We start from the raw sequence: 64,729 nt of genomic DNA on the forward strand, positions 1-64,729 counted from the left end.
TTTATGTTACCTCAGTTAATCATCGCAATAATCTGCTAGGTAAATGTATTATTGTCTGGTTCATTGAGAAAACTACTTCAGAATGGGCAAGTGGCTCGTTCAAAGTAATTTAACTGGTAAGATTCAGGACCAGCCTGGTGGCCACAGAGTTTCTGGCTTTTTACTCTCTTAACCTACCACCTCACCTGTGAGGTCTCATCCGTTACCATGCCCTCGGCTGTTGTCCTCTATAGAGGTTTACAAGTTCTATAAAGGGGAGATGACTTATTTCATTATTAGATTCCTCTGCACAGAGCAGAGCTCTAGTGGATCAACAAATAGTTTTTAAGTAAAAAGATGCAGTCTATGTTCAATCCCGAGCATTTTATAAATAAAAATAAAAAGCAAACATACATGTATACAAAACAGAATATAATACTGTAGCTTGGATGTCTGGCACCTTGTATGAAATTACAGAAAGGCCTTCCCTTTAGGAAAAAAAACCTTGTCTGTCTGTTTTTGTGCTCAATACAAAGTACAAGTGGAGGTCAGAGAACAACTTTTAGGAGTCAGTTTTCTCCATCATGTGAGATCTAGGGATTGAACTTAGGTCATCACCCTTGTTAGCAAGTACCTTTACCCAGTGAGCCACCTCAGGACCCAAGACCTTCTTTTCTAAGATTAATAATGAATTATATCAATTTATGTAGTCAGATTGTTGCTAGCACCGCAAAGGCTAAACGAAAAAACAAAACAAAACAAACAAACAAACAACAACAACAAAAAACCCACTTTCCACTATGGTTAGAAATCACACATTTTTTTGGTCCAGGGAGAATAGGATCATTCCGTTCTTAGTGTGCCCCTCTGAAGACACGCAGTTGTTCAGATATGGAAAAACAAAAAACAAAAAACAAAAAACCTGGTTCTTCAGAAATAGGAAAGTGATGGGCGTTACTATGCAGAGGGCGTGCCGGAAGCTCTCTGTGAGCGGGGAGCTCAGCCTGGCTGGAGCAGAAGCAGAAAGCTGGAGTTTCCTCCCAGCTGTTCCAATTTGCCATCTTGAAAGGCTCTCTGACTGGGATGGAAGATGATTAGGAAAAGAACGGGTGTGTAGGGATCAAAAAGCCAAGAGGAGGGCGGACCAGAGGGTTTTAACAATGACCCTCAAGTGCCATTCCCAGTGCACCAGACACTCGCGGTTTTTATTTTAATCCCTACATGAGGCCGAGGGCTAGGTGTATTTTACCTACAGAGATGAGAGTTAAAGACATTGAGTAACTTGCTTGCTTTCTCCCTGTCAGTAGGCGTATTGCTGAGAGACCTGGACTCAAATCTAGCTGACTCCAACTCTAAGCTCTCAGACATTAATGCTAATTTTTAACTACATGTAATTAAACATTTTACCCATTCCTTGGTGAGCAAGGCCTGGGGGCTGGGTACTAACACTTAGTCACACATCGTCTCTTGTCATTATTTACAATTATGAAAATAGATGCTATCCACGTTACAGAGTTTATTGTTCCGTTGTTAACCTAAGTTCTGGGGTGGTGACCTCTGCAAGGTAACATACATGGACATCTGGGCTAACTGCCCCCAAACTGACAAGTTTACTCAAGAAACAGATGTGAAGAGCTGACACACCAGATAAGCAGGGCCCGTTGCTTGGGTCTGAAAGAAATCGCCATCTGTCTCACTTAATTTAGAGAGTGGATTATGGGCTACAAGGTATTTCATTCATGTCTAGTGTTTGACATGGTCTTCTCAAAAATATTGTAAAGCAGACAAAGTAATTATAGAACATAGTCTCTCATATAGATGAGATTCACATCAAATGGATAAGTGGTAAAAGGAGGACTTGACAGTCTGGGAATTCGAACCCAAATAAACTAATTTCTATCTCTTTAAGCAGTTAGGACCTATGCTCAAATATTGATTCTATCAGAGTATCCGTTTTTCATCTGTCCAAGTGGGAGTAAGGATGCGCACATCACAGAAATCCAAAGCTAAATAAAGTAACGTAGAAAATATAATAAAGTAGTGATCAGGGCAGACACAGATCCTGTCCTTTTAGAGATTATACTCTCCTGATCGGAGATGGAGTGAAAGCAAACAGCCAACGATTACACTTCACTATCAGACTTCAGTAATACAAAGTGAAAGAAAGGGCTGGAGAGATGGCTCCGCGGTTTAAGACTGCATACTGCTCTTGCAGACCCAGGCTCAGCATCTTTATGAAGTAGCCTCCGAATACCTGTAACTAGCTGAGATCCAACACCTGCTTCTGGCCTCCAGGGTACCTGTATGTATGTGGTGGACATACAGCCTAGCAGGGACACACAGATACAGCGGACCAAGAAAAGGAAAAGGAAGTGAAAATATAGTTCTACACCACATAAATGGAGTAGCCTGATCTAGCAGGAGGCTCAGAGTAGGTCTCCCAAAGGAATGACAGCCAGGCTGGGACCTGAAACAAGTAATTGATGAGGCGATGTGGGTAGGAACATAGTGTCGGATATGGGTTACGTCACAGGGTATTCCAAGCAGCATTGATAAAAGGGGGGAACCTTTGAGGAACAAAGGAATAACCAAAGAGCCTCAGTAAGAGTAGCGACACAGAACCACATAGGTAAGCCAATTTGAGATCATGCAGAGCCTTTGTGAAACAACTGAAAAGTTTTAAAGGACAGAACTGGAAAGAAAGTAAGAAAGGGAACAATGTGATTGGATTTGAGCTTTTAAAACTTGCATGTCCTGGCTGAACATGGTGGTGTATGCCTATAATCCTATCAACTTAGAAGTTGAGGGTAAGATGGTGTCTATGAGCTCCACATAACTTGGTGGGTTTCAGGCTATCCTGTAGGATTATGGTCCTGTATGACAGTCTTGCCTACTCAAAAAGGGCAACAACAGCAGCAACAATGACAACAGACTTCTTGTTTCTAATGAGTGAAATTGACAAATTCTCATATGTATGTGACACTTTTCAAAATTATCTTCCATAAGCCAGGGCAGTGTTATGCATCTTTAATCCAAGCACTGGGGAGACAGAGGCAGGTAGATCTCTGTGAATTTGAGGCCAGCCTGGAATACATAGTGAGTTCTGGGTCAGTCAGGGATACATGGTGTGGGGGGGTCGGGGGGGACTGTGTTTCAAATTAAAAGTGTCTTCTGGTTGGGAGATGGTTCCGTGGATTAAGTACTTGTCCCTGGAAGAGTAAGGACTTCAATTCTGTTCACCAGTGCCCATGAAAAAGGCACTTGGAACCCAGCCAGGCACCTTGGAAGCCCAGCACTCCAGAGGCAGAGATGGGCCCTGCAGAACAATATGACCAGCTAGACGAGCTAGAAATCCATTTCCTTCACCAAGAGACCCTACCTCAGCAAATAAAGAGGAAAATGGTGGGAAAGCTTCATGATACTTAACATCAACTTCAGGCCCACGCACATGTAAACATACATACACACATGCAGGCTCAACACACATGTGCACATGCACATCTATATACAAACACATGCATGCACACACATGTACACAGATGTGTGCACAGGCACACACACGTGTACATGCACACGTGAACAAACACCAACTTTGTAAGACTTGTCTTTCTCTTTTATTAAGCTTTTCTATAGCCTTACCTTCGTAGAGAGTCGTAGACTGTTTTAAACATAGAGTCGGAGGACTAACAGCAGTTAGACTCCTGGCTCCTCACTTTCTACTTTCAGGACTTAGGAAAAGTGTTACCCAGGGCTCCCCTGCTTGAGCTATTTGATGCAGTAGCTTCTCTTTCTATGTGACTAACTTCTAGTCCTAAAAATTAGCGTGAAGTCTGCAAGACATTTGTGGAAAGTTAATTTACCCATTCCTTTGTTGGACAAAAGAACAGACATTTACTGAGCATTAACTGTGTACCCTGCACTATGGCTGCTGAGAATGCAGATCTAGGTAACATGGGGGCCTTGTGTTTTGGGAACCTACAGTAGAGTGGGGAATAGGCCGTGAAACTAAAGCAAAGACATAACTATGACAAAGCAGCATCTGCTGCAGGAGAGGAAGCAAGAAAGGAGCTCTGGAGCTAAGAGTTAGAGAGAGGGTTAGAAGGACCTAAACGTTCTGTGCACTCAGTAGATACAGGATGGGGAGATAAACGTCTGAGTAGCTGAAGGATAAGGGAAGCCAGAGTGGGCAGAGTAAGAGGAACAGTGAGTACATTAGACCATAGATTAAGAAATAGTTTAAAGTGGTCTCTTGAGATTGTTTAATCAGGAGTAAACTAGACGGTTTGAAAAGGAGCGATTACAGACCAGGAGGCAACCAACCCTGGTGAAAGTGGAGGAAAGGGATGTTCTCTTGTCAGGAGCTGAGACGACCTTCCATTTCCTTGACCTTAAACTGCACCAGGCAGTACAGCACCTGGCCCACTAGTGGTCCTTGCATGACCTCATGAATCAACACCTGTTCTCTCACGGGCGAGTGACCATCTCACCTCCTGAAATCCCCCTAGACTCTAATGCTGTGCTCTGAATGCCATGTGCACCTGTCAACACTGACTCCCTGGGCTGAGGTGAAAGAGAGGGGGTAGGAGGACAGAGAGGAAAACTAGGGCTGCCAATGGCGGTTCCTACTGTCTTCCTTTTGCACAAGTGTAACGAATGCATTTATGTGTTTAGTTTATTTCATTCGATAATGTTTTAAAGACAAGAAAGCCATCAAGGATTACAGCATTGGTTTGTATTGTGAAAGGTTTTAAGTACCTAGATATCCATGCTATCATGCTGTTGAGGTGAGGTCACTGACGAAAAGAAGTTAATAATTTACAATTTTGTCCATAAGGATGTAGATACTAATCTTCATGTTCTTAATCATCCCATCAATGTTAAAAAAAACCATTCATAGAAGGTTTGAGATAATTTTACATGATGCTTAAAGTTATTCTTTATTCTCGGTGCAAATATGATCGCTCTTTTGCTTCCTTTCTGACCTCTGACCCCACTTCACTCACTTTGCTAACTCCTAAACTTTCTGTACAAACCCATCATTTCAAAATCATGTTGTTAAAGAAATGTAAGCAAAATTGAAAGATGAAGAAAGAGAGGTAAGTAGAAGAACCGTGTCATGATGGGAGAGAAAAGGAGAGGGCGGTGGGAGAAAGGCAGAAAGGAGAAGTGGAAAAGGGGAGAAAGGGAGACAGAATGCAAGGAAAAGATGTGTTTGTGTTTTGGGGATTTGGGGGGGGGAAGCCAACCAGATTTTCCAGAAAGTTAAGAGGGAAAATTTTTTGTTCTCAGAGTTTTTTAGTGTGCTTTCCAAGCCATTGCATTCCTAAATATAACCAAAGATGATCATTTCAGAAGCCAGCCAATATAAACATAGCAGATGTTTTTATTTCAACATTAACAACATGACATCGGAGCTGCAGAAGATCTTTTAAGTTGGCTATACTTTATTTTTTTCTTAAAATTTTCCATTTCCAGTCCTCTATTCCAATACACCCTTCCCGTGCATCAGGAGGACCGTACGGTGTCAAGGAGAGACAGAAATGGGATGGAAGGGGCAAGAAGGGGACGGTAGAAGACATCATTTCTCAGTGACACGAAGAGGGAAGAATTCTCTCCAGCCTCGACCTAAAGCAGTACTGCTGAAATGTTAGTGTGCTTCCTCTGGTTCACCTCGGTGCTTATTAAAAGACAGCCTTTGGGGGGACCCTAGGGGATGCTCATGCTGCTCAGGGGTGCATACAGATTTGGGGGCAAGGACTAAAGAATTAGGATTTTTTTTCAACCCAGTCTCATCTCACACTGGAAACCTCCAGGTGCGGCGACCTCTTTCTAACCTAATAGTTTCATTTTGTTTGTCTTTGGTTTGGGTTAAAATACCTAATAGTGAAACTTCTCAGAAAGTCAGCTGATCAGGAACGAGGTGTAGTTCAAGATCCTGTATAAATGAATGACATGGGGAATAGAACTAGGAATGGAAAGAGGCCCTGTTATACAGGGGCCACAAAGGGTTTGGGGTTGTTTGGAGGGAAAGCCCTAACATATTGTCTGAGGACTTGGTTTTAACTCTAGAAATCACAGGCTATGTGCTCTTGGGTCTGTCATTTTCCTGGTTCAGTTTCGTTTTCTATCAATATCTATCTCCATAGCTTCTAAAGTCTTTTTAACTCTGATGCATCAGGAATCTACAGAGGAGAAATCCTTTACTGACACCAAGGAAGAAAAGGAAGGATGTGCATTGCCAGGGATCCTGAGCATCTGATGCTATAGTGGTGGAAACTCCCTCTTGTCTGCCCAGATGTAGAAATATTATGGATCGAGAGACTGGGAAACCTGCCTGCTTGGAAACCCGACTGCTCTGTCTTCTTGGTTTTGGCAACCTCGTCTTGGGAATCTGTCTCCGTCCCCATGAAGTAAGGCATACACTGTAGACAGAACTTCTAAGAGTAAATGTCACACATCAGTGTTCAATGTATTCAGTCCTCAAATCTAAGGCCGTCTCTTTCCTCTAGACTGGTCAACAGGCAAAGTCTGCACCCTCTTGTCTAAGGCCTCGGCCAAAAGACTCGACTGCCCGTTTGCCTATGAACAAAAAGAGTTACCACAGGACACAAACTCTTGCCGACAGCACCTTACTGGACTGAGTCTCCCAGACTAAGGAGATTCCAGTTCAGCGCCGCAGCAGACAAGACTCCAGGACATCGGCAGCTCGGGAGGCGACGCTTTCTTCACTGTGTGTAAGATAGTACTATGTACAAAGTGAGAAACGGCCCCTGCTATGATAAGCATGGGTGGGAGACAGATCTGCTGGGGTGAGATTACCCCAGTCTCTATCAAGCAGTAATATATCAGGTCTCAGAGGCTTGGACTCCTTGTCCTGAATCTACTGGACAGACCCGCTACTCAGCTCAACAGGCACTATAAGCATGCCAGCTCCAGGCAGCTTCTGTGGGGTTTCCTCAAGGCTCTGGGAAGGGCTACCGATCCTGTCTCCATTCCTGAGGTCCTCTTCCCCAGCTGAACTGCCTTCTGAGGTGCCCACTATGGACGCAGAGACCCTGCCTGCTACTGGAGTTGTTATTTTTACTCTAAGCCCAACGCAGGCCAGCCTGAATCACGTGGCTGACTGGTACAAAGGCTGCTTTTAAAAATGTTCTTCATTGGAATTTTTGGTGTCTGGAGAGGACTTCCTCTCCTCCCACAGTTAATTAACAACATCACACCATTTCCCTTTCCCCCACACAAAGTCTGTGCTTGCCTCTGAGGCCAGGCAGAGGGGATCGCAGGTGTGGCTAAACACTCCTTGAGGTTAACCTCAAACTTAAGCTTAGGGCCATAACTTGGCCAGCAGTAGTGTGAAGTGCAGGGTAGTTTCCATTCTGGGCCGAGTTGGCAAGCGGGCACTCGCCCAGGGCAAGCTAGGGACTTGTTTGCCAGTCAAGTGAGGGATGAGAGAGGAGGGTGGGGAACCAATGTGTGTTTGGCACATTTGTAAATTGTTTCTTCAACAAAGACTTTTTTTTAAAAAAAGACAACAGAGTGAAGCTTTATATATGTGAATGGAAGGCATACAAAAGAACGCACTGTCCTGAGATTCACATGAGTAATTGTGCATGACTTCAGCCTTCCCGTTGAAATGGCAGGATGGTTATGGGCATTCCAGCATTTCCAATGGGACGGAGTTATGAGGAAGACAGACGAGTGGGAAGCTGGAGCCTGAGGCACTATGCCGGGTCTCAGTTTGCATCAATTTAATTGAAATGCTTCCTCCTACTTCCTGTCCCTCCCCACCACTTCTCCCGTCTGGTGACTTCTATCTCCTGTCAATTCACTGTTTACTGGACAATGGTAACAGCCAACCACAGAACAGGGAGTGTTGTCCTGGAGTCTGTCATTCTGTCAGATGTTCTACTCTGAGCAAACTAGCTATCCTTCTGAGCAAACTAGCTATCCTTCCTCCGTCTCGATTCTAGGACCATAGGGGGGTTAAATGTGTGCACACACGTAAGGTTTAGCTCAGCGCCTGGAACATAGTATACCATCAATAAAAGCTAGGATTTTCATTTGTGTCCCACTTGCTAGCACAAGACATCATATGTCACAGATGAGTGCTTTTCATCTTGTGCGTCATAATTGCCTGAGGAGCTTTAAAATTAATTTAAAGGATCAAGGTTCCATTACTCCAGGGCTGAAAGCAGCTAATGATCTTTTGGACCGTCACGTTGAGAACCAGTATCATAGGCACGCAATGAGTATTTGTTGAGAAAGTGCAGGAATAAACCAAGTGGGACCAGAAAGAACAAACTCTTTATGAATGTCAGCCATGATTCTGTCTCTTTTAGAGTTGTCTTCTTTGAACCAGTAGAGAACCAGAGGTTAACTCGGGAGATCAGAGAGTGTGTGTCATTGCCTCCTGTCTGTTTGTGCAGACTTATTGCCTGGGTTTGGAAGAACTCCAGCCAGAAGCTGAACTTTGAACTTTCCTCCACTTTTCATTTTGAATTGCAACCTGACTTGCTCCCCGCCCCCCAGACCTTTAATTTAGTGAACACAATAAAAAATTTAAAGAGCACAAATAAAATACTTGTACCACTCCAATATGTCATCATCTACAGATAAGAACATAATTGTAATTAACTGCACCACCTACTTGGTTGACTGCTGCTTGCCGGACATTGTTGGGTAGCTAAAGGGAAGCATCTGCAGCCAAGGAGACCCTACCCCACCCCCCACCATGACTTACATGTTCATGAACGAAGTAAAGATAAACACATTCAGGAAAAGAGGAAATAAATATGGAAACAGCACAAGACAGTGTAAACAGGAGAGCAAGGACGTTGGAGTCCACTCTGGGCCTGGTTCTTTCTGACTGTGCTCTTAGCCTACCTGAACCTTGGGTCTCTCATCTACTAAATGGAGTGGGGTTTGTTTCTTTCTGTTTGTTGAGACAGAGACTAGTAGTCATGACTCCATCATGAGGGTCATTAGGATTACGCGGCCTTCCGAGCAACAGGTTCAGCTCCCCCACCCTCCACCTCAGAGAGCTTTGGTGCGTGTGCATGCATGCATGTGTCGTAGGTGGGAGAGAATCGATAAGAAAGTGAGGCAACTGCTGGGATGTTAGAGCCTGAGAACCACAAGGAAGAGGATTGGCTGTGAGCCTGGCTCTCCTACACACAGGTGGCGGAGAGGGGAGACAGGGAGGGGAAGAGCTCTGCCTATCATACTCAGCCGCAGCTCCATCCAAGTAAGGGCCAGGAGTGGAGAGGATGGTGGTCCTCAAGCTGGCCTTCTAGCCTGCATGCATCTTACAGGGAAGATGTCCTACTTACCGGTTCCACGCTGACCTTCTGTTCACCAGAGGATCCCAGAGGGAAATAAATATCTCAAAATTGGTGTTGCAAACTTGAGCAGAATACCCACTAATTAATATACCTTCAAATATAGGTAGGGATAAGAAGCCCCAAATCACCAGACACCTGAGGAAACCCAATTCTTTCAAAAGGAACACAGATGAGCACACTGGAAGCTAAGCCCAGAGGAAGGTGGGTAACTAAAGAGACAATTGCTGAAAACAGCAGCACCTCAAAGATGCACCGGAAAAGAACAAATAAAGAGAAAAGGGAGATTGGAAAGTAAAACAGTAAAACTTAAAGTAATGGATAGGGTGACTAACAGGACAAGTATGGGGGGCTTAGAGAGGAGTGATTCAAATGCTAAGTAAAAAAAATATGGAAAAAATGACAGTGCTTTGAATTATGTCACAAATATACCTCTATTTGTATGTTGAAGCAATACACGTGCATACATGCACACACAAGCATGTACACTGGCACACACGTGCACATACATGCATACATAGTGTGTCATTACATTTGAAGGTAAGAACTGTGTGGAGTTTCCAAAAGCTAAATGAGATCATAGGGTAGAGTTCAATCCAACAAGGGAAGAGGAAGGGAAGAGACTTGGTTTGGTTTGGTTTTGGTTTGGTTTTTCTGTGCCGAGTGAGGATATGGCCAGAAGGGAGCATTGCAGAAACAAGAAACATTTGCCAGAGAGTGACTGGGCCATCGCCACAGCACTTGACTTCTTAGCCTCTGAGAAAATGCATTTGGGATGTTGAAGCCTCCCAGTGGGATGAGCTGGTTCTGTGGCATCTGCTTGAGACAACCCTAGCAGACAATGCAGAGTCACAAAGGACGCATTCAAAGGCCTCCATCCGTTTGAAAGAAGAACCCTGAGCAAAGCAGATCCCGTTAGGGAGGAGGCTCAAAGAGCAGTAATGGGGAAAAATACTGCGACCCAAAGGGGGCTCGGGACCTCTCTGGGGCCTGCCCCAAAACTCTTGAAAACTGCCAGAAAAACTCTTGAAAATCCTTACTCTGATAAATCCTAGGGGCATATCAGAGCTAAGAAAGCTTTCGACATAACCAGAAAAGAGAGATACGTTACCAAAAAGAAATAAAAATGAGATTGATTTTCATGTAACTGAAAATAGGTAGTAATGAGACATGAATTTGAAAAAAAATCTTTAAAAATTGTTTTAGAATTTATTTTACATGTGAGCATTTGGCCTGTGTGTGTGTGTGTGTGTGTGTGTGTGTGTGTGTGTGTGTGTGTGCGTGCGTGCGTGCGCGCGCGCGCGCACGCGCTCCTGTGTACGCGTACAATGTGTATTCCTGGTGGCTTCAGAGGTCAGAAGAGGGCATCATGGCCCTTCTGATGTTCCCATGTGGGTGCTTGGAACAGAACCCAGGTCTCTCAGTAAGAGTGATCAGTGCTCTTAGCCACCGAGCCATCTATCTTCATGACCCAAAAAAGAAAATAATTTTGAGTTTTGAGCTATGTACTCTGCTGGCCACAGCAGCATTCAAAGAAAAATGCAAAATGTGGGGTTTTTTTCTAACCTGAAGATCCAAAGCATTTGCCTCCCATGCACTTTCTCCCAAGAACTGTTTTCCTTCCAATTTTAGTATATGTGCTGCTGGAGCGAGTGCCCATTAAATTCTAGAGGGAAGATACCGTGCACATGGATCCGAGATGAGGAGAGAAACGTTTGGGTGCGGAGTTGTTGATTAATTTTTAATGCCCCACGTGAAAAGCAAAGTATCAATCTGTAATCAGTCCCAAACAAGAAAAACTCAGCAACTGGGGAAGAATAAGCTGGTACAAATACGAACTGAAAAATTCATGTTGTATAAAAAAGAAATTTCTATAGAATACTTAAACCTAGGGTGGAAAAAAAACTGGGCTTCCCTAAGCACTAGAGAATAAGTGCAGAAGGCTGGGTGGGTGGACCAGTGGGGTAGAGGCACTTAATGCATAAGACTGACAGCCCGAGTTCAATCCCTAGCGTCCATGTAAAGACAGCGATGTCTTCCAATCTTCGGCAAGCACAGAGCTGCTGCACACATAGGGAATAACGGTAAATATAATAAAGATTTCATAAAATCCCTGCAGACATGAACCAAGCTCTTGGATGGAATATCAGTATTGAAAAATTGTCAGTTCTCCTCGAATTGATCTTTAAACGATAAAATTTCAATTAAAAGTCGGATTTCTCTCTCTCTCTCTCTCTCTCTCTCTCTCTCTGTCTCTGTGTGTGTGTGTGTGTGTGTGTGTGTGTGTGTGTGTGTGTGTGTGAAACTTGATGAGCTGATTTCTGTAGCTCATCTGGAAGAGACAGGTGGCATGATTCCCACTGAGCTAATGTTTCAGTGAGCCAACGGAACAGGCCCAGTTAAGTTCAGTCTAGGTCATGCCCTGTCAGTAAAAACAATAAAGTTCCTTAGCAGTTATAGATCCTATTAGGATGGAACCTCCCTAACACTGTACCTGTTTAAAGCTCAGCGTTCCTGGTGGGTTTTAGACATGCGGCAGATTGCAGGCCTTACAGCTTTTACTCTCCTGACCTCTCCGGGCATGGCAGTGACTCTCCAAACACCATCTGTGCTTACCAGGCTGAGGAACTGTTTTTCTGCCCGCGGGACTGCGGATTTCCCCTTCTGCTCCTTGCCTGCAGCCCGACGTGCAGCAGAGCTAGCCTGGACCTCTGACAAGCCTGCTGAGGCTAGCACAGTCCCCCAACAGAGTAAACCAGGCCCTGGAAATGGAGTGACTGAGGCCAGAGAGGAGGAGGGGAATCAGACCAGAGATGAGAAAAGAGTTTACCAAGAAACTAGGCTGGGGGTGGGGTAGGAGGGACTACTGAGTGGAAAAGAGAAGTTGGAACAGGGCTCAGAACATCTTGAGGCCAGTGAAAGAAGTGGGAGAGAGGTAAGAACTAAATGTACAAAGAGTTTGAGTCCTAAGTGTGAGAAATACATATATTACATATATATTATATATAATACATGTCTTTTATTATGTAACATAAGTATGTTATATATTGTAAATATCATATGATAATGGTAAATGCATGAATTCACCACAGAGCAGGTCAACTGAGTCATCAAGTGCTTCGATGGACCCTAGAGTGTTGTAGGGAACAAGGAAAGAGCATGGGTCACAGCTGTGCGACACGGAGCAAGTTCCTGTTCCCCTGAATTTTACTTCTTAGCTGGGTCCCTCTAAACACTACATGAGTGCAGAGAAGTGACATTTTCAGCCCTCCGTGGGGGGGGCATCTGCTCTTGGAAGCTTCCTAGAAACCCACGTCTGACAGTGGGATCTGAGGAGGTCAGCACTGCCACAATGAAGCTGTAATACCCTTCACCACACTCTGAAGATCCGAGATGGCTCCGAGAGGGTGGTAGCCGCAGACACATCCAGGAGACAGTGGAGCTGGCCATTGCCTCGTGTTCTGAAAGTATCTTGACATCCAGGAGCACTGTGTGGTGATAAGCGTGAGCAGAAGAGTCCGAGAGCAGTCTGAAGTAAACAGAGTCAAAGTCTGTCCACACGTCTGCCACGCCGTTCAGTCTGATTCACAGTGGTCAGTGCTGCTGCTGTAGACAGAAGTCCTGGAAAGAGAGGAGAGGGAAGGTGATGCTGTCCGGGGGACGCATACACACACACACACACACACACACACACACACACACACACACACACACACACACACTCAAAAAAAAAATGTAAAAGAAGTGACTATTGTCATCTATTCATTTATTAATGTGTGTATGATATCCATGTTTTAGATATTAATTTTATCTTGACCCTAGGACATTTTCTGAATTCACTGAGTTTCCTTTGAGTCTCTTTCATTGTATTAAACACTTGGGCATGAAACAAGAAAGCATGCCAGATACTATAAACAGAGGTGTCTATCAGACAGACATGTTCTCTGCCCACTGGGCAGTACACTGTAGAGGTAGACAGTAGTTATGGGTAGCCAAGCAGGTAGGCTTGAAGAACCGCATCAAGCCATCTAACTACCAGGTTAGGCACACAGGAAAGCCACTGGCTATAAGCATGGTCTAGCTTATCTGCAGTGTCATTTCTGCTTCCTAGCAGGATAATTTGAATTTGCAAAGTTCTTTCTTACTAGTTTAGCATCTAGTTTAGCAGAAACTACAAGAAGTAGCAAAATGCTACCCAAGACTTAGCTTCAGGAAGCTTTTCCTGGCTTCTTCTTGCTCCTAGGGGATTAAATACTGGAGGCAGCAAGGACCCAGGATGATTCCCTTTTCCTGGTTCTCACACCTTCTTGTAATTTCCTACCTTGTGCCATGCCAGTGTGAGATGTGATAGATGTTTCTTATGAGGTGTGTGTGTGCGTGCGTGTGTGTGTGTGTGTGTGTGTGTGTGTGTGTGTCTTAGAATTTGGGAGACACATTTTGAGTAAAATTATTAATGAAGCCCGCGTGGAGACTAACAGAAGCCTCCTATAGAAGCCACTAGAGTGAAGTTGCAAATACATTTTTCTGTGCCTAGTTTAGTTTAGTTGGTTTTTGAGATTTTATTGTTTTTATTTTATCTGTCTGTGTATTTTGCCTGCAGGTATGTCTGTACATCACATGGATGCAGTGCCCATGGAGGACAGAAGAAGATATCAGATTTTCTAGAACTGGAATTACAGACAATTGTGAACCGCCATATAGATGCTGAGAATTGAACCCAGGTCCTGTGGAAGAGTAGCCAGTGCTCCTAACCACTGAGCCATCCCTCCAATCCCGAAGTCTAGTTTGTAGAGGAAGTGGCTTCACATATTGGACAGATCATGAGCCATAACTATCCAACCTGTTCATTCTCAGAATCCTCATATTCATAAATGATGTAAGATTTTTTTATGCTGCAAAGTTTTGGTGGTGATTTGTTTTGCAACAATACATAAGTAACACACTGTCTGCTCTTTGTACTTTAGATATCTCGTTCCTCCCATAGGGCACTCCCACATGGTGTAATTACCCATTTGCTTGTTTATCTCATCACACTATGAGCTTAAGGGAGATCATCTTACCATTGCCTTTGTGCCCTAACCACCTGGCACAAGCCTGACTGATCCGCAGCAAGTAGCCACAATATGTTGTTGGATAAATAACTCTCCCTAGTGCAGAGCATTAGGATTGAGAAAACATTCCCGTTTCTACGCTCTGTCTACTCCTCAGGCCACCCTAAGAGGCAAGTAGTCACAGACAGGGCCACTGAGACATATCACCTTGCTTACAGGTCTCACTGTTGGCAACTAATAAAATCAAGATTCAAACCCAAGTCGCCCGATTCCTACTCTATGCTCCTTTTGCTAATCAACTGCTCTGCACTTAGCTTAGAGAACAACTAAGAGATCAGTGTTACCCAGCCATGAGCAGAGCTCCACGGAAGAGATGCTGGGCAAGAGTTGGCTCATTTATGGAGCTAGAGAGTTGAATGGATAGGAGCATGAGCTGCCCTTCCAAGAGTCCTGAGTTCAATTCCCACCACTCACATGGTGGCTGATAACCATCTATAACGGGGTCTTCTGCCCTCTTCTGGTGTGCAGATATACGTGCAGACAAAGCACCAAATACATAGTTAAATAAGTCTTGGGGGTCAGGGGATGTGGCTCATTTGTGAGTTGACCAGTTTTTAAACATTCAAAAATCTCACTTAATGCCTATGAAAATTTTGAATAGATCAATTTTTTTTTCTTTTGTGGATAAGAAAACCAAGACAGGATCTCACATCTATACAATAAGCTGTAGAATTAAATATATTCAAAGTCTTAGTTCAAGGGTATTTTTTTTTACTTATTTAATGTATATGGGTGGGTTTTTGTTTGTTTTAAATAATAATTTTATTTTCTGAGATTATACTACAAATATCTAATTTCTGTCTTCCCTTCCCTCCTTTCTAACATCCCATGTATCTTCCCTCTCCTCCATGCCTTACTCTTTTCAAACTCATGACCTCTTTTTCTTTAATTTTTGATATGTATATATTTCTGAATTCATAAATACAACATGCTTGGTCTGTATGCTGGTACTTGTATGTATATGATCTTTGGCATTAGATAACGAGCTAGCGTGCTCTTCCCTGGAGAAGAATGTTTCTCTTGGTGTCAGCATTCCTTGCCTGTTGTGCTCTGTCTACTGTTCAGGTCTCATGAGCTTTTCCCCTCCCTGTTGTTTCTGTTTGTGTTATCCTTGTTCCCATCGTGTTTAAGCAGCCATGCTGGTGAAACTTCCTATTTTGCCTGCATTTATGTCTGTGTATCATGTGCATACCTGGTGCCCCAAGAGGCCAGAAGGTAGTGGGTCCCCTGCTGCTGGAGTTCTAGGCAGTCGTTAGCTGTTGTGTGTGTGCTGAGAATCAAACCTGGGTTCTCTGGAAGAGAAAACAGTGTTCTTAACCTCTGAGCCATCTCTCCAGTCCCCCAAACTGCTTCCTTTTCCCAGCATTATATGCTTCGGCTCCAAGTGTAGTTCCTGATTTCAGTAGTAGCGTGTGGGACAAATGCCCCAGTCTCAGACCATAGCTGTAAGACCATGTCCCATCTCATCTCTAAGCGAGGTTCCTGTCCCTGATGCTTGGGGCCAAGCTCAATGCTTTGGACTCTTGTATTGGTTGATGAAAATAGATACACTGCTGTGCCTGGTGCCTGCTTCAGTTTTCATAACTTTAAAATGAGAATGATTATTATGGTGATCGAATGAAAAGATGTTGGTTTGTTCTTTTGTTTTATCGAGACAAGGTCTTTCTGTGTAAACCTGGATATCCTGGAACCCTGTAGTCCAGGATGGCCTTGAACTCACAGAGACCCACATGCCTTTGTCTCTAAGTGCTGAGATTAAAGACGTGCAGCACCACTGCCTGGCTGATGTGTGTGTGTGTGTGTGTGTGTGTGTGTGTGTGTGTGTGTGTGTCCAGGTACAAAAGTGTACATACATGTTGAGGTGTGTACACACAGAGGCCAGAAGAGAGCATAGGATTCCTGGACCCGGACTTACAGGAAATTGTGAGCTGCCCAGTATGGGTGTGGAGTGTTGAGCTGTGGTTCTTTTCAAGAGCAGCAAGCATCTTAACCATTGAACCATCTCTCTTGTCCCCTGCTTGATGCTTTTGAGATAGTCTCTCACTGGTCTGGAACTCGCTACTGAACTCCCTGGCCCAATAGCCTCAGGGATCGTCCTATCTCTTCTTGTCCAGCTCTGAGATTATAAATCTGTGCCACCATGCCTGACTTTGTGGTTGGGGGAGACAGGGAGGAATTTGTTGTTGTTTTCTAGGCTATCATTTACTAATTGGTTTTACCCCAGCCTGAGAAGGCATATTTAAAATGGCTATCACATAGTAGGTGTTGACAAGGATATACCCATTCTTTTCCCCTTCTGTCTGTCTCCTGTGTACCACCTTTCAGGACAAGAGCACACACCCTTTTGGGAGCCTCTGTAAGCTGAAAGCCCAGCAGCAGGTGCAGACAACATGAGACATGGAAACTCGTTAAGGTCCTCCACAGTCTCCAGCCCGGAAGGAGATATGCCATAAGAGAGTTCCGTCCTACAGCTGCACAGCGGGGCTGGAGACCTCTGCCCTTGGATGGCTGGTATTCAGAGACGTCAGACATGGGGTAAGCCTCAGCTGCTCTGTGGGCCATAATGGAATGTGGCTCAGGGCTGCCTGACGCCATGTAGAGTTGGGTAAATTTGGCCTGTTCTCATCTCTCTGAGAGACCTTTCACCCTGAGGACTCAGTAACTAGAAAAACATTCCAGCAGCCAACAGTTTCACATTCTCCAGTGAGCCATGGAACAGACTGTTGTTGCCTGGATAGCAGGACAAACCCATGAACTAACTGTGAGAGGGCTCTATGGCTGATCCCCAGAAATAGAGTGATGACTCTCGGGCTAGAAGATGCAGCTTCCCGCCAGCAAGATGATCTGGGCTTTGCTTCGTGTGTACCAATCAATATATTTAGACTGAGTTGCCCAAGATTTCACAAGTGAGCAGTCGAGGTGGTCAGGCCAAAGACAATCCTGAGTTTCATAGTCCAACTCGATGTAGTTTGCAGAAGCTAATCAGGTAAGAACCTGGTGGGTCCAGGAATTATGGAAGGTTATTGACTTGAATGTTTGAGAAGCTTCCACTGAAATACTGCTCTTCCACCTACTATGCTTAGGAAAGATACTACTAGAGCAGGAAAGATGGCTCCCTGGTTTGCAGCACTTGCTGTTCTTACAGAGGACCCAGGTTGATTCGCAGTGCCCACATGGTGTCTCAACATCATCTGTAACTCCAGACCTGAGGGTCCAACGCCCTCTTCTGGCCTTCACTGGCACCAGGCCCACCCATGCTGCACATACATATGTGACAGTCAAATACTCATTTGTATAAAATAAAATAAATCTAAACATAAAATTTTTTAAAAGGATAAAAAAATTCCTACATCCAGCCCTAATTCTCTTATCTGTAAAGAAACAGTGATAGGAATGCCTGGTTTGCAAGTCAGAGAAAAAAACAAAAACAAACAAAACAAACGAACAAACAAAAAACCACATGACATTACCAAATGTCAAGGGCAGTGTTCAGTTAGTCATTTTATTATTACATTTTGTTTGGAGGGAGGTGAATAACAGTCGCAGTCGGAGGACAGAACATGTAGAATTCAATTTAATTCATTTGACTTGTTTCCAACAACCATCGGAGACCCTCTGAAGTGCTAACCTATTGAAAAAGAATGGCCTTTGGACTAGAGGAACTCCTGCCTTTGCAAGTGGCATAGACGGATGTGTAAGCAAATATTTTCCATCAGGGATATGAGTGGTAAATCAAGTGGAGATGCTCCAGCAGAAGAGTGGAGCTGGTACTTAGACATCTGAAGGAGTCAGGGGAGGCCTTGCTGAAGAAGCAACCTTCGGATCCTGACAATTAGGTTTTAAAGGACGACCAAGCAGGAATTCACCAGCTGGAGTGGATGTGGGAAATTGTGGCGATACCTTTAAGAGCATGAAGAAACGCACAGAAGAATGAAAGCTCGTGGTGGGAGGAGGGGCGTGGAGCAGCTGCATATCACTAACTCAATGGCGTCTGATCAGCCAAACATGTTCCCAGAGGACCTAGCCTGCCTGCTCACGAGTCAGGCTTTGCTCTGGAGGCAACAAGGGGGCTGGGCAGACAAACAAAACCACAGCATGATTGATGTGTGTGCGTACGTGCTTGCGTGCTCGCATGTGTTTTTGTTTTGAGACAGAGATTTGCTGTGCCTGTGAGCATGTGTGTGCACGTGAGCATGTGTGTGCATGTGTGTGTTGCACACATGTATGTGCCCAGGCTGGTCTCTAAGTCTTGGCAATCCACCTGTTTCAGCCTCCCTCCCAAGTGCTGAGATTACCAGTTATATGACACCATGTACAGGATATTTTTTTTCTCAAAAAAATAGCTGAGTATAGGACAGGTATAAAACAAAAAGACTGGAGACCAGGAGCCTTGAACCTGTGGAGATAAACAACCCATCTAAATTAGTTAATTGGGAAGCCAGAGAGTAATCTAGAAGATGGCTAGACCTGGCTCTCAGACTGAGCTTGGCTAACTTGCTCCTTTGTGTACATCTCTGAAGCCTGCCAATTGTGTAAAAGTGGTGTAGAGCAGCAGTGATGTATGAGCAGGAAGATAAAGCCACAAAGGGTCAGTTAGGCTTGAGTTAGCCCAAGACTCTCCCAAACCCATGGTTTGCCACTGCTTTAAAGAACACTCAGCACTTTCTCTGCACTTCCTGAGGTCTGTACTCACCCATGGGGCATATTGACAGGGCTCTTGTCTAGTCTCTGGCTGATTCATGGGACATGGAAAACAACTCTGACTAAGGATTCATGACAAAGTTCCGCTATGAAACAGTTGGTCCAGGCCTGGTGCTGTGAGTGCTAATCCAACAAGGGGGTGGGCCTACTACTACAGGAGCTTGGAACAGGGAAATGAGACAGTCGGAGCCACCTGAAGTAGAGAGCCCTGTGCTAAACTCTGAATGTCAAAGAGGGTGTAGAGGAACCCTAAACTAAACAAACACTATCCGCTCTCTGGGTTTGCAGTGCAGATGGGAGTGATTAGAATTCAGCCCAGCCATCTTCACACTCCTAACGCTGGATTCATGCCCTGTCTGTTTCTATAACTACACCAGGCTAAAGTACGACTTTCCTCTGGCTTATGACACTAAAATCCAGGTCTTCTCGCCCCTAAATTACCAAGTAGCTGGCGTTGGCCTGCCATTTTCCATCTCCTCTGTTAGTTTCTGCTTCAAGGTACCCCATTTCTGATCTCAAGGATCCCCCAACGGTGACAATCATGCCAGCTCCTCCTGGGCAGTGCCCCAGGTTCCCAGTTCATTGTCATTTATCTCTCTGTCACATATTAGCTTGTGGGCTCAGTTTCTGAATGGCTTTTATACAATGAAGCGGAATGCCATGTTACATTGTGACTACCAACCACATAGTTTAAGATGTTTGTCCTATGAGAGGATCTGCATTCAACATTGTTTTTCTTCTGTTTGTTTTTAGTGAGGCGCACACTGTCACCATTTTCCCCCTTAGCACACTCTCTCTTTATGGTTCTCTGTGACGTTACCTTCTCTGTTGCCACCTACCTTTTAGCAGCCTCATTAATAAAGCTCTGTCATGATACTTGTCCTACGTGGAGTTTTGACCATCTGTCTATTTAGCTCCTTCCATCACACAAAAATCTCTGTGGCCTACTCATTTTTCTTCTCAAGTTCCTACATGTGGTGACATGAATTAGTTAGTATTTGAAGAATGAGTGGATTAGTAAGAGTGGACAGAAGCCTTTGGAGCAAGCGCTTATCAAAAGAATGTTAGTTTAGAGGTAAGTCTGCCACACAGAAGGGACCATTGGAGAGCCAGTAGCTCAGAGCTCTGCTGCTGCCCTCTAGGAAAGACCTGTGCTTGCTCAGCCTGGTGTTGTGTAGCAGTTTTCTCCAAGACTGAACAGAGCTCCATCTTCCAGGGGAAACAGACAGAAGGTAAACAACTCAAAATAGCTTCAGGAAGTCTCTAAAACTGACCAGATTCATTAGCCCCCTCCCTCCCAAAGAAAGCATGAAAGACTACTGAGAGTCACTTTCAGATAGGTCAAGCTACGAAGAAAACTGTGACAAGCCCAACTGATGGTAAGAAGCCAAAATGATAGAGCTACCTGGAAGAGGCTAGATCGACGGATCCCACTTGGAAGGAGCAGGCTTCACCCTGTTGAGCTGCCTGTAAGCTGTGCTCCAGGTCCCCAATTTTTGTACGCTGTCACTCATGCTCGGGTGGTCTTTGGTGACGCGGGTGTCCTATTTCTGCTCCCATAAGTAACCCCTCACTCACATTCCTGTAAGCAACCCCCAAAACACTCACTGGAAGTTGGATTTTGGTGATATCTGTGCTTTGGTCTACTGTGGGATTCCCTAACTTGAGTAGTGTGTGTTTGTGCCTGCCTGCCTGTGTGTGTGTGTGTGTGTGTGTGTGTGTGTGTGTGTGTGTGTTGCACCATTCCAGGAAATCTTGTCACAGAGTACAAGTCATAAGTCTTGAGTTCGTCCTAAGAAAGATGTTCTTTCAGAGAACAGAGAGGAGACATCTCAGACTTTAATTGCTCGGGCCCTGTCTGTCCTCATTTCTCTAAGACCATTTCTTTGGGTTTGTGCTACTTTGTATGAATCTTCTTCATGAACTAAGTACTGCTAATGATGTGCTACTTGACCTGAATTTCGCCTCAACATTAATGCTGTGGAACTCGCTAAAGAGAAGTAAATTAAAGTTAATGCTCACAGAAAAGAAATGACTAGTCTAGTTTATTATTAGAACTGACCTTCAATCTGATTTTTTTTTTTACAGTAAGATCAAAACTACTAAGAAGTCTGATTGCCTAGCATGTATACCATATGCTAGGAGTCCTCAGCCAAGGCCAAATATGGGAAAAGTCAAACAGTGTATAGGAAACAAATAAATGAATCACAGTGTTGGGTAAACTGCAATTTGGCCTAGATCCATGAACACAAACCAAAGAAGTGAATGTGCACAGATGTAAGAAATGGCTTTGGAAATAGTTCAGAAGTGGATTTGAATTTGAATTTGACCCAAAGAAATGACTACAGCTGAGCCTCGTCCTGTGGAGCTGATACCAAATGTTCTCTACGAGTTCGTGTTTGCTCACTGGTTTGTCTGTGGATCATGAGAGAGGCCTCCCTGCAGAGTGAGCTGAGCTCCAGAATGACCTTAGCCATCATGATATGTCGCTAGCCAGAGCCAGCCGATCCTTGGCTGTGGGAAGCAAAGACAATACAGTCTCAAAGCTGAGTGACCCAGTGAATTCTGGGCTCAAGCATGCCACTCACAGGACACTGTTTGGTCTAATACCTGATTTGTCATTTAGTTATAATAGGATGTTTTAATGTGTAGAATCACTGTTTCATAGCCGGGGTTACCTTGCGGATAACCAGAAGTAAAAGGAGAAAAGAATGTGGGGCTAAGCTTTTTCTAAACCTGTCAAACTTTGTGGGCTATGTTCTAAAAGGAAATATAAAAACAACAAGATAGAAATCCTCCTGTCTCGAGAACTGTAGATGACTTAGTGGGTTACTGCACACACAGAAGAACCAAGTTTAGATTCTACACGTTGATGGAAAGGGCTGAATGTGGGGGCTGAATGTGGGGGAGGGGGGAGGCAGTAGTCAGGAGCACTAGCTTTTCCAGAGGACCAGAGTTCAGTTACCAGCACCCATATCAGTCACAACTGCCTGTAACTCAAGCTCCAGTGAGTCCAATACCTTATCCAGGCCTCAATGGACACAGGAACACACATACACATGGGGGGGGGGGGAGGGGGAGAGGGAGGGAGAGAGAGAGGGGAGAGGGGGGAGAGGGAGAGAGGAGAGAGAGAGGAGACAGGGGGGGAGGGGAGAGGAGACAGGAGAGGAGGGGAGGGAGGGAGAGAGGGGAGAGAGGAGAGAGTGAGAGAAGGGGAGAGGGAGACAGAGAATCTTAAAATAAAATAAATATTTAAATAATTTTTAGAAAGGAAGAGAAGGAAAAATATAGAAACAGTAAAAAATATGAGAAAATGTCCCAGAGTGACCAGCCTGGCTGTGTTAGAAGGCACTGAAGCAAGCAGTGGGGAAGAAGATGCGAGCTCACGCCAGGACCAGGCTGGAAGCTTCTCGAAGGTCTTTTCTAATCTAGTCTCAGTATCTTGCCAAACTGATGAACCTGGGGCCAAAAACCATGCGTTGAGAAAAATTTGACAAGATAAGTAAACAAATGAGATGGTTCAGAGGGAAGAGATAAATCTGGTCTGAAGACCGGAAAGGGCAAGGGGCCGGGGTGTCTCACGTCCTCGCTCCAGCTTTCTGTTTGTCAACTGTGAGTTTCTTCCCGGATATGCTCCCCTGGACAGTCCACTGGACGAGCGCTCACACACCAGAGTCTCTGATGGAAGCCAGATGTGAGGCATGGGAGCTTTTTAAGTCTTCTTCAGAAATAGCAGGGGTGTAACTTACTGCCATTATAATACAATATGTAATTACATATTGTCTCTGTGCTTATTTTAGAACCGATGGGGCCTTTGGAAACTGTATGGTCTATGCCCATCTATTTTGCAGATGAAGCTTCAATGGTTAAGTGGATCGACTTAAAGTGACCCAGGAAATCGAGAGTAAAATAATGTTTTTAAGACAGAACACTGTTTCGAACAGACGTACGTGAAATCTCACACACAATAAGGGGTCCTTCTAACAAGACGGTCTTCCTGTGTGCCCCGACATACAATCTTTGCTGCAGTTTGCTGGGGGGAAATGTCTTGTTTAATCAAATTTTCAGTGTCTATTAGAGACTTTTAGTTGCTCTTAGCAGCATGTGTTCCTCCCAGGGCAGTGACCATCAAATATGTGTTTTATCACAAGTGAAGCCTGCTTGATTACTCTGCGATTGTAGGCATGAGTCCAGCATCCTAAGAAGTTGTGCTCGGTCCGTCCCAAGGCCCAGCCTGCTGCTCTGCACAGCTCCACTTCTCCTTCTCCTTACAGATATTGAGGACTCCTACATCTGTAAACTGAGTGAATGAACAAGTGTTCAAAGGCTGTGGCAACTAAGAAATTGTGCGGCCCTGTCAAGATGACTCGCTGGTAAAAGTGCTTATCTCAGAGTCTGATGACTTGAGTTCCATTCCAGAGCCCGTAATGGAAGGAGAGATCAATTTCCAGAAGTTGTCCCTGACCTCCATATATACATGCCTCATGCTCACGCATCATACATACACAATAAAATAAAATAAGATAAAAATTTGTTTAAGAAATATATTTTTGACATAACCACCACTGTGTTCCTAACTCATCTGTTGCCAGGACTACTCTGAAAACTCTGACACCTTCAGGCATCTCAATGAACAACTTTCAATCCATCCTTCTCTTTGCTACCAGAAATATCTCTTTAGAAATGAACCACGTCATACCTCTTGCCTGAAACCTGTGGGATGGCTCGGCATTGCCCAGCATAAGTGTACATACCCTCCACCATCCGGTACTTTCCTTACGGGACCAATAAGGCATGGCTGACTACTGTCTATGCAGGAGCTTTTTACCAGCATCTCCACACTGGTATTCAACAATGAAATTTAGTGAGTGGCCACATGTGCCAGATGTTTTTTATTGTTGTTTGAGTTCTTTTGTTTTGGTTTTAATTTTGTTTTAGGTTTTTGTTGTTGTTATTGTTTGTTTCTAGATAGGGTCTCTTGTAGCAGAGGCTGGCCTTGAATTTAATATGTGGCCAAGGTTGGCCTTGATTTTTCTGATCTTCCTGATCCTACCTGCCAAGTGTTGAGTTAACAAGAGGTCACCTCCATGCCTGGCCTCAGTGTGCTGGATCTGAATATTGAATATTTTATCATAATATAAAAAAAATGAGGACCTAGAATTTAAAGTTCTGCCTCTGGAGGCGGTTGCTGGCCTTCCCACCGAGCTACCTCAGTTTCTCCATCTGTATACTAAAGGGTAGAGCTAGACGATCCCTAAGGTCTTATGATCCCTGGGGCTAGAGTCCTCTTGAAGATCTAATGAGGACTGTTAGCCCACAGCCAGCCTGAATTGAGTAACACGGCTAATTCCCAGCTCAGCAGCTTGACGTCATCCCACTGTGTCTGTCTCATCCCCTCCTCACTAGCGCTGAGTCTCTGCTGACTCGTGGCACCAAACTGAAATGTATACCGTGGTGAACAGACCAAGGAGCTCTCCGTGCCATCAGCAGGGCCTCCATATTCAGACCAAGAAAAAAGAAAAAAAGAAAAGGCCAGAGGAAATGGTTAAGTCAGTAAAATGCTTGCCTCAGTTCATACCTAGAACCCCTTAAAAAAAGACAGGCATGGCTGTCTGCATTTGTGATCAGTACTGGGGACAGGGAGAGGTGGATTGCTTGGGCTCACTGACCTGCCAGGCCCAAGTAGTAACTTTCAGGCCAGGGAGAGACCTTGTCTCTTACAAACAAAGCACAAACAAGGGAAAAACAAAACAAAACAAAGAGGATGGTGGTTGGGACCTGAGGAACAATACCAGAGATTGACATTTGGTCTCTAAATATGTGCACACACACACACACACACAGAGAGAGAGAGAGAGAGAAAGAGAGAGAGAGAGAGAGAGAGAGAGAGAGAGAGAGAGAGATAACACCACAGGACTAGAGAGATGGCTCAATGGCTATATAAGTGTGCTTGCTGCCAATTGTGCTGGCCTGAATTGGACCCCTGAGACTCACATGGTGGAAGGAAAGAGCTGACTTCTATTAAGTTGTCGTCTGGCATCCACACAAGCACAGAGGTATCCATATGCACGAGTGTGCGAGTATACACAAATGCACACACACACACACACACACACACACACACACACACACACACACACACACCCTAGGGAAAAAAAAAAGACAGAAAGGAGGGAGAAAAAAAGAGTGTTCACTCCAGGAAGAGCTAATGCTGACTCAGCGCGCTGTAGGTCTGGTCTTGGAGCAGGAAGTTGTGTAGACCCACAGGGCTTTGCAGGCTTATGTAAGAATGAGAGCAAAAGGTCAAATAAGCAAGAAAAAATGTCCCAAGGGGGATTTTTACAAGGCCGGAAGGCTTTGGGGGGTTCCCATTGGGGGACGCTTTTGTGTATTACACGCCTCAGCCTGGGTGGTATCTCCACCAGTCAGGTTCTGCTATCTCACGTCACAGCTGGGCAATTCAAGGCTCCGATAAGCATAGCTAGTAAATAACCATGGGGTTCAAGTGTGTCCCTCCAAGGTCCTGAGTTCTTATTTTTGCACAGCCTGGGAAGCATCCGAAAGGAATTTAGGAAGTGCTCGGGGTAAGACTGGATGCTCAGGGACTAGTCCCTGGGAAGTAAGGAATTGGGCACTTTATTAATGAGATAACACTGCGCTCTAAAGCCCCGGCATCGGTCACAGGGAAAGGATGAGTTACAGTCACCACACAAAATAGCTTTAGGTCATAAAAGAATCCGTGTTCCTCAGGAAAGGCAGGATGGCTTCTGCTAATTCCTTGCCTGAATGTGGCTAACGAGCTGGGTGCAGCAGCGTCTTGTCCACAGCTGTCTGAGTGGGCTAATCTCTGGCAGGAGTCTAGCCACTCTGTCTGCCCCAGTGTCAGACTGCTGTCTAAGCTCCTGGCTTCACAGTTAGCTTGACATTTTGCTGAGTCCGACTCACCCTCTCCCAGCCTCAATTGTTCTGAGCCAATGTAGACTTCCCGTACAGTTGGCCTACTTAGAGACAAAGAATGTTAGTGTTGGAAGGAAGCTGCTTTAGAAGTCACCTACTACAACCCTCTCAGGGCTACAAATGAGGGAAGTGAGCCCCAGATGAGGCTTATGCATGTCTTGTTTGATTTGGGGTGGGTTTAGGCCTGAGGCCTGGTGGAACCTCAGCACTAGGGCCTGTGGGGAAGAAGAGGAGAGGTGGGGCTGGGCAAACGTGAAGCTAACGATGCCACCTCTGCTGCCAGGGCTGGAGTGGAACTCTGGGTGCTCCCTGGGAGAATGCATTGTGTCAGCAAAGCGGCCTCAGGATCCAAGCCAGGCAGCCTGAAGTTCAAGGCAGGGCTTCAGTCCAAGCAGGGAAATGTGAGCAAAGGCTAGAATTAGGCTGAAGGTCAGTGATGAAAACTAGGCTGGTGAGAGGGTACAGAGAAAAGTGGTGATTCAGACCATCAGGGCATACAAAGTTCACCAGAGATGGAACGAACTCCACCCCCCATCCCTTTAGGAAGAGGGTTGACCTGAGACAGGGCTTCATGGTGTCACTTTCTGTACTATATAGACCAGGCTGGCTTTGAACTCAGAAAGATTGACCTGCCTTCGCCTCCTGAGTGCTGGGATTAAAGATGTCCCTGGCCCCTAATCATATCTTAATGTTCTTCCTTCAACCTGGACTTCTATAACTTAGTCATCTTTCAAGTCTAGGTCAGAAGATACCTGCTTTCTAACTTAGTGCCTTTAAAGGTAGACCACTCTCATTCCCTGACTTGAATAGATTTTTATTTTTCTTTTTTTTAGTGGCCTGACTGCTGGAGAAGGAGAGTCAATTTTCTTGGGAGGGAGGTGACTACTCACAGGTCACCCATGCCCAGTGGATGATCCCATATTCATGCTTATGTGAGTAGCACAATTTGAAATCAGTGGATTGGTTTTTTGTTTGTCTGTTTTGTTTTTTAGAAATTGGGAAGAAATTAAGAAGTTTTGGAAGGAGTTTGGGTTTCAAAGACAACATTAAAAAAAGACATGGCCTTGAGCCCCCTTAGGTAATTAACAGTAATGGGAGTCTGGAGCACACAATTCTGTATTCTTAGTTCATCCTTTGTTTTTTTTTCCCCCATGACTTCACATAGATTGAACAATAGTGTGCCACTTGTCAGCTATCCAACAGCCAACTGGAAGACTTTCTGATTGATGCCTAGTGAGGGAGGGAATTCTAGTCTTCTAGTGATGGAGGGAAAGCTTACACACCTGAGAAGAGATGGTGGAGCCAACAAGGTACTAAATATGGTGTGGGGGTGGGGGTGTGCCTATGACCAACTTGATCATTTGCCAGGAAGGGAGAAAGGAGAAACGAGAGAAATCATGGTAGGACTAAAGACAGCTATGCCAAGAACTGACATATGAGATGACTCATGGAAACTGTAATCCGATTATAAAGGGAACTTACTTTTGAGTAGACACAGTTTTGTCACTTAGATGATCTCATTGCTTTGTACACAACCCCAGGGCAAAAAGGTGCTGTGTGTGTGTACACCCATGCATGCACACACACATGGTGTTATTACAATCTTTTCTTTACAGGGATGACCGAATCTCCAACAAAAGTGACATGCCAAATGTCAACTGTTCCTCTACGATGCCTTGGAAGCCTGAAGGTCTGCCTGTCTCCTGGTCCAGAGCCTTGGTATTAAAAGCCAGCTGCTTTTACGAATGAAGAGGCAGCTCCTCTGACCCAAAATCATATAGAATGACGCATGGAGAATTATTTTTTTTTCTGAGATATGACTCAGAGGCATTCTCAGTAAACTACGAACTTTTCTAGGTTGTTTTATAATAAAGATAGAAAATCATTAGTCAGCTGATTTGCAGAGTTGGCTGATACAGAGCAAATCTCTGCTTGAAAGAGGCATGGTTCAAGTGGACCAGGGAATCTGGGGCAGAGAAGAAAAGGCAGAGGGTAGTTATGTATTACCTGCATGTGACCCAGGGACCTTAGAAGGTGACCAATGGGGACCCTGCTGCTGAGGCATTGGGGCAGCTCAAGACACACAAAGAGGGCGCTTTAGGGAGCTAGGATGGACCCAGGAGAAGCTACTCAGCAAGTCTCTGTCTCAGATCCCTCTGAAAGGGACCTCAAAAGACAGGAACCACAGACAGGCTCTGCTAATGCTTCCGTTGTATTGAAGCAGAACACAGTTTTGTCTCCTAATCAGTAAGTGCCCACCTTAGAAGCACAGACTTAGTTTAAATAACTCTTTCCCATGATGCAAATCTCTGAATGTATAAAACAAACCCTAGGAAATGGTTTATAGTTACAATAAGAATTTCAGGTTTTCTTTAAAAATATCTTTACCAGAACTTGAGAGGTAAAGGCAGGTGGATCTCTGAGTTCAAGGCTAGCCTGGTCTACCTAGTGAGACCTTGTCTCAAAAAAAAACTATTTTTTCTGTTCCTTCACAGGATGTGATTCCTCAATTTATTTTCTCTCTGTCTCTCAAACATAAAACTTATCTGGTTGGTTTTTATTACACTTTAAATCTGAAATATCCCCCACATGTTCATGACTTCAATGTTTGTTCCTCAGCTGAGAGTTCCGTTAGGGCCTGGTAGGCAGAGGTCACTAAGGGAAGGATTTCAGAAGCATCAGTATTCTCTCTGTTCCCCAGCCCAACATACCATACCGGGAGCTCCCACTGCCACAGAGGCAGCCATTCTTTCATGCTGTCCCTGCTAGAATAGCCTGCAAAACCTCAGAAACCGAGAGCCAGAGCTAGCTCCTTCTCCCTTAAGTTGTTTCTGTCAGAACACTAACTGAGGAGATGCAAAGCAATGGTTACCGTTTCCAAAGAAGATTCACTCACACCATATCTGTCTCCCTGAGCCTGAGCAGGCCTATTAAGTGAATAAAACTTGGTACAAGGAATATATACTGGAAAAAAGTCCCTAAATCCAAAGCCATTCATGGGATGAATTCAGGGATCTAGCGCCCCATCCCACGCCCACTGGAAGCCGAAGCCTCCGTGACCTACATCGGGGATTTAGAGGGGAAACACTCGAAGGTTAGGCCCAAAGGTCTGATTTTGTGGCTCTGCTCCACCAAGTCTGACAGAAGAACAAGGTCTTTGGTTTCTGGATTTCCCATTTCTTCATCTCTGAAACAGAAGGAAATCATTAAGGCTAAGCATCGGTGTTTGCCAAACTCGTCTTCTAATTCTAGTGTTTCTGTCTGCCTGGCGGTTTCTGCATCTTTTCTGGAATTTCTTTCCTCTCCTTTGATGCTGATCTGTTGTGAGGCTCGGTACCATGCAGGCCTTCTGTGCAGTGGGACTTTCAGCAACGGGCACTCACACAATTACTTTGGAATTCCGCTATAACTGTGGTTGTAAAAAAAAAAAATTCAACTTACACTATTACAACGGTTACCTTTTTAAAATTTTTTTTATTGGATTTTTTTAAATTTACATTTCAAGTGTTATTCCCTTTCCAGGTTTCCCAGACATAAGCCCCCTATCCCATCTTCCTCCCCTTCTTCTATAAGGGTGTTCCCCTCCCCGTCCACCCCCTTCCATCCCCCACTTATTCCCCTACACTGGGAGTCCAATCTTGGCAGGACCAAGGCTTCTCCTTCTTTTGGTGCCCAACAAGGCCCTCCTCTGCTACATATGCAGTTGGAGCCATGGGTCAGTTACAACGCTTAACTTTATGTCCGCTTTTCTAAGTCACAGGGTCCTGATATTTGCTCAAAGATGATGTTTGTTTGTTTGTTGCTGTTGTTGTTTGTTTGTTTGTTTTGAGAACGTTTAGGAGGCAACTAACATTTATATTAGTGGATTCAGAGTAAAAGCAGATCATAATGTAGTTGGGCTTAATCAGTTGGAAGCCTGAAAAGGACAAAACACTAGCTTCCTCCGAGCATGAGAGACCCTCAGCAGATGACCAATAGACTCCAACTGCAGCATTGGCTCTCGGCTGGATCTGCGCTGGCAGGCTATCCTGAAGAATCTAGCTTTGTCAGCCTACAGCCCCAGTTGAATCTCGGGAATGAAGAGATGGCTCAGTGGATAAGAGCACTGACTTTCAGGGGACCTGAGTTCAATTTCCAGCACCCACATGGTGGCCCACAGCTGGTTGTAACTCTAGTCTTGGGTGATCTGATACCCTTTGGCACACATATGGTATACAGACATACATGTAGGCAAAACATCCATGCACATAAAATACAGTTAAAAAAATAAATAAATAAAACAAAAGAAAACTTCCCCCTGTCTCTCTCCTTATTTGTCTCTGCCTGCCTGCCTGCCTGCCAACCCCCTCCCCTTCCCCCCCTCTCTCTCTCTTTCCCCTCTCTCTCTCTCTCTCTCTCTCTCTCTCTCACACACACACACACACACACACACACACACACACACACACACACACACACACACACACACACACACCAGCCTGAAGGACCCTGACTAACACAAATGAGACCAGGATTTCCTACCTATGATGTTTTTCTGACAGAAGGCTGACATACGCTGCTTCCTGGGAAAAGCAAAGCTCAGGAGTAATATATTTTCCATGACCCCTGTTCTCCACTCCTAAAACCAAGCGCCTCAGTGAAGTGGGGTTGACAAAGGACACAGAGGAAGCAGTTCCAGAGAATGAATAAACTGATTTATTACTAACAGACCACATTTACTGTGTAGGAAAATACTTTCGCCAATAACCAAAAACCAAAGAAAGAGACTGAAGTGGAACAGAAGGGGAAGGAGATAAGGCCTTTCTTGGCCTCTTGGATCACTTCAGATCAAGATCTTAATTGAAAAGTAGAACTATTTTGTTTAGAATGTGGCTTGGCAACAAACCTGCTATGTGACCTTTAGCAGACACACTAGGTGTCTAGATGAAACGTTCATAATAAAAAGTCATGGTACCCTGTCGATGTGGTGACACAGTCAAAGAGGTAAACAGGATTGTCCCTCTAGGAAGGTTTTGATGTCCAGACATAAGAAGTGTGGTCAGAAGAGAGCCTTCAGTTCTAGTGCCTTCTGGATGCTCTCAGCTGCAGAGACTCAGTTTGCCCCAGACTGTGGGATTCTCCCGGCATCTGTCCAGTGGCTGAGTGAAAAGATCCAGTTGGGATGTTCTGGAGGGCAGCGTGTGCTCCAGAACCCTTGCTCTAAAGGAGGCCTTCTCCGGCCCTTTATGAAGTTTGACTTTCTCCTTTCTCCATTTCACTTCCTTCCTTCTTTGTTCACATAGATTGATCTCTAAAATGTAACAACCCCATTTTTCTCAGTATCTGCCTCTGAAGAAATCAACCCGTGACATCCATAGGCAGTTACCTTCATTGTAGGTAGAATATGAAGAAATGCATTGTGAACATGAAATCACACTTAGGAATATGTTAATACGTGAGAATCACAGCTCTATATAGATGTGGAACAGAAAAATGAGCCAAATTAGCTGAAAAGGAAGCATTTTGATTAAGAACTAGGGGTCTTATGGTACTCATTAGTCAACAGTCAACGGAAATTATCAAAAGCTAAAGTTAGCCTTTCTTTCCCTCCCCACTTACCACTCTTTCTCTCTTTTGCTTTCTATATCCCTCTCTCTTTCTTCCTATTTCCCACTCATCATGGGACCTTGTCTGTGTTCTTCATGTTAGATCCATTCTATCATTTTAAGATTTCTTTTATGAGTGTTTGCCTGCCTGTATGCATATACATCTTGGGTATGACCGCCCTTTCCCCTAGAGGTCACTGGATCCCCTGAAACTAAAGTTATGGATGCTTGTGAGGCACCATGTGGGTTCCAGTATCCTAACCCAGGTCCTCCACAAGAGCAAGAAGGGCTTTTAACTGCTGAGCTACCCCACCAGCCCCTGGATCCACTCTTAGTGCTTATCAGGTCACATGACCTCCAAAGAGAAACTCCAGAGTATCAGGCTCAGTGACCCCAATCTCTGTCACCTTGGAGGACCACAGCCTATAGCCAGCTGATCCTCTCTGTGGATTCTCACGTGAGTCCTGTCTTGGCTTCCTCCTCAACCATAAACCATGACTGGAGACTAGGTTATTTTGGAAAGAAAGCTAAAGTTACACATGGAGTTTATTTTCCTAGAAGAGGATGTGAAAGCGACATGAACATCTCTGGCCACAGTCCTCATAGCTAAGGTGCTCGAAGACAAATGGTCATTTCTGAGCTCCTCATCTACCACCTATTAGTTGCATTATATTTGATAGAATCACTTAAAGCCGATCCTGTTTGCTCTACTGAGAACAGAGTTAATTCTCCTGGCCATGTTTTTAAAGCATGCTTACTTTTGAAAAGTGATTTTACATTTTATTCATTTTTTTTTGTTTGTTTGTTTCCTGAGACAAGGTTTTTCTGTGTAGCCTTGACTATCCCAGAACTCACTCTGTGGACCAGGCTAGCCTGGAATGAAGAGATTTGCTTGCCTCTGCCTCCCGAGGGCTGGGATTAAATGTGTGTGTCATCACTGTCTGCTTAAGAAATGTTCTTACATGTTTAAAAGCTGTCTGCTAAGGTATGCACCAGAAATACAGATGTAAGATATGGTTTTCGCTGTAGACAGATGTTCTCATTCTCATGAAGGTGAGCAGGGCTAAAATAAGAGGTAGGTAGCATCTGGCTTGGAGCCAGACAGGAAGTGTGGTGAGGCCACTGGAGATGAGGCTTGACTAGAGAAGAAGCTGGGTCAAAGACGCTTCTCTGAGGAACAAGAAGTGAAACAGAAGTGCTTGGCACCAAACTGACTGTATGTCAGGAACTAGGCTGCGCTGTCTCACGACTTTGTCTCTGGGAGAAAAGTAATATTTTTATTTTATAGGGCTTTATCTGAGTAATTTTCCCAAGTTCACCTTGAGAACGTTCATCTTGTTGGGATCCCTGGGAGCAGATCATGAGAACAGAAGTTAACTGTAGGTAGTTTATTTTGGAGGTGATCCCAGAGAAAAACAACAATCCAGCAGAGACTTGGGAATATGAGGCAGAGAAGGATAAGCTTCAGAATTAGTTCCAGCAGGAGCTGCAGCCAGGCCATTTCTTGACAAGTCTTGTTGGTATTGTGGTTTCAGGTCTGTGTTTCATGATATTGACTTTGGCATTCTCAGTTTTCTGGCACAAAAGCCATGCATGCTGTTCAGGTAGGGTCCCCAGGTATTCTCACTAAGCTGTCCTTAGCTGTGGGCTACAAAGCCATGATAAGACCCTGGCAACACGTGCCACATGCAGGGAGCAAGGCGGATAGTAGGTCTGATTACATGCAGTCTAGCTTGGTTTTTATATTGATGACTTCCGTCATCAGTCCACCAGTATGGGGAGGGCATGATAGAGCAGAGCGCTTCACACAGGAAGTAGAGAGAGAGGCAGGAAGGACCTACTTCTAGTGACTTACCTTCTCCAGCTAGGACTCACCTCCTTTAGCTTTTAGAACATCCCAGAATGGGGACCAGCTATTACTTTGCAAATAGGGGTAGTGAGAAAAGAACTCAGACAGTCCAAGCTGGACTTGACCCTTTGACTCTCCTGCCACCACCTTGAGTACTGTCATTACTGGTGTGTTCAGCAACCTTTCACTATATGAGCCTTTCCTAAGGACAATTCATATCCAGTATCATAGCATTCTGCTTTTGCCCCTTAGACAGTTAAACTCAGTAAAGCATTTCCCTCCATGGCCCTGTAAGAATAATCTACCCCAAAGGTTCTCTTTCAAATGAGTTCACAATTTTATAACTTTACATCCTGAAATTTCTGATGGTTGGGATCTGTCCAATCCCTGGGATGCCTTCAAACTATCTTTCCTGTTTTCTCATGCAACGTGTTTTTTTCCTTCTATTCCTCTTTTTTTTTTTTTTCTTGGTATCCTTAAAGGCACTAACCTCTTTAATTCCACACCTTTATTTCAACTACTCCCTTTTCCAGAGAGAGGACACATCTTTCAAATGTTTCTATATTATTTGCTCCTGAGTCTTGCTGTATATCTGGCTAAAAGCATCCAATAATAACCATGCCACATCTTGAATGCTCTCCTCATGATATCCCTTCTATTAAATTAGTCTGCCACTTTTAAAGTCAGTTTCCCATTAAGTTTCAGGACATTGACCAAGTAGAGACAAGTTCTGTGGCCTGTAGTCCAACTCCCACCAGAGATTTGTCTCAACTTAAACTTCATTAAGTGCAATCTCTACTGTCCACAGCTCCTCCTCCTCCTCTTCCTCTCCCTCCTCCTCTTCCTTCTCCTCCCCCTCCCTCTCTTCTTCTTTTAATTTTATGTGTTCAAGCATTTTGCCTTCCTGTTTGTATATGTACCATTTGCATACCTGGTGTCCATGGAAGGTATTGGATTCCCTGGAATTGGAGTTACAGACAACCATGAGCCTATTTTCTCTAGAAGAGAAATTAATGCTCTAACCTCTAAGTCAGTCTCCCTAGCTCAAGGAAGATCCACATTTCTAATAGCATTCTGGTCTTCTGAGCACCCAGGAGATGCTTACAAATCTCTGATCACAGAGTTTTAGGCATTTCGTAGCCTACTTCTCCAAACTCTTCTAAAGTACTACCACAAACCAGTTTCACGCTGGGTGGATCTTCTCATCTCAGATAATCTCGTCAAGGAAATCCCCCACAGCATAGCTGGTCTCTCGGGTGATTCTAGATCTTGAGTTGACAATTGAGATAGACCTCCACAATAATCATAGAGTACTCTCTAGAAAACACAGTAGGGCTTGTTACTAATTAATCACTTAGTATTATTTTTGCTATGAAAAGCCTTAGGGCGGACATCAGGAGATTTGGAAATTAGGCAATTTGGAAGCCTCTCCCATCAGTATATGGGGACCACAAGGAGCTTGTTTGGATTTTTTTCCTTGTTTTATGGCCTGCCCCACCTGCAGCAGTTAAAGTTTTGAGACCGAGTATGAAAAGAAAAGTGCAGCAAAGGATGTGGTTATTCCATATCTCGGTCTTGGATTTGTACCAGGAGTAAGTTATTAGTTAACCTTTGGATCCCATTATCTAAGACCAAATATTTTGGGGTCATCAAATCTATCAGCCAGGCCTTTAGTTGCAAAAGTCCCAAAACCAACAGAACAAAACAAAATTAAAAAAAAAAAAAACAAAAACAAAAATAAAAACAAAAATAAAAACCAACCAAGAACCAGAAATTATTTCTGGCTACTTAACCAAAATAAGAGCTCATTGGGGGGGGGGTTACCTTGAAGGTCTCAGAATAGACAGAATGTTTGAACACTGATTCGGAAGCACAGGCAAGATCACACCTCCAAAACAGTAGTTGGAACACTCAACACACTTCAGTGCTGTGCACATCAGTACCACCACTAGCACAAACTCTAAGCCTTCCAAGATTTTTAGGTCCTTCTACTTCAAATTTGAGGTCCTTGGTGAGATTGGATCTTATGGTCCAGCTGCCAAGGATGTAGGAGAGTGACTGGCCTCTTCCAATTTCCATAAGTGGAAGGCAGAAGACAAACTCTCTCATCGTGTGTCATAAAATACCAGTTTTCCAAGATACAGGAAGGGGGCTCATAGGCTAACCAGCTAATAAGAATGCCAGTCCTGCCCAAGGCAGGATGTAAAGGAAGTGAGATACTGATGAAAACTGGGAACCTCAGAGTAGGAAACGGGAACAATTGACCAACAACAGTGACTTGAGACTTTGCTAGGCAGTCTTCAAGGTCCTGGGTACAAAGACATGATGCTCAAAGGTACTCAGCCAGCTAGGGAAAGTAATACTAACACTGTGGTGAGGAAGAGCTGTAGCCAAGCTATGACAGAAGACGGTGGAGGCACAGGGCAAAGGATAGGTTCTAGAAACCATAGTTTCTCAGAAAAGCTTGCACAGGGGAGCTGAAGCTTGAAGGATCGCAGGGAAAGCGGAGCCAGCTCTGGTGTTTGTTAATCTTGCTCATTAGCCAGAATCTGGGTCATGGTATTTCCTGTTCAGTCCTTTCCTGTTGCCACCAACCACAACACATATGCTATTACAGTTAAGGTCTAAAATTAGCATTATTAGGGCCTCAGAGTTATTAGGGTTCCGTTTGTGCCTGTGCTTTCTTCCCCTGCTCTCCCCAAGTTTTGACAATGGGAGGTGGAACTGAGATAGTCCAGCTCCTGGATTGGAGTGAAGCTTTTCCGTCCTAGGAGACTGATTTCAAAATCAGCTGCCTCGGAAGGTTTGTCTCTGCTCTTTGTAAGGAAGAAATGACGTGCCCAGATGTTGGCCAGGGCAGGATCCCTTCTCCATCGGGATCTCAGGAGGGTGGAGAACAGAATGTCCACTAAGCAGACATTGTCACATGCTGTCCCTACGACATCTGAGATGTGTGCAGGACAGAAGATTGAGGGTCACTGGTGGGGAGCCGTCCGAATAACAAACACAATATTGGAGGGGAATGTACCACAGGCTGAGACATTTACCAAAGGCCAGATCCAGCCATAAACACACTGCGGCTTGCAGCAGACAGTGACGCGTGTGCCGTGTGAATTCAGTTCTCCTTCCTGAAGAGTCCTTGATATAATTTAGGAGCCTCTTCTTGCCAATAAGCCATGATGTTCCCTGCCAGTCTGGCTGGCTGAGTAAATTCTGATCATTTGTACCTGACACAGCTATCTGCTGAGTACTTCACATCCCAGACATTGTAGGGAGACATGGGCTCTCTGCTCTCATTCTTAGAAAGGAGAGGAAGATGCTTTGTAAAAATCCAGGCTCTTCCTTCTGAACATCATCTGTAGGGAAGGGTGTCTGCGTCTCCTGACTGCATATGGAGAAAATAGTTTCATGCAGAGAAGCTTGGTTCTGGCATTTGCCAAGCTCCTCATCCATCTGGGGGCAAGCCCAAGACTGGGAGCCACAGAGCAGCAGAAGACGTTGCTATGGTAACTTGGCACCACACACCTTTGCTCCTTTATGTCAGCCTCCTTCCCAGTCCCCCAACCCCAAACCTCCACAGTACCTTTATAGGCATCACACCTTTTCAGAATATGGAAAGCATTTCTTAATTTTCGCACAGCCAGTTATAAAGACGTTTTCCAAGGCACTTGGACAAAGGGACGGTGCTTCCTTTTGAAGGGAGGCTCTGCTGATTTTGCTTCCTGACACACAGCTGTGACTGAGACCCACGTTAGCTTATCTACTATGGAGGAACTCGCTTTCAAATCCCTCTCTTACGTTAGTGGAGTTTATCACTATGCTGTTTTCACCTCAGGCTTAAACAACCCTGAAAGGCAAGAAAATGAGCCCATTAGACATTCTATGCCCAGATGCATCCATATGAGGAAGAACTAATTTTCCTGCTTTGCAAATGGGAAGATAAAATTAAACGGTCAGTGAGCAGTGGGAGGGACGGTGAGCGGGTGAGATGGGTCAGTGGACAAAGGCACTCACTGCTAAGACTAATGACCTGCGTTCTACGCTGCGTCACCAACTTCTGGACTTTGTTCTCTGCCCCCTCCCACAAGCATGCTATGGCACTCATGCACCTACGCTCACAAACACACACACACACACACACACACACACACACACACACACACACACACACATGCACGTGAACACAAATAAATATAAAAATATTTCTTTTGAAAAAGATGAGGAATGGAGCCCAGTCTCTGGACTCCAAATTTTCTGTGTTGCTCTTATATCACAACTGATCTTCAGTTTCTTTCAGCCTTCAATATTTTACAAACAAATAAACAAATACAGACGCATTCACAACAGCAGCCAAGTTGTGCTTCGCTCTGCTTCCTTTCTTCCTTTCTCCCTTTCTTCCTTTCTTTTTTTCTTGTCTGTCTTTCATTTTGGTTTTTGAGACAGGGTTTCTCTGTGTAGCCCTGGCTGTCCTGGGACTTGCTTTGTAGACCAAACTAGTGCCAAACTCATAGAGATCTGCCTGCCCCTGCCTCCCATGTGCTCCGGTTTCTTAAAAAACAGCTTTATCAGCCAGGCTCAGCTCCAGGACCGAGAAGAAAGAGAGAGAGCATGCCAGGCAGCTGCTACATGTGGGTAACTCCAGCTCTAAGGGGGCTGATACGCGCCGGGTCACAAATGTACAATGCGATGATTTTTAAAGTGTATAAGGTGAGGCATATACTGGGGTAACTCACATGCTCTGCAGTCTTGCCCACTTGAAGCCTGTGCTCCAATCATTTTCAATATCTCAGCAGAGTCATGCAACTGTCACCACAAAAAGAAGCCAAAGATCTTTTAGCTGTTACTCCCAGTCGATTGTCCCATACTCACTTCTATGCCTAACCTTAAGCAACCACTAATACACTTTCCATCCCTAAAAACTGTCCCCATTCTGGGCACTTAACATCAATGAATATATACCTACATACACTTATATATGTTATGTATTAATGTACTTATGAATAAATATATAATATGTAATTATGTGTTAATAAGCATATATAATTGTGTATGTGTGTCTTCATGCCTGCCTTTTACTAAATAAGCATAATGGTGTTTTCAAAGTTCACCCACGTGTGGATGTGATAGATTGGCCATGTGTCATAGTTCTTCATTCGCTCATCAGTTAGTGGCCATTTGGGTTGTTACCTTTTGTTGTTATTAGAGATGATGCTATGAATGTTATCTATCTAGCTGTGGTTTTCAACTTGGGTTTACATCTAGGAATGGCATAGCCGAACCAAATGCCACAGTTTCCCAAGGTGATTTCACCATTTTACATCGTACTAAGAAAGCATACAAATTCCAGTTTCTGCACACAGTTGCCAGTATTTGGTGTGATTTTTTTTTTTTTGCTTCATTTTACTTCACAGTAGTATTTCCATGCCCACATGGTTATCAGGGGTTTTTTGATGGTTACAAAGCGATCGGAGTCCGTTGGTGTGCCGTTGTTTAATCAAAGCTTTAGAGCTGGGGCTTTGGATCTTGTCCAGTTTCAAACTGCTACAAACCATGGGACCTGAATTATTACCACTTCCTACTTTTCTCTCCTAGTCTCTCTCCTTGATGTAGGTTCCAAAGCAAACAATGGATACACACGGGTTTGATATTGCTTCTCTGATTACTCTGCACAAAAGTTGTCTGTCCTTAAGATGCCTCCAATAGAGTCAGTGCCTGCTTCCCTCCCCAGAGCCTCTGTTAACACAAGGCTTTGCCTCCCTTCTGTGAGTGCTAATAATACAGGTGTATTGTGTAAAAGAGCCGTAGGTTGCTTTCGATTGTGTTTCTTTCCCTGTTGGAGACTTACAACCTTTAACGGCCATCAGATAGCCCGGTTGAGTCACTGAGCCAAAGAAGCCAGGCAGTGCAGGGAGGCCCACGGATCAAAGCAGGGACAGGTGAAGACATTGAAAGAAAGTCCCTGGGTGTGTGTGAACCAGTCAGTTCTAGCAGACGGCTAGCTGTGGGTGAGGGGCTGCTGGAGGAGATGCTGAACCGTCTAGAGACACGTCCTTCTACGATACCTGCTTCATCCCGCACCTTTCTTCCTAGCTTTGCTTCTCCCTCTCTGACCGTTCCTTCTCACTTCCTTTGAGAATTTTTCCCACCACTTCCCTCTTTGGCATTGGTATTCTGTAGAATTTCATTCCTGAATTCTTAATCTTTCAACATCCTGGGTGATGTCCGTCTGTTTGAGGAAGTACTGATACTAGGGAAATTCCAGAAGCTCTCATATAGATATCTCGAGCTCAGACTTTTCTCCCTGAGTCCAAGTTTCAACTATTTAATTTTCTGAACTTCTCTACGGGAATTTCTCTGGGCACTTCAAGTCCACTGTTTCCCCTTAGGGCCCTCCCCCATTTTTTCATAATGATTGCCATGTGGGCCTCATCTCCTCAAGTCAGGAAATCATTCTAAACTCTCCCTTACACCAAACTGTACCTGGTTTTCTCCCCAAAGCCTACACACTAGCTTGATTTCTGTTTTCATGACTGTAGCATGCATTAGAGTCGTATTGGTGGAAACTATCACTTTAAGAAAGAAAATAAATTAAAATGAAAATAAAATAAAATAAAAATGAACTGAGTGGATGTGCACATAGAACGAAGGTATACTCCTGTGGAAAGGCAGCCTTCATGACAGACTTTGACAGAAATGGGATTTTTCTGGGTCTTTCTCTAAAGCAGTGGTTCTTGACCTACCTAACGCTGTGACCCTTTAATACAGTTCCTCATGCTGTGGTGACCCGCAACCATAAAATTACTTTTGTTGCGACTTCATAACTGTAATTTTGCTAATGTTATAAAGTATAATGTAACTCTCTGTGTTTTCTGATGGTCTTAGGCCATCCCTGTGAAAGGGTCATTTGTCCCACATAGGGGTCGTGATCCACAGTTTGAGAATCATTGCTCTAAAGTGTCTACACCAAATGTGACTTGTTTCTAACAACGCTAAACCTTGTGGTTCAAAATTTCTGGGAGAGCCTGAAGAGCAGCACAGGTTAAGAAAGTGGGGGATTTGGCTGAGCTTCTGATGCAAGGAATAGCTGTGGAGAATGATCCTTGTATATTAGAGACTTTTATCAAAAGGAAAGAGTTGGTATGAGATGGATAATCTTTCTAGACGCTGTTTGCCACGTTGCTGCAACCTCGTGGCCCAGTTTTTCTGCTTCTAGTCTTATCCTCCACCAACCCATTGTGATGGCTAAAGTTCTGTTTTAAGTTTAATTGCTGTGCTTAAGAGATTTGTAAAAACAAAAAACACCTCTAACCCATTGGTTCTCAGCCTGTGGTCACAACCCCTTTGTAGGGTAAATGACACGTTCACAGAAGTCCCCCAAGATCATCTATCTACCTATCAGATAGTTACATTGATTGCAATTCATAACTGTAGCAAAATTACAGCTATGAAGTGGCAATGAAAATAATGTTATGTTGAGGGTCACAACGTGAGGAACTGTATTAAGGGGGCCACAGGATTAAAAAGGTTGAGAACCACTGCTCTAACCTGTAAGCCTCACTTGCCCAAGGACGGATAACTTCTGGGAATACTAAGGGCTATTGTTCGTGTAAGATAACAAACCACATGTTTTCAATTTTGTAAACAAGCTTGATTGCCCCAACTGCACAAGATGTACTTGATCACACGTAAGCAGGAGGTACGTAAGAAGGAAGTATGTCAGGATGTATGCTTGCCCCTGATTGGACAAAGCCTTCTGGGGTTTCCAATTATACACTCTGGCTCTAGTAATTTCCTGGGAAACTTAGGTGTGGACCTGGGCAATGTCCATGGTCCTGATCAGTGTTTAATAAAGTTAGATTTCAAATTTGGCTCAAAAACTGTGGTAGTGATCTTATTCTTGCCCAGTAGGATTAACACCATATTGTGCCAGAATGATCTTCCACAGTTCAATTGAGAGAGAGAAGGGAGGTGTAGACGTCTTGAAATCCTTACTTCTTAGTAGGTCTGGAGCTTAGAGCAACACCAACTACCATTTACCTGAGACTCCACTCCTTTCTACCTGTGCAAAAACTTCATAAATATGATTTCTATTCTCCCGGATAGATCCATAACCATGATAGCAAGCAGACTTAGGTTGCAAAAGCAGCAGCTGAGACTCAGAAGGAATTAGTGAGACTGCCTTAGAGCTAATGACGCCTAAGAAGAAGAACCTCCAGTTCGCTGCGCCAGTTGCTTTGATGAAGAGCAGGGGCTCAAATGCAGGCTTAGCGCCCATTAGGTGACCACCCTAACCACTGAGTTACCTTCCCAGCTCTAGCACAGGTTTTCTTCTGATGAAACTTTCATTTCACCACAGAGGTATGCTCTTGTGTAATTTATTTCCTTGTAGGCTCGTCTTTTGTTTTTTGTCTTGTTTTGCTTAAAAATTTATTTATTTTATGCATATGAATACTTTATCTGCCAGAAGAGGGTGTCAGATCTCAGTATAGATGGTTGTGAGCCACCTTGTGGTTGCAGAGAATTGAACTCAGGACCTCTGGAAGAGCAGACAGTGCTCCTAACCACTGAGCCATTTCTCCAGCCTCTAAGCATCAGTTTTTATATCTGAAGAACAAGCATATTGGAATGGTACCTATGCTATCAGGAGGCTCAAATGACAAAGTCCATGGAATGCACTTAGAAGCCATCTGTACTTAACACTGTGAATATTCCTTGAAATCCCCTCCCCACCTCTGTCTTCTAGCAACCACATCTCAGCATTTCTGGTTCACAGCCAGTCTGTGTGTCCGTCTGTACTGTTGCCTTGACCGTACTTTGAGATCAGGAACTCAGCCAGCCCTTTCCGTGTCCCTAGTACAGGGTTGAACGCTGAGCCGTTGTGTTTACCAAGGCAAAATAGGAAAATGAATCTCAGGGGAACGCATGCTAACTATTCTTGGATTGTTTCTTTAAAAACATCGTTCCATTCTTATCTTCCAGCAGAACCAGCCTTAAAATACTTCATTTGCCTACCTTCTATTTTAATAAAAGTCGGCAGTAACAAAACCTACCCCTTTTGTACTCGGTTTCCTTTAGTCTTCCTTTGTTCTAGCCACTTCCTCTTTTTTTTCTTTCGACTTCCTCCTGCTGAAGCTCATCTCCTGCTGTGTCAGTTCCACCCTGTTTGTTTTTGTCAGTGCTGAGAGACTTGTCCCTAAAATTCATGTTATTGCAGGTTTCCCAGAAATCTGTGAGTTACAGTAACAGGGGAAGCTCCACCCTTCCTTTTCCTCTCCTGCAGCAAGCCCTTGAGGCCTCAGAATATCTGCAGCCTTAGCTCCAAGTCAGCCTGAGCTCCCACCTCCCAGCAGGATACAAGCCTGTAATCATTTGACTCAGAGTTAGCATGCACACAGTCAGGAGTTGTTAGACGCATAGCGTAGCTCAGGCCTGTCCACCTCCTGAGCTCGGACGTGACAAAGTTGTAGCACTGTCTAACAGACTCATAAAATTCTCTATTGGATTTCACAGATCCTATTTAACCCTTCTTTTGAACTCCAGCCTTGAATATCCAAAATGAAGGCTTGTCACCTGATACTGAACCCTACGCCAATAATTATCCTGCTCTGTCTATAATTTAATCTGGACGTTTTGGTATAAAACAAACATTAAACAAAATATAAGCTTAAATGGGATTAAACTCACTGGATGGACATATGCCTTAAATCTGAGCAGTGGCCAGAGGGCAAATCTCTGTGAGTTGGAGATCAGCATACTCTACATAGTGAGTTCCAGGCCGGCAACATAGTGAGACCCTATCTCAAAAGAAAATAATTGGGGTTGGGGATTTAGCTCAGTGGTAGAGCGCTTGCCTAGCAAGCGCAAGGCCCTGGGTTCGGTCCTCAGCTCCAGGGGAAAAATAAAAGAAAGAAAATAATAATGAAATAAAACACATTCTGGCTGGTAAAGAAAAGATAGTAAGATATGGTTAGAGGTAAGCCAGGAGTAAGACACCTAGAATGCTTTCTTTGTTCCATTTAGGTTAACATACAAAGTAATAATTTTTTACCATGGTATCTACATATATATGTGAAGACAATTAAGATTTTTTTTTAAATTTATTTATTCATTTTGTATATGAGTACACTTCAGACACACCAGAAGAGGGCATCAGATCCCATTACAGATGGTTGTGAGCCACCATGTGGTTGCTGGGATTTGAACTCAGGACCTCTGGAAGAGCAGTCGGTGCTCTTAACCGCTGGGCCATCTCTCCAGCCCAACAATTAAGATTCTTGTTCCAGCTGCCTCTGTTGGTAGAGCCCTGGCCAAGTCTCACAACCTCTACTATTAAATTGAAGGGTTATTCAGTATGACATCAAAGAGAACTTGGAACTCTGGGACTGAGTGCTATGTAAGAAGGAGACTCTTTGGGTAGGATTTGTTGTGTCAGTCTTTGCCAAGGGAGGGAAATGAGCCTTAAAGCCATGTGGGGTTCTGGAATGAAAAGACGAATAGAAGACTATGGTGGAGCTGCAGGTGAAAGCATCAGTTAAAATAAGGGGCAAGGGCATTCAGACACAGGAAATGCTCCATTCAGAATGCAAGGACTAGTGAGCTGTGGGAAGGGATGGGTGGGCATACGCAGGTGCTGTGGGGTATGAAGCTGCAGGTCATCATGGAGCCTTAGAAAGGTAGACCATGACTAACTCCCAAGAGCTGTCCTTAGACCTTCACAAGCACATCACGGGATCTGCAAGCCCTGTCATACAACACACATATAAACATGAAATAAAATGCACAGATGGATTTTATTCTTTAAGTGTTTTATCAACATTTTAAACGTTTTATTCTGAGTGTTTGGGTAAATTTCTGTGCATCATGTATGTGCCTGGTGCCTAAGGAGGTTAGAAGAAGGTATCGGATCCAGGGAACTGAAGTTACAGATGTTTGTTAGCTGGGAATTGAACTCAGGTCCTCTGGAAAAGCAGCCAGTGCTCTTAACTGCTGAGCCATCTCTTCAACCCTAACAGATCCCATTTTAAACAAAGAAAGAAAAGACTGGCTTAGGGGCAATGGGTATATGGATGTGTGGAACATATATTGAAGACAAGAGTGACAGTAGTCTCATATGAAGCACGTTTGAACTAGGGCAGGTGAATTGTGAGTAAAGACGATGGCTAGTCTGGCAGGGATTTTGAAGGCAAGACTAAATGCTGAAGCATCTAAAGAGGAAGCAATGTGAGGTCAACACGAATGTAGATCTTGATCGTGGAAAGAAAAAGAATACTGGGACTTCTGGGGAATTTCGCCATTTCATTTGTACACGTGACCATATCTGAATAGCCTTACTGGGAGACATTTAAGTCAGGCATGTTTCTGTAGGTAGAAGTGTATTATTTTCAGGCCAGGGTTTTTGACCGTTCATACATAAATCTTTCAATAATTCCAGGTTACTCCATTATTTATAACTTAAACCCATCTCCACTGAGTCTTTCCTACTGTCTGCTGACCTCCTGACCTCTAGCATACATGTTGGTGATATGAGCAGTAACATTAGTAAAGACAGATTAATTCATGCCAATACTTCAAATCTCAGTGGTTGAAAAGTAGTTTTCTTTAGCCTTTTTCCTTTATACCTCCCCAAACCCTTATTTTTGTGTTTTGAGGAAGAAAATCCAAGCTCTATGTATGCTAGGCAAGTGCTTTCCAGAACTCTACTGCTCACCGACACCCCTAACCCCACTCCTAATTTAATTGGCCAAAACAAGTCACATGCCATGTTGTCTTCAAAAGAGCCGCATATATCCCTGGTGTCTGAATGCAAAGGTCAGAACTCTCTGTAAAAGCCCAATAAACAGTTTTCCTTGGACACCTGTCTGCATCTGCTCTACTATGTCTGTAGCATCCCTAAAATGTTCTTACTACCAACATTGTCTAACCAGCAGTGCCATAGCACAAATGTAACAGACCCCCAGACCTTAGCACAACTGACTCCATGATGTGCCATTCAGCCCATAAGATAGCCAAAGTAGAAGTAAAAAACTAACCCATTAAAGTTCACAGTTCTGGGGAAATCTCTAAATGTATTAGCGTTGCATTTGGCTTCTGTAGTTCTGCTTCTGGCTAACTGGTCTTGTTAACTGAAGTATGACAACCCAGAATATGATTACTGTCCTTAAAAGCTCCTGAGAACGGCTCCAGGCTACACTGGGATCCCTGACATTCAGTGTAGTCACCGTCTGGCTAATAAAGACTTTCTATTGGCTGAAATTCATGTCCAAGTAGTAGTCTCTGGTGGACACCCCACAACATAGTCCCTATAGGAACAAGTTGTTTTTGATTCTTTGCTGGTTCTCTCCTTTTTCAATCTATCTATCAATCTATCTCTATCTATCTATCTATCTATCTATCTATGGTGTGTGTGTGTGTGTGTGTGTGTGTGTGTGTGTGTGTGTACGTGTACTTGCATTGAGGGAGGTCATGGAGGTCAGAGGCACTGCATACCCCCTACAGCTGGTTCCAGGCTAAGCAGCTGATCTGGGTGCTGAGACAGGAGCTCTGCATGAGCAGTAAATGCTCTTAAGCACTGGACGTTGTCGCCAGCTCTTCCCAGTGCTAAGTCTCCCATTGGTCGAAACCGCAATAGTTAAAGTGCTCCTTACTTCCTCTCTGCTCCTGAGGTCCCACTTCCCTAGCTTCTCTAGGAAGACTCAGCCCCCCCTCTGTCCACTGTGCACTTCCTTCTTACTCTTTCACTTCCTTATCGCTCAGCACGTAAGACAACCCACAGGACAAAACACCCCGCAGACAAACAGCAAATACTCCAGGCAATAGCTACTCCTCCTTTGTATCAGAATTCCACAGAACAGCCGTTGAGACTTTGCTCAGTTGATCATGAACACTCCCTGCATTAAGAATTTTTTGTTTGGTTTTGGTTAGGTTTGGTTTGGTTTTGTACATAATTCTTTTATCCATCATATTTATACTTATAGATGAATGGCAGTATGTGGCCAGACACTGTTAACCCATTGACAGATACTATATTTTAAGAAACTGCTAGTTTTAGTTACATTGAAGTAGACAATGGTTTACAATTATATGTATTAAACTTTTTCTCATATTCAGAAAAAAGGAATATGCTTCAAATACATTAAAACACATTTTTCTCATTACTTTTTTACTTCTCATTTCCTGTGTTGTGGTACAGTGTTACTGTTTGTTTACAATTCATACAATTCTTCCTCCTGCTCCCCCCGCCCCCTCCCCTCCTTTGAATAGAGACCTTTTCTACTGAGGTAGAATAACAACTAAAACAAATAATTCCAGGGGCTAGAGGAAGGGCTCAGTGGTTATGAACATTCCGAAGGCTGCTTTTCCGAAGGACTTAAGTTCAGTTCTTAGCACTCACATGGCGGCTCCCAACCGAATGTAATTCAAATCTCAAATTCAAAAGATTCTCATAATCTCTCCTATCCTCCATAGGCACCAGGTATGTATGTGGTGCACAGATATGCATGGAGGCAAAACATCCAAACATAGGCAATTAAAACTTAAAACACACATGTGAACAAGAAGCAAATAACCTCAGAGGTGCCTGTGCTAAGGACCTTCATTCCAACACTGTGGAACTTAATCCTAGGAGAGAAGAACACAAGTAGTTGTTTCCAGTCCAATCTTGGGGAAGAACAAGCAAGCGCAGAAGGGTTGAAAGCTCAACCAGTGTGTGTGTGTGTGTGTGTGTGTGTGTGTGTGTGTGTGTGTGTGTGTGTGTGATGTACCTGAGTGCTGGGAGTGAATGCATGTGTCTCCATGTTCCACCTCAACCAGTGGCTTACGCTTCGAATCTCCATGAACGCCTGGTGAGATGGGAGAAGGCGACACTGCAGAACCATCGTATCAACCTGAAGAATTCTGTGAGTGACAGGAGTGGTGTGGCTCTCATTTGAGACAGCATCCACTTCTTGTCCTCCTCTTAGGACATCATGGAAATGACATTTTCATTTCCTGGTACTGTGTATCCTCTAGAATTGGAATAAAGCTGGCTAAATGGCTCAGCTGGTGAGGTGTTTGCCCTAGGACCCACATGACTGAAGGAGAGACCCAACTCACACACTGCCCTCTCTCTCCCTCATTTGATAGGACGGTGAGGAGGTAAGTTTTTAAACTGCCCTGAGCTCCCAAATGGGCAATAGCATGCTTAACGCAGCCCACCCCAGATGGAGCCTGACGGGAACACACACACACACACACACACACACACACACACACACACACACACAGAGAGAGAGAGAGAGAGAGAGAGAGAGAGAGAGAGAGAGAGAGAGAGGCTTATTTTAAATAAGCTAGCTCAATGGCTGCACCACTCCTGAACCTCCACGTGACTAACACACTCTGCTCCAGTATTCTTGAGTTATTACTTTCTAAAATCTATACTTTATCTCTGCTACCCCAGTCCTAAAGTGGACCCTGGACCCACTGATTCTTACATGGTTGGTTCTCTGTCTTCCACAGCTCTGATGTTTGTATCCTATTCCTTCCTTCTGCCCTTGGGATTCTTCTTCTCTCTCCAGTGTTTCCTCTCCAGGAATCCTCAAAGTCCCATGTCTGTCCCCATGCCCGGCCATTAGCTGCTGCCTCTTTATTGATCAGTCAGAAAACCAATTTTTGGCAGGGACCTGCAGCGGACATGCGAATTCCCATGTAAGCATAAATCAAATCCTCAACAGATGGTACACACACACACACACACACACACACACACACACACACACACACAGAGAGAGAGAGAAAGAGGGTGGGGGAGAGGGAGAAGGAGAGAGAGATACAAACACACAGCTATGCATACACACACATACACGGGCATGCACACAAATAAATAATACATAAATATAATTCATGAAATTCTTATATAAAAAAATAGAACAATTTTGATTCTAAAAAAATAGGAAAAAGAGGTTCCTATTAATTTACTGCCATACCTTCTGGGAGACAGGAAAGTTTCGTTAAAGGATGAAAGCTGAAACCATATCACCCTATGCTTGCTTTGTAGGAACCGAAGTAAATGCTCTACAATGCCTTATGTCCTAGCTTCCATGGCCCTTCACCAGGATGAAAAGTCTGTACAAAGGCAAGGCACCCTTGATACTTTAGATTACCTCTGTATCCAAATCCCCAGAGGGAGAACAGTCGAAACCACTCAGAAGATCGAATCTCTTCTTTCCTCAGTGAAGTTCCTTGCTACTCCACACCCTCCCACTTAACCAAGAAGACCAAGCCGTCAACCCCCCGGCATCCATATCCTCCTATGCCTGTAGGACTCCCTGTATGGGAAATGCTTAGACCCTTGAGGACATTTAGAATCCACATCCCTTTCTCAATGTTGTAACTTGAATAGCACTAAGAGAAAACGGGAAGTTACTATGAGGATATTTAGCAATTTACTAGTAACTTGCAGACCTGAGCTTTACCTTTTGATCTTCGGTGGGTGACCTAGTCTTAGTTCTAACCACTTATTGTATTACTGAGGAGAAACGCAAGACATGGAGGGAAACCTGGAAACTTGGAAACACAAACTGTGTCCTTGGAATCCTGTTGGAGCGTAGACCCTTTAATACCAGGAATCAGCCGATCGGGACAACAGAGCAGGAATTGGCAGATGTAAGATGATGATACAGTCTCATCACAGGGGCAAAAACTGTATTAAGAAGCCTGTTGGGCTAGAGAGACGGTTCAGTGCTTAAGGCTATATTTACTGAACTTGAGAAAGGCTTTAAGGAAGTAGCAGTGGAAGGGTGTGACTAGCCTGTCACAATGGTGCCATCATGAGACAAGTCCATGAAATATAAGAAGCGAGGGAGGAGCTAGAAACTCCTAGTGAAGACCATATGGCTGAGAGCCGGGAGCCCTGCAAGGTCACTCTTTATTCATGGACATCAATGACCCTTGTGAAAGGGCCCACGTCTGGTCTGACTAGATGCGCATGGAAAGTTGAAGCACAAATCTGTACTCTTCCATTTAGATGAACTTACTCAGATTTTACAGTGATTTCCATAGCACTGATAAAATGCACACAATAGCCCTTCTCCGTGGAGGTATATAATAAGAATATGTTTATATATTTTTGGTTCCTGGCACAGCTCCTAAAATGCCAGGGACTGCTGGAATTGTAAGTATCATTCATATGCTAATTAGCTAGCTGGTAGTTGGAAATCTTCAGGCAGCTTCATGGTAGGGACTAGCAGGTCTAACATCTTGATCTGAAGTGTAGAGCTTTTAGCGCTGTCCCTAACTTCTGGGGTTCGAAGAGCTTTTCAGCTGGCAAACACATTCACAACTCCATGGACAGAAGTCCTTATTCCAGCTCTCCTCTGCACCTTGTTCTCTGGACTTCTTGTCTAGCTGTCCATTTAAAATACACTGGGAGTGGGGCAGTGGTTTGTCCATGTCTATAATCCTAACACTCAGTAAGCAGAGGCTTCTGGGAGCAACAGCGATATCCAGAACATCAAATTACTTAACAGCCTTTTTACGAAGATGTAAAACTGGCCAACAGGCACATAAAAATTCTCAACCTCACTAATCATCAGAGAAATGCAAAAACCACAGTGATGGGCTGGAGAGATGGCTCAGTGATTGAGAGCACACACTGCTCTTGACCTGGGTTCAGTTCCCAGAACCCATGTAGCAGCTCACAACTGTCTATCACCCCAGCTTCAGTGACCCAGTGCTTTTTCTGGCCACTGCAGGCACAAGACATGTGTATGGCGTGCATATACATAGAGGCAAACACTCATTCCCATAACATAAAAATAAAGAAACCTTAAAAAGATTAAAGAAAACCAGAGTGAAATATTACCTCACACCTGTTAGAATAGCCATTATTAAGAAGGCAAAAACTAGTGTCTGTAAGGACACTATCAGTGTGTTAGTTGGTGCGGCAGTATGAAAAGCTTTGTAGAGGTGCCTCAAAAATTAAAAATAGCATATGGATGCTGGTGGAGGCGGCAGAGGCGGCGGTTGTGTCCCGGAGGGGGGCAGCATGGGGGACTGGCGCGTAGCCGGGACTATGGAGGGGCAGAGTGACCACTGCAAGATTGTAGTGGTGGAGGACGCGGAGTGCGGCAAGACAGCGCTGCTGCAGGTGTTCGCCAAGGACGCCTACCCCAGGAGTTATGTCCCATGGTGTTTGAGAACTACACTGCCAGCTTCGAGACGACAAGCGCCGCATTGAGCTCATCATGTGGGATACTTCAGGTTCCTCTTACTATGACAATGTCAGGCCTCTGCCCTACCCAGATTCTGATGCTGTGCTCATCTGCTTTGACATTAGCCAGCCAGAAACACTGGACAGTGTCCTCAAGAAGTGGCAAGGAGAGACTCGGGAGTTTTGCCCCAATGCCAAGGTGGTGCTGGTTGGCTGTAAACTGGACACGCGGACTGACCTGGCCACCCTGAGGGAGCTATCCAAGCAGAGACTTATCCCCGCCACACACGAGCAGGGTACTGTGTCCTACATTGAATGCTCCTCCCGGTCTTCCGAGCGCAGTGTCAGGGACGTCTTCCATGTGGCCACAGTGGCTTCTCTTGGCCGTGCTGGCCATAGGCAGCTGTGCTGAACAAACTCTCGCCAAGGACTGCAGCTATCCACTCAACTGGATCGGGACAGCCAGACCGGGGAAGTGAGGGCAAGATGCATAAAAATCCAGCCAAGAGCTGTAACCTCGTGTGAGGGGTTGCAGCGGGGCAGAGAGGGAAGAGGGCTAGGTGAGAGACATGATTGTTCCCCTGTGCACTCCTGGACTTTCTGACCTCCTGACCCTGGCTGGATAGGCAGGGCAGGCAGAGGAGCAATTCTGATTGGAGGAGTTACATCCTTAACCCTTTCCCTGCTGCTAGCTGAGAGAGCTAACAGGGTAGGCATGAACTTGGGTAGGGCAGGTGGGTGTTCGGGAAACCAAGCAATGACCTTGGTTGAGTCTCCTATAGAAAGTGTATCTTCCTTGCTCACCCTGGTCCCCATATCCCAGTCTGCCTTCCCCGAGGAAAGTGTCCATTTGATGACCTTCTCTTTGTCTCTCCTCTCACTTCCACATCTGTTCTCGGACACGCCAACCTTTCAGGCAACGTGCACTAAATTATAAAGCAAGTTCTTTCCTCCCATGAACCCACCAACCAGTTCGAGCTTCCCCCATTCCCCAGCAGTCTGCAAATAAAAGCCCATGACCATGGAAAACGGCTATGGAAAAAAAATAGAATATGATCCAGGAATCTCACTGCTGGGTATATACAAAACCAAAGGAAATGAAATCAAAGAAAAGCTTGTATTCACATCACCTTCGCAATATTATTTGTAATAGCCAAGATATGGAACCAATTGTCTGTCAACCGATGGATAGAGGGAATGGGGTACAGTTACCATTTGTGACAGTTCACAATAACTTTCAGGATATTATGCTAAGAAAAACCAGCCAGGTTTAGGAAGACAAATACTGTGCAGTCTCTCTTATAAATGCAAATTGAAAAAGGCAAACTCAAGAAGCCCAATGTAGAATGATGGTCGGCAGGGTCTACAAGTGAATGAAGAGGAATATAGAGATACTGGCCAAAGAATCCAGTTTTAACTGGACAGGGTGGCCAGGTCCCTGGGTTCTATTATAAAGCATGGTAATCATAGTTAATAATGTGTTACTATATGCTTGAAAGTTGAAAAGAGTAGATCATAAATGTTCCTACCACACACAAAAATGTGTGGCGGGTACATCTGTCAGTGTGTGCATTTCTCCAATCCTCATACTGCACTGTGGAAATCCATTCAGTTTTCAGCCATCACATAGCCCTGTGGAGGGGAATGGAGACACATGGGTGACTGGACATGGTGACTGGCAGCTGAAATGAGGTTGGTCTTGTGCAGCTGAGCTGTAATCTGGAGTCTCATGCTGATTCCTGGTAATTAATGTCAGACTCAAGTGAACTGTTGGAGATACTGTTAATGTCCAAAGAGTTGGGGAATTGGTTGCCATGAGGATGGAAAAATGCATATATTTGGTTAGTACAAATAGATTGCTCATCTTGGATGAAGTATGTCTGTTTGGTTAGGAAAATAAACAAAAGAAACACTAGTACAAGTATCCCCACAATTTCACAAACATTCTCTCCTCTCTCCCTTCACCCGTACGTGTGTGTGTGTGTGTGTGTGTACATAAGGGCTTAGGAATAATGAATGCTGTTAGTAGATGTTGGGGTACACTACATTACTTTTCCTCAAATACTCCAGGTCAAGATTTAATATTTGCTTTGTTTTTTCTATTCCATTTCTTTTATTTACTTCCAGCAAATGTCAAGCAAACTCACCATGATAGGAAATCCATATCAACTCCATTCAGCTCATTCACATCTCCTCTAGGTTCTGTTATGAACTCCATTTTCAAGCACCTCCTTTATGGCAGTGATGGAAATTAAACTTTGAAAAAGACTGGTGAAGGTTGCCATGTGATTTGAGAAGGCCCCACAGAACACAAAATTGAAGACAGAGTTCTCTAAAGTGTGTATCTCCCAGGGCTAGCTGTGTTGATCTTTGATATCTACTTCTTTATTTCTTTTTAGACTACCGAGGCCCCCACAAAGGTCACTGTAGACTTCCCTCTCTATACTCATATGTATTTGTTACCATACCATTCCTCCCGTCATCTAGAAAGAGTTGCTCATTGGGGTAGGAGGTGTTTTATCTGCTTGGGTGTCTATGCACCACTTTGGCGCCTGACAGCGATGGGGCCAGACGAGGGTGTCAGATCCCTGAGAGTAGACTTATAGATGACTGTCAGTCTCCACCTAGGTACTATATGGATTGAACCTGGGTCTTCTGGACGGGCAGCAGCCAGTGCTCTTACCTGAGCCATCTCTCAGCCCCATCTCACTGCTCTTTACCCTGCTGTGTCATCTGCTTTCTTGTTAAGTTACTCACATATTCAACTCTTAGGTTTTTTTTACAAAATACAAAATTCTGTGGAGCCGCCTCAAGAGATATACATTCGTCTTAGCATTTAGAGCCCGACAATTGATGGACGGCAGGCTTTCTTTTCTTTTCCTTGAGATTGGGTCTTACTTATATCCCTGGCTGGCCTAGAACTTGCTATGCATAGCAGGCTGGCCTCAAGTTCACAGAGATCGTCTGCCACCACACACAGCCTCTACAGTCGACTTTTAATCCATGGGCGTTGAAAGAATTAATGATAGTGTTAGTGTGATTCTCTTAATAATGGCCACTCAAGCTAACTGAGAGAGCAGATACTTACAGGTGAGCAAGGCTCTAATTATACTTATAAAACAATCCAAGAATATATGTCTATATGTTATGACCTTGTTTTGAAATATCACCAAAGTGAGCCATTTTTTGACAATAGAGTATAGAGTTTCCATTATAGACCAGACCATATACTTGAATATATTCCCAAACTGATACAAAGTCATTTTTATTGTGTGTATGCTCGCTCTCCCACCATTAGTTTTCGTTGTTGTTTTACAGATAAAAAGATGGCTACTCAGAAGATACAACATCCAGGTTCCTGTGGCCCATGGGAAGGTGCATCAGGATCTGAACCTAGCTTTGTCTTCTTTAAAAGCACAGCACCATTTCTTCTCACAGTACTACTGTTGGGTTAATTCAAAGAACCTTTTTTGTTTGTTTGTTTGTTTGTTTGTTTGTTTGTTTTTTCGGAGCTGGGGACCAAACCCAGGACCTTGCGCTTGCTAGGCAAGCGCTCTACCACTGAGCCAAATCCCCAACCCCTCAAAGAACCTTTTATAAGACTAAGCAGGTCGTACGTAAATTCTATTGAGTATACAAGTAAGGTCAGATCTGAATCATGAAAAACGATCTCATGACAAACTGAGCCCATGTGGCACATGTCATCAAACGTTTGCTTTAAAGTACATCAGGGCTGAAGACGCGGCTTAGTCTGTGATGTGTTTACCTTGGAGGCATGAGGACCTAAGTTCTATAACTAGAATCTGTAAAATTCAAAAGCCAGCTGAAGTGGTACAAACGTGTAATCCCAGCACTGGAGAAGCAGAGACAAGCGGATCCCAGGGCTCACTGGGCTACCAGTCCAACCTTCACAGAGCACCAATGTCAACTGAGAGATCATGTCTTAAAAATCATAGTGAACAGTGCCTGAAGAGGATTATCTTCCAGCCTCTACCCACACCCTCACACATGTACTCTCTCTCTCTCTCTCTCTCTCTCTCTCAATAGATGTTCTCTCAGTCTCCAGTTACTTCAGTTACTTGTTTGTTGTCCTGTATTAAGCTAAGATTTCACATAGTCCAGATTGACCACTATGTAATGTCAACAGGCCTTGAACTCCTAACCCTCCTGCTTCTGTCTGCCAATCGCTGGCATGACATCCTGAGTCACGGTACATTCTTCTGTTATTTCTGAAGAACATAATTTAGAGGGCTAGCAACATTGTGGCTAACTCAGCCAACCAAATTAGGTAAGAATGTATTGAGTTGAAGCCAAGCGGTGGTGACAGCACACACCTTTAATCCCAGCACTCAGGAGGCAGAGGCAGGTGGATTGCTGGGTTCCAGACCAGCCTGTTCTACTCAAAGAAACCTACCTCACCAAACAAAACAAAAGATGTACCTAGTAGACAACTAGAAAATAAGCCAGGGCCAAACTCAAGATGAGATTCAAGAAGTATTAGGATGTGCTACAGGGAGGCCAGATGTCTTGAGAAAATATCCATATAACTCCATACCCATTATGGGCCAGTACACTGCCAGGGAGGTCAGTGTTCTTCTTTGATCTGGGTACCATTGTTTTTCCTTTAATGTCACTTTGCATTGACCTTGCTCTTAGCCATTACTCATTGGTTTGTTTTTGTCAAATCTGTGTCCGCTGCTGCTGTCTTTCCACTCACTTTACATTTACTGAACGAGGCTGAAATAAACCACTCAACTGATATGTATCTGCCAACGTGGGACAGCAAACGGTGAATGAGTTAATAGTTGTATGGGTTGTTCAAGTTTCCTCCTTATAAAATGAGAATAATAAAACTGCAAAATATTCACATTAAATAAGCTGGATATATGTAAAGTATTGTTTAAACCAGTGTCTATATGAATAACCCTCAAAATAGCATTCTCTGTTCTTACTCCCGTTGTCACCGTTATAGCTTTAAATTTGATAAAGTACCGTCACATATAGTTCTCCCTGGAGATATTCATCAGTACTTATACACAGTGCAGTAAGACGTAAAGATGTAGGCTGGAAAGGGAAGAAAATCAGAAAAAGAGACACACCTTCCTCTCCTTACTCTAGCATTGAATGCACTGTTAAATTTCTAAGTGACTCTAATATTCTGGACCTCCTATGTTGTCCTCCTCTTCTCTCCTGGGGGAGCTTTTAGCTCCTCTCCTAAGTTCATGGTGGGATTGCCATGACATCACACTGCCACACATCACTGCTCCACGACCTCACCTTTGCCCTCATTTAATCACTGAAACCTTCTGTATCTTAATCAGAAAAGGCTGGATCCCCCACCCTCACCCCCTCAAGGGCAGCAAGGGCTTAGCCCACAGGACTCAGCATGTAGGCAGGGTTTCTCTTGGGGAATGCCCAATGCAGTGGGAGGGCTAGGTGAGAGATTTTGGTGTCACCCACAAATCTCTTCATCTTCTTCTTTGCTCTGTGTTTCTCTGGTGCTCTGGCCGGGGAACCCCAGCTCACTCATCTCTTACTATCTCTTCCCTAAGATATCCATCTTAGACCCGGGTTGCCTTCGGTGGATAGAGAGGGCTGAAGTAAGTGTCCCCACCTACATCTAACATTTCACACTGATCTGTGTAAGTTTTACAGAGTTTCAGTATTCTGTAAGGCCTGCTCCGTCATGCCCAAATTAGTCAGAACCATTATTGGGCAGGAATTCTCTTTCTCAAACAATGAGCAACAGAGTTTAAACATCCTCTAAGGCAAGCCGAAGAGATGCTCCCTGCTCAAGTCTGTTGAAAAAAAAAAAAGTTTTAATGAACTTAAAAAATTGGCTCAATAAATGTTTTTAAGAAGGAAGGCTGTGAACACCTAGAGCAAGAATAGTGGATTTGGGAGACTAGCAGTTGCAGCTCTGTCTGTTCAAGACCCCTCTGCCTATAGTAGGTCAGGCATCTGGAGTTTTGTTTGATAAACTCTATAAAATCCTAAGCAGTGCTCACCTACAAACGTCATGTCTTCTCTCACATTCTTGATAATAGCGCTAGTCTTGTTTACCTCTTGCTAGGCCTCTTAAAATAGAAAGAGATTAGGTAGGACTGGTATTGTAGACCTTCTATCCCAGCTGCTTAGGGGGTCAGGACTTTAGGTTCACAAGTTCAAGGCCTGTCTGAGCTACACAGTGAGTTAGAGCACAACCTGCACAACTTAGTACAACTCTGTCTCAACATAAAAAGTAAAAAGAGAGCTGGGGGAGGGGTGCAGGCTGCAGAGATAGCTCAGTGGTTAAGAGCACTGGCTGCTCTTCCAGAGGTCCTGAGTTCAATTCCCAGCAACCACATCTATAGTGGGATCTGATGCCCTCTTCTGGTAGGTCTGAAGACAGAGACAGTGTACTCGTATGCATAGAATAAATAAATAAACCTTTAAAAAAAGAGAGAGAGAGTTGGGGATATACTTTGGTGGTAAAGCCCTTGGCTAGTGTATGTAAGACCTTAGGTTCAATTCTGAATACATTTAGAGATATATATTAATATTAAAGAGCTCATTAGAGAGATGGTCCACTTGCTATACAATCTTAAGGACTAGAGTTTTGGACCCAGAACCTACAGGACAAGTGCCCCATGAATTCCAACACCAGGTCCAACAGAGGTAGAAATGCCTCACTGACTTCTAGCAGCACCAATAAAATGTGAATTCCAAGACTAGGGAGAAACTGTGTCTCCAAGAAGTAAGTAGAGAGTAATAGAAGACTAAGTCCTCCCCTCTTCTGTCCTCTGCACTCGGGCACAGACATACAGTCCCACACAGAGAGACACATCCACAAACACAGGTATTTTAAAAAGGTTAATGAGTTTGATTGGTTAAATTAGTAGATGTATTATGAAAGCTCAAAATTCCCTATGCCACCCAACCTCTGATTTTTCAGATGTCCTTTACTTTGCTCATGGTTGTCGGTGATAGCAGTAACCTTTCTGGTGGTACACCTGTGCCAGCCTTCCACCAGTCTCCTCTGGCCCATTGTGCCTCTGGCTTTTATCTTGGTCGGGTCTTAGTTCTGGATACCTCTTCTCTTCTCTTCTCTTTTCCTCTCCTCTCTTCTGTTCTTTTTTTCTTTTCTTTTCTTTGAGACAGAGTCTCACTATGTATTTTGGTTGACCAGTATATTCCAGGCTGGCCTTTAATTCATAGAGATCCACCTGCTCCCACCTCCCAGTGTTGAGACTGAAGGCGTATGCCACCCTGGCCACCAGATATCATTTATAATTGCATATCCTAGGCACTCTCAGTCTAAGCAGCCTGAAAATTGGAAATCCACAGCCTACGTACAGAACACTCAAACCTCAATGTGATGTTTTTTAACTCACAATATGATATATCAACACTAGCTCTCCTGTCATCTTCCAGAAAACTCAATCAACTTTAGGACTGGTCCTCTTTGATGGTTCTCCTTGCTCCTTTTCTACTATGAACCAATGAGAATGCTGCCTTCACTCTCCAAGATAGCAGCTATAGTTGAATAAATGGCCATGAAAAGATTTCCAGCTGCAAATGTCTTATTTGATAAAAAAAAATTATATGTTGGGGGATTTTCAGATATAATAAATTCAAAAATCTTAGGTTGGGGAGAATATCTAGTATTACCTGAGTAGACTCTAAATGCTTCCTGAGTGTCCTCAAAAGAGAGATGCAAATAGAGATTTGATATCTGTGAGAAGCTGCTGTGCTTTTTACTAATTCTCCCATCCATTAGCCAATACTTCTGAAACCTTCAGTATGAGGACAGTATTTATAACAATACCTGAAAAACATTGAAAAATGCTGAAACGTTTTCCAACATGCCAGAAGGTTAAACATACTGATTTCTCTATATCCTTAGCCAAAGACATAGCCATTGAATTCGTTTGGGTCATTGGAGAATGTTTAGGTGACACTGAAAGAGTCAGGAGCCTGAAGGCTGACGCAATGAGAAACAGAGAAAGTGTCAAAGGGTTGTCATCCTTGATGCATAAACAACAAAAGCTTAAGACCTGGCAGACCTTAAGGGTTGGAGCTTTCGTAGGCAGTGAGGTCAGAGTCCTGAGGAAAGATTCAGTAGCTTAAGTAAGGTAGGGTAAAGGACACTTAGTGGTTGATAAGTCATGGAAACAAAGAGTAAGGAGTCATCTCCAGAACACTGAGTTGGCCTAGGATATGTGAATTTAGGATTCAAAAGGAAGAAAAAAGAAAGACACACTTCCCAAACAGTAAGAAGGGCATTAATAATACCTAAGTTGATATGTTTGTAGTTATTTATGGAGTATAGTATTGTAATTCAAGACATCTATATACTTTATAATAATAAAATTGAGATAATTGGAGGATGTCCTCAAAAATCACTCCCACCTGTTAGGAACTTTCAGACTCTAATAATTTTAAAGGTCCATTCCTCCTCCCTCCCTGCCTCCTAATTTACTCCTATTCTACCTTGCTTTTTAGCTTCCACAGAAGAGCTAGAGTGTGCAGCACTTGTCTTTCCGTGCTTGTTAATGTGTTGCAAGGCTGCACTGCAACCCTTGCTTGGCTGGACAAGGCCCTGAGTCAGATCCCCAGAACTGAATGGAGGTGGAGGAGCAATGAGCTCTATGAGTACCAGTAAGGAGTTTGAAGCAAGCCAGCCAGATCAAGCAGTTGGAGTGTCAAAACAGGTTTTTTGTTTGTTTGTTTGTTTGTTTGTTTTTGTTTTCTCATAAGGCAGGATGAATTAGATAAATGAAAACAATATAAAAAAGCTGTTAAAATTGTGGTTAAGGGGTTAGTAATGGAATGTCAAAATGGCAGATATCCATAAAGCCAAAAGCTAGTATTCTCAAGGCCATTCTCAAAACCTTCTTCTCAAGCTGGTGTGGTGATGCATGCCTTTGATCCCAGGGTGGCGGTGGCAGTGGCAGTGGCAGTGGCAGTGGCAGAGGCAGAGGCAGAGGCAGAGGCAGAGGCAGAGGCAGAGGCAGAGGCAGAGGCAGAGGCAGAGGCAGAGGCAGAGGCAGAGGCAGAGGCAGAGGCAGAGGCAGAGGCAGGCAGAAAGATCTCTGTGAGTTTCAAGCCACGAGAGGCTACATAGTGAGAGCTTGTCTCAAACCAAAATCTCTCCTTCCTTAGTCCTTTACTGCCCATGTATACATGGGTTTTTCCTGGTTGTGGTTCTGTTACCTCTCTGCAGACCACTGCCAGACCACTTTTCCAACCAAGACCGTCTAGGCAAAGTCAATACAGCTCTCCAGACAACAATGGTGACTCAAGCCCCTCTCTTCTGTCCAGGACTGAGTGCTTGCTTTCTGGGTATTCAGGAGCTCATATATTGCAAACTAGTCCCAGTTACAGGGGTACACGTTCCTCAGTTTGGAAATAAAATAAAAGCTACAGTGACCCGTTGTTATGTTTCCTAGGTGGTGTGAACACAGGAGAAGAAGCTATGGATGCCCCAGTTTGGTTTGTTCAGACTCTACCAGTCTGCAATAGTCGCCCAGGTCACATGTTCTAAGGATCCAGATATCGTTATTAAGAGATTATTTCTGATGATGTCAGGCAAACTGACTCATGGAGCAGAAAAAGTGACCACATATATCTTCCTTAAAATTATAAGATAAATCTTACAGAATTAAATTTATTTTTAATATATCTTACCTTTCAATCAACTGAATCATTATTCCTTTATGTTTACCCAAAACGAGTTGGAAATTAATGTCTCCTCCAAATCCTGCCTACAGACACAGTATTTTATTCATAATTGGAAACTACCAACATGCCCTTCAGGAGAATGAATAATTAAAGTGTGCTACATCCAGACAATAGTACGTTATTGCTCAATAGAAGGAAATGGTTGAAAGCAGGAAATGAGTAAGAACAAAATATGCATGCATGCATTATGTATGTGTGTGTGCGTGTGAGAATGCCATGATGCCCATCCTTTGGCCTGCTTATTTTGACTTTCTATTGCTGTAATAAACACCATGATCAAGACCTACTTGGGAAGAAAATGGGTTTATTTGGCTTATACTTCTCAATCATGGTTGATCACTGAGTGAAGTCATGGCAGAAATTCAAAGCGGGGCCTAGATGCAGGGAGTGAAGCAGAGGCCACATGGGAACATTGATCATTGACTTTCCCTCTCCTGTTTGCTTAGCCTGCTTTCTTATACAACCCAGGACCATTGGCTTAGGGGTGGCTCCTCCCACAGTGGCCTGGGTCTTCCCACATCAGTCATTAATGAGGAAAATGCTCCACGGACTTGCTTTCAGGCCAGTCTGATGGCGTCTTCTTAATTGAGGTTCTCTCTTCCCAGATGTCCTGCACTTGGATCAAATTGACAAATAAATAAATAAACAAACAAACAAACAATCTGCACATATGCTAATTTAAAACATTAACTAAAAGCACGAACGAGTTTTTCAAAAGTAGATGAGGCTGGATGTATTGGTGCACAGCTATCCTGAAACAGACAGTTCTGGTATCTTCAGCAAATGCTGGCCCAAACGCAGATGCTTCTTAGGTTTTCATCTGCTCTGCCAAGATTCAGCAGTTTGAGGGCAAACCTGTGGTCTTTGGGAAGGATGCTCATTCTGGATCTCAAAACAAGACCAGCAGGCAGACCACTGTGTCTGATGGTGGACAACCTAGGGCACCTGATTTGTGACCTTTCCTTGTGGCCATTCCTTCCCTAGCTCAGGATCACCCATCTGCTCACAATATCCATGGTCTTTGCACCCCTACTGCACTTCTTTGCGCTCCCTGTATTTCTTATTTCCTTTGAAGTCTAGCTGAATTACAGAGTTAAGTTTGTAGTTATGAATAAAAACTAAGTTTAAAAAAAAAGCCAGTGTGAGAGAGCCGTATGAACCCAACTACAAGACCCTTTTGGAAGGCAAACAGTAAGAAAACAGTAAAAAGATCTTCCAGAGGTGACCTGTCAAGATGGTTCACTACTCTCTTGACCCACAAAACCCCCACAAAACCATGCAAATCAAGAGGTTCAAACTTTTGTGTTTACTTTAAGAACACCCGGGAAACTGCCCAGGCCATCGAGGGTATGCAATCCGCAAAGCCACCAAGTAGCTGAAGAATGTCACTGTGAAGAAGCAATGTGTGCCATTCCATCCATAAAATGGTGGAGTCGGTAGGAGTGCCCAGGCCAAACAGTGGGGCTGGACACAGGGACAGTGGCCAAGAAGAGTCCTGAATTTTTGCTGAACATGTTTACCAATGCAAAGAATAATGCATTGGGTTTAGACGTAGATTCTCTAGTCATTGAACACATCCCGGTGAACACGGCACCTAAGACGCGCTGACGAACGTTCAGATCACATGGCCACAGTAAGCCATCCATGAGCTCCCCCTGCCACACTGAATGATCCTCACTGACAAGGAACAGATTGTTCCAAAGCCGGAAGAGGAGGTTGCACAAAAGAAAAAGATTTCACAGAGGAAACTGAAGAAACAAAATCTCATGGCACAGGAATAAATTCAGCATAAAATAAATGCAGATAAAGTTAAAAAAAAATATCAGTGATCGCCATTGTTGAGAGCAGAAAGGCATGGGTATATGGAGCATAGAACAATTTCAGGGCAGTTCAACTGCCAAGAATGACTCTGTGTATGTGTCACTGGGGATTTCTCAAACCTCAGAGAATACATCATAAAGAATAATGGATTGCAGTGGGAAAATGAAATTTTAATTCAGAATAATATAACAATATTGACATATCAACTGTAATATCTACCACAAGGGTAAGAGGAGTCTGGTGGCCCAAGCCTGTGCTTCTTACTGCTTAGGAGGCCAAGGCAGAAGGACTAAGAGCTCAAGGCCAGTAAGGGCTACAGCATGAGTTTAAGGCTAGCTTAGGCAACTTAGGGAGACCCTGTCTATGATGATGATGATGATGATGATGATGATGATGATGATGGTGGTGGTGGTGGTGGTGGTGGTGGTGGTGGTGGTGGTGGTGGTGGTGATGGTGATGATGTTGGTGATGATGATGGTGGTGATGATGATGGTGATGATGATGATAGCAGTGGTGGTGGTGGTGATGATGATGATGATGATGATGATGATGATGATGATGCCTGGACTAAGGGGTAGAGAGTTTGTCAAACAACAAAATACAAATAAAATGTTAGTAATGGGGGAAAGTAGCACAGTGACAGGGAAAAGTAGTGTATAGGTGTTCTGTAGTTTTGGCTTTTACTCTAAGACTAAAGGTGATTTTAAAACCTATTAATTAAAAAATAGACCTTCAAATGTAGACTATGTAGGTTTATAATAATACAAAATGAGTTTTCGTCCAATAGAGTAGTAAGCATAAATCTGGAAATCTTACAGTGAATTTCTATGTAAAATGATAAAATAAAAAAGTATGTCAAAAGCAGAACAATAGTCACACATTGTCTGTTTTTAAAGGAAAATGCTATGAGGTAAACAGCATAAAATAAAGAAAACATATTTGCAAAAATAAGACATAAAATGAGCAAAGAGCAACGTAGGACTCCACTTGGCTTGGACAACGCACCCACCCTGTCCTGACAAGGCACTTAGCAAACTAGGACCCTAGGCTGCGTGGAGGAGCTGCTCCCTGATCCAAGCCATGAATAAGTTTTATCTCCTTAACTACCTCTTGGACTAGTAAAACGGAGCAACTGCTCCTGGCATTTCTAATTCCTCTCTCCTAAATTAAACTATCTCTACCCAAGAACACATTTTGTTTGTAGATGAGGTGCCTACTTATGGCAGGCCCCGGCCTGCATTCCTTAGAATGACTGGGTAATGCTGGGAAGGTTATTCTAGGCACTGAAGAGGTCGATCCTGTTTTGTCTTTGAGGGGCGACTAGGTTTATTAACAGTACTTTTTTTTTTTCTTTTCTGCCCATCTTCCGCCCTCGTTTTCTATTGTTTGTTTTGTTTTGTTTTTTTAAAGACAGGTTCTCATTATGTCTGACTATGACTGACCTGGAACTTGCTGTGTAGACCAGGCTATCCTCGATCTCACAGATCTGTCAGCTCTGCCTCTAGTGGCAGGATTAAACATACGTGACATTTCACTTGGCTTCCCAAGAGTACCCTCCCCCCAACCCTACCCCCGCACTGGAAATTGGTTTCTTTCCCCGCCTTACTATCACTAATCAATGCTTGGTTAGGGCTCCCTCATCAAGAACCATGCTCATCAATTTCCTGCTTTCAAAATTCGACTCTCTATGCCAGCCTCATACCATCAGCAAACGGAACTGGCCAGGATCCTGCATCGTGCACGGTTCTCAATGCTTCTCCAACAACAGTGAACAAAAGATGCTGGGATCAAAGGCTTTTTCTTTCCTGCCAGCTCAGGCCAGGTCTCAACCCTAGCAAGACTCTGCCTCAGTAGCTAGCAGGACAAAGACCTCTAAGGAGGACTTTCTCCCTAGTGACTTAATGTTCAAACCATCAAAGACAAGGAAGAAATAAAATATAAAAGCATTAAAGGAGCCATCCCAAGGATTCTGAGATTACTAATGAGGACTATGTCTTGGTTCACCTCCGTTAGCCCCTGTACCTCTTCTTACCCCTTCCTCCCTCCCCTTTTCATCTTGTTCTCCATTCTTTTTACCCGGCTCTTAAAAACGAATGACGGAGATCTTGAGCTCCCCCTTGAGGCAGAAGTGTATTAGTACCTCTCCTTGGACTGGTTCCTGAATTTTGGAAGCTATGTTTTTGTGCTTCATCTGATTTCTGACTAGGTTGAAGACTGGTTGAAATCCCACAGTCAACTCAACCTGTTTAGTATTGAGAGAGATGGCAGAGATTTGAGGGAATGGTTTTCAGATGGAAATACAAGCTAAAACCAGGACATAATTCTAGTATAGAATTGTAATAAGCCTTTTAAGTTAGGATAGATGGTAGAGTGCTTTATCTAAATTGACAAATATGATGGACTGGGTGTTAAGCATATCTTAAGCTTTATAATTTGTGTAATTTTAATAGTTGTGCTCAATTTATATCTGAAAGAAAAGA

At 43.9% G+C, this 64,729-nt stretch overlaps 1 pseudogene; it reads left to right on the forward strand.

Moving 5' to 3' along the window:
- Positions 1–50,567: 50,567 nt before the first annotated feature.
- LOC116894233 lies at positions 50,568–51,230 on the forward strand (annotated as a pseudogene).
- The last annotated feature ends 13,499 nt before the right edge of the window (positions 51,231–64,729 follow it).

The sequence above is a fragment of the Rattus rattus genome, chromosome 2, assembly GCF_011064425.1.
Source record: "Rattus rattus isolate New Zealand chromosome 2, Rrattus_CSIRO_v1, whole genome shotgun sequence".
NCBI lineage: Eukaryota > Metazoa > Chordata > Mammalia > Rodentia > Muridae > Rattus > Rattus rattus.